At 43.6% G+C, this 72089-nt stretch overlaps 1 pseudogene; it reads left to right on the forward strand.

The window, feature by feature from the left end:
- Window positions 1-28038: 28038 nt before the first annotated feature.
- Window positions 28039-30260, forward strand: LOC102272731 (STARD3 N-terminal-like protein pseudogene; annotated as a pseudogene).
- Window positions 30261-72089: the final 41829 nt, after the last annotated feature.

The following is a 72089-nucleotide window of genomic DNA, read 5'->3' on the forward strand; positions in this document are numbered from 1 at the left end:
TATTTCAAAAAAGCAATATGTTGCCTAACCCATGTATTACACAACACCAGCAGTAGGGGCAGGGCAACTCTCCATAATTATATGGATTAATATTTCTGCAACAAAACAAATAAATATTTTAACCAAGTAGGATAAATAAGAATTTATAAATAGCCTCACATTACTCTGGATCAGGTTTTGCCACCAACTGTGGTTTTTCACAGATTTGGGGATTTGGGATTTGCAAATAAGGGATTGTGTATGCATTTCCTATACACCTCCTACACCTCCAGACACATTAGGGGCATTTTCACAGGGATTCTGTCACTCTGCAGGGCTGCCTGCTTGCAGTGAGATGTGGAAAAAATAAGGCAAGCTGAGATGTGGATGCTGGGACACAGTCTGATGACAAAAACACTTGGAAGGTTCTGAGTCTTAACTCAAAACATGTTAGCAAACTGTGTTATTTTGAAAAAGTTACTTAACCTGTCTGAGCTTCAATTTCCCTCATTTATAAGTTGTGGGTTATTCCAACTAATTTTGAAGTGCTGTTGTGTGGATTTAGTCAAATTCAGACAACAGTTATCTATTGTGTCTATAATTTCTGAGGCATTTGCTCTGGGTCCTAGGGGAATAACCATGAACAAAAGAGAAAAAGTTGGCTTAAAGCTCAACATTCAGAAAGCTAAGATCATGGCATCTGGTCCCATCACTTCATGGGAAATAGATGGGGAAACAGTGTCAGACTTTATTTTTTTGGGCTCCAAAATCACTGCAGATGGTGACTGCAGCCATGAAATTAAAAGATGCTTACTCCTTGGAAGGAAAGTTATGACCAACCTAGATAGCATATTCAAAAGCAGAGACATCACTTTGCCAACAAAGGTCCATCTAGTCAAGGCTATGGTTTTTCCAGTGGTCATGTATGGATGTGAAAGTTGGACTGTGAAGAAAGCTGAGCACCAAAAAATTGATGCTTTTGAACTGTGGTGTTGGAGAAGACTCTTGAGAGCCCCTTGGACTGCAAGGAGATCCAACCAGTCCATCCTAAAGGAGATCAGTCCTGGGTGTTCATTGGAGGGACTGATGCTGAAGCTGAAACTCCAATTCTTTGGCTACCTCGTGTGAAGAGTTGACTCATTGGAAAAGACTCTGATGCTGGGAGGGATTGGGGGAAGGAGGAGAAGGGGACAATAGAGGATGAGATGGCTGGATGGCATCACCGACTCAATGGACATGAGTTTGAGTGAACTCCGGGAGTTGGTGATAGACAGAGAGGCCTGGTGTGCTGTAATTCATGGGGTCACAAAGAGTCAGACACGACTGAGTGACTGAACTGAACTGAACTGAGTGAGAAGAGACACAGAATAAATAAGTCAGATGACCATCTGTACCATAGAAGAACCACAAAGCAAGATAAAAGGGAAAAAGAGAACCAGGTATGTCTCCTCCCCTCCAGATTACTATCTTATGTAAGGTGATCAGAATGACTTTTCTAGTGAGATGACATTTAAAGAGAACCTAAAGAAAGAGATGGAGAAAACAATGGGAATAAATGGGGGGGAAAAAGTGAAAGTGTTAGTCACTTAGTCGTGTCTGACTCTCTGCAACCCCATGACTGTAGCCCACCAGGCTCCTCTCTCCATGGGATTCTCCAGGCAAGAATACTGGAGTGGGTTGCCATTCCCTTCTTCAGAGGATCTTCCCAAACCAGGGATCGAACCTGGGTCTCCTGGATTGCAGATGGATTCTTTGCCTAAGCCACCAGTGAAGCCCTATATGAAGGAATGGTGTTGCAACTGGAGGGAATAGGCTCTGAGGTAAAAATGTGCTTTATGTTTAAAGAGCCAGGTCAGCGAACTGAAGCGGAATGAAGAGGTGGAAAAGAGCAGGAAATGAAGTCTGGGAGGACTTGAGCACTGGCTCGTGCAGAACCCTGGAGGCCCTTCTAGGAACTCTGGCTTGCAAAGTGCAATGGGAAGCCTTTGCTGGTTTTAAATGGAAAATGACACTGCCTCTTGCAGCCCAGTTATGAAACCATTCTAAAATTTAGAAGTAGAGATTGATCTATCTTGAACCAACATGAATTTGGTGGCTCAAATAAGCAGTTAGTTTCTTGATGTATTTTGCAAGTATGGTTATATGGTTTACTGACAGACTGGGTATAGCATGAGAGTATCAGAGTCAAGGGTAACTCCAAAGTTTTAAGCAGTAGCAACTGCAAAGATGGAGCTGTCATTTACTGAAGTGGGGAAGAGAATGGCAGCAGTTGGGCTATGGACTTGTCATCGCCGACATCAGAGGAAGGCCTTGTTGAGTAAACAGTTAAATGTGAGTGTGGAATTTCAGGCGAAAGTCTGGGATGAAGCTATACATCGAGAGTGGTCTGCATTTGGATGCTAAGAGATTCCCAGGGATTGAGGGGACAGAGAAGAGGCCAAGTTCAAGGGCTGCTCCCTGAAGTGCTCCAAAGTGAACAAGCAAAGATAAGCCAACACAAGGAACTGAGAAGGAGAAGCCAGTGAAAAAAAAGGAGAACCTGAGAGTGGTGTTCCAGAACTAAGATAAGAAACTCCAGGGGGCAGAGTGAACTATACAAAATGCTACTGACAAATCCAGATAAGGACTGAGACTTGACCATTGGATTCGATACTGAATTGACCGAACTGACGGCTCCAGAGGTTACTGGAGAACCTGACAGGTGTCGTTTTTATGGACTAATGGAGGCAAAACACTGGCTGGACTGGGTCTGAATGAAAATGAGAAAAGAGAAACTTCAGGGAGTGAGTACAGATGACTTTCAAGGAGCAGAGAAATGAGGCAATAGCTAGAGGAGTAGGTGTGGTCAGAAGACATGTATGTGCTTAGGTGGTGGGGTTGGTGGGGGAGGTGGTTTTCAATGGGAGAAACAGCCACAGACAGACAGATGGGGCAGGTGTGGGTGGTCTATCAATAGAGGAACAATGGAGAGAGAAGGGAGAACTGCTGAAGTCCTGTCCAGTACCTAAGGAAGGGAACAGGGTGCAATACACAAGTGTAGGGGCTGGTCTTAAAAAGGAAGAGAAACACTTCATCATCCATAGCAACAGGCAGAAAGTACAATATACAGGCATCAATCTGGTGATGGAAAAGTGTGAAAGTGCTCCTTTGCCATTATTTTCTCAGGTAAGTGAGAAGTAAGGTTATCGACTGAAAATAGGCAATGGAGAGGAGGTGTTAAAGGTTTAAAGAGAGGGAGAAAAGCATAAAAGAGTCATGGAGATTGGAGAGAACGGCAGTGGGTTGCATCCAAGGGTGCCCACTGGAATAAATGCAGAGCTTTAAAACGGGATATTCATGCCCAGATCCACCCCATAAAAAAATTAGATTTTATTAGTTTGGGGTAGAAGTCAGGCAGCAGTACTCTTTATAACCTTCCCCAGGTAGTGCTAATGGCAGCCAGAGTGGAGAACCACTGGACAGAGTGAGATGACCTGACAACACCGAAGTCTACTTAAGGGTCATAGTTGTGAATTAGAGTGGGACCAGTCGGGATGGTGGTATGAGTTCAGTAAATGAAAGCTGCTATGTTTATTATATCACCAGCCAAGTGATATAAACCATCCTCATAGCAAGTATAATTTAGCTTTTATCTCATCCAAATGATTCACCCAACTGGTGTACATCATAGGGTTTTGAAGTCATTTGTAAATAACTAAAACCACAAATGTACACCATTGAAGTTCAAGGAGGTGTCCTCTGGTTCTTTCTATGTGACATTGAGCATTGCACATGGGGTCACTAGGCTTTCCAACAACTACAAAAATTCCAGGCCACCCCTCCTCCCCACACTCCAATGTCCCACTCTTGATGACAACAATTTCATGAAACCCCTCCAGTCCACACCACCTGGAGCCTATATTTTAGAGGGTCCACATTTGCAATTTTCCGTCTGGTAAGCTGCTCTGCTCCCTCCAGGGATCCTAGCTTTGAGCCTGGAGAGATCTCTGTGATGACAACTGTCACTCAACACTGTCCCAGTCCAACCTGGCTGGGTCCCTGTCCATGTTCACCCCACCACCTGAAAAAAAGACTTCAGACTCTATCCTGAGTCAAACTGCATGGTCTTGAATGCCAACCGAGGGCAGAAGCCCTGTGAGGAGACCCTACTGTGGGCTAAGGGAGACCATACTGTGGGCTCCTGTCCCCCACATATTGGTGAAAAAGTGAAAGTGAAATTGTTAGTCACTCAGTCGTGTCTGATTCTTTGTGACCCCATGCACTGTAGCCCGCCAGGCTCCTCTGTCCTTGGGATTTTCCAGGCAAGAATACTGGAGTGAGTTGCCATTCCTTTCTCCAGGGAATATTCCCAACGCAACGATCAATTGAATATTCCCAATTCAACGATCCCTGGGTCTCCTGAATTTCAGGCAGATTCTTTACTGTCTGAGCCACCAGGGAAGCCCACTTATGGGTGGATCAACCACCAAATCCCAGTTGTAAACCTCCCTCTGTCTGCTGCTGCTGTTCTGAGGAGAACATTCTAATTGCCCAGCAAACTCCTCGTGCTGGGGTCTCACCTCTTCTTCCTTTTCCCCATCCTGCCTCCTGCTCATACATACATAGAATCATGCAATTCCCATTCATCTAATCCCTGATCCCATGTGCTCTTTCCTCCTACCTGGAGGCTCCTCCAGGGAGAGACTGGGTCTCATGTATCCCCATATCCACAGGGCCTAGCAGAGTGCCTGATCATTTAACTGTCTATTAAGTGATCAATAACTGAGACTAACTATTAACAAGTGCCACAATATTAAAAAGAGCTACTGTGTATTCATGGCTTTCCAGGTGGCACTGGTGGTAAAAAAAAAAAAAAAAAAAAAAAAACCTCCCAGTGCAGAAGACGCAAGAGATGTGGGTTCAATCCCTTGGTCAGGAAGATCCTCTGGAGTAGGAAATGGCATCCAACTCCAGTATTCTTGCCTGGAAAGTTCCATGGGGAGAGGAGCCTGGTGGTCTACAGTCCATGGGGCTGCACAGTCAGTCATGACTGAGCGGCTGAGCACACCATGTATTTATCACTAATCACATGCTGCCCTAGGTTAGGCACTACACAGTACTCACATCAATGCTATATAGCAGGAATGATGAACACAGATAACGATGAGAAACTGAGGGTCGGAGAAGTTAAATTCCCAAGTTTACACAGCTGAAAGTGGCACATCTGGAGTTAAACCCAAGTCTGTGTGGCTGCAGAGCCTAAGATTTTTTCCCAATATCAGGGTTTTCCAGGAAAGATGACCCTACAGATGGTGATGGAGTGGCCTCCCAGCCCTCCCACTATGAGTCCCCTGGACTGGCTGGGAGACAAGGGTGGGACTCTCCAAGCCCAGGAACATTTCCCTGGGAGGCAGCTTTCATCTGTCTCTCTCCTACCTGTTATTTCCCCTTTTCCAAATCTCCAGGCCAGAATAAGCTGTTCATTGTGTAGAGAAAAAAAAAAAAGGAACCGCCACAAGCCCTCCAGCAGGAAGCATCTTCTGAGGATTTATTCCTGACACCATCATTAACCACCCCCGGCTCCGGCCCTGGGCCAGCGTCCTCCCAACAGCACACAACTGACAAAGGCAATCCTGCTGGCTGCTCAAATACAGGAAGATTCACCTCGGTGCCTTTGTCGGAGCTCCCTTGCCGCCTTCCTCCCTCTCTCCCCGGGGATACACTCCTATGACCCTGGTTCCCAACAGCATAAGAAAAAGAAAAGCAAGGTCCCACACCTGATTCCCCATCAGGGCTCAGCTCCAAGGATCAGCCCAGAGAGCATTCCCCATTTTATCTTGTTGCTTGTCTCTCATTCCCATGACCAGGGGTGACAGGCAGAAAAAGGGTTGTTCAGTGGGGCAAGAGGGCCCTCCAGAGCCCCAGGATGCTCCCCAACACAGGCTCCTGCAGCTGCTATGTGCTCTCATACATTGGCCTTACCTAGAGAGCACCTGCGCATGCCCATTGGGGACAGACACATCCTGGCTTCAGCAAGGGGGTGGAGGCGGGGAGCTTTGGGAGGGCTGAGCTCAGTCCACCAGGCCTCCTGAGGGCAGGGTGCTATGCAGAGAATCCCCTCAGTGTCCCTGCCCTCTGGAAGACACTGACTAACATAACTAACTTCACATGTAGGAAATGAAAGGTCTTCTCTTTGTTTTGGGTGCCCTAAATTTGAAGGACTCACCCAGAGCTAAGGCTGAGCTAAAACACCTGTCTGGGCAGAGCAGAGACCAGTGGTGTGAGCAAGGAACCGATCTCTTCGTCAGTAAGGAACAGCTTGGCTATCTCTCTGAAACCACCATGATCACCGTCCCACACATAACACACAATAGGACTTTTGGACCCCTAGGGGCATGCCAGGCCCCAGTGTAGACCCAGGAACACTCCCAATCCTTCCTGGAGCAGGTGTAAGCTGCCTTGGGCCCCTCCGCTCCCATGTCAGGGGAAGCTGCCCGTCCACTCTGATGTGCTGCATCAGGGCCCAATTTCTCTGGGGCCAGGGCCCTGCTTCATCCTCATCAGTACTCCTGCAACTCCTACAGACTGCTCCAGAGTCCCTCGTCCAGACCACGAGCCTCTACCAGACAGACATGGCAGAGGCCTGCTCACCTGGCAGCTCCGATATGCCTTCCTGCAGCCTGGCATGTCTGAAACACCCTCCTCTGCCCTGTATAAATCACCAAGCTGTCAACAGCCATCCCGACTCCACTCTCTGGCCCAGACTTTCTCAGCAAACAGGAAGGGATGCCAAAGTCTTCCCCTGCCCTGCAGTGGGACAGCCAGACTAACTGTGTGCGTCCCTCCCTGACATCCCTCCCCCTCAACACCCCCAAATCTCCCACCACAGCCCCCAGTTGGTTATCTGAGCCAGGAGAGCACAGCCTCTGACCGGTCGTTGCAAGCCTGAGGGGCCGTGTCCGTGATTGTGGGAGTTTTTATAGACACCTGTAGGTGCTCTAACAGATGTCTGTAAGCTCTCAGAAGAGTAAGGGGTGTGTCAGCAATAACAAGCCCTTCTGTGTAGCTCTTTTATACTTTCTCATCTTTTCACATCTATGAGCTAATTGGAACACAAAAACAAATCTGCAGGCAGGCAGCATCAGAATCATCTCCTTTTATGGATAAGGAAATTAGAGTTCAAACTGAGTTGCACAGGGCCACACGGCCGCTGGACAGCACAGTCCAAAGCATAATTGAGGCTTTTATACTTACCTAAAAATTTACATGCAAAATATATGGATATGTCATGAGTCTGTGTGTATATAAATATATAAAGTCTGTGTGTATATAAATATATAAAATACATTTACCTGTAAAAATATTTTGATATTTATTTGTACCTGTATATGTTATGTTTCACAAAGGTGGCTAATTCAGGCCTTCTGAGCACTGCAGATCACAGCACAGGAGAGAGATATTGAGCGCTGAGGTACAGACAGCCCAGGGGATTCAACCAGTTTCACCACTAAACGACTTGGCAGATAAGTGTCTCTCAGCTTCAGTTTCTTCATCTGCACAGTTATTTAGTCGCTAAGGCATGTGTGACTCTTTTGTGACCCTAGGGACTGTAGCCCACCAGGTTCCTCTGTCCATGGGCTTTCCCAGGCAAGAATACTGGAGTGTCTGTACCTCAAAGCCCACTCTCTCTCTCCTGTGCTGTGATCTGCAGCACTCAGAAGGCCTGAAGTAGCCAGGTTTGTGAAACATAATACACAGGTATAAATAAATATCAAAAAATGTGTGCAGGTAAATATATTTTATATATTTATATATACATAGACCAATGACACATTCATATATTTTGCATGTAAGTTTTTAGGTAAGTATAAAAGCCTATTAGAAAAGGCAGAGGAACCAGAGATCAAATTGCCAACATCCACTGGATCATGGAAAAAGCAAGAGAGTTCGAGAAAAACATCTATTTCTGCTTTATTCACTATGCCAAAGCCTTTGACTGTGTGGATCACAATAAACTGTGGAAAATTCTGAAAGAGATGGGAATACCAGACCACCTGACCTGCCTCTTGAGAAATTTGCATGCAGGTCAGGAAGCAACAGTTAGAACTGGACATGGAACAACAGACTGGTTCCAAATAGGAAAAGGAGTACATCAAGGCTGTATATTGTCACCCTGCTTATTTAACTTATATGCAGAGTACATCATGAGAAATGCTGGACTGGAAGAAACACAAGCTGGAATCAAGACTGCTGGGAGAAATATCAATAATCTCAGATATGCAGATAATACCCCCCTTATGCAGAAAGTGAAGAGGAACTAAAAAGCCTCTTGATGAAAGTGAAAGTGGAGAATGAAAAAGTTGGCTTAAAGCTCTACATTCAGAAAACTAAGATCATGGCATCTGGTCCCATCACTTCATGGGAAACAGATGGGGAAACAGTGGAAACAGTGTCAGACTTTATTTTTTTGGGCTCCAAAATCACTGCAGATGGTGACTGCAGCCATGAAAGCGTCTTTTAGACGCTTACTCCTTGGAAGGAAAGTTATGACCAACCTAGATAGCATATTCAAAAGCAGAGACATTACTTTGCCAACAAAGGTTCGTCTAGTCAAGGCTATGGTTTTTCCTGTGGTCATGTATGGACGTGAGAGTTGGACTGTGAAGAAGGCTGAGCGCCGAAGAATTGATGCTTTTGAACTGTGTTATTGGAGAAGACTCTTGAGAGTCCCTTGGACTGCAAGGAGATCCAACCAGTCCATTCTGAAGGAGATCAGCCCTGGGATTTCCTTGGAAGGAATGATGCTAAAGTTGAAACTCCAGTACTTTGGCCACCTCATGCGAAGAGTAGACTCACTGGAAAAGACTCTGATGCTGGGAGGGATTGGGGGCAGGAGGAGAAGGGGACAACAGAGGATGAGATGGCTGGATGGCATCACTGACTCGATGGACGTGAGTTTAAGTGAACTCCGGGAGTTGGTGATGGACAGGGAGGCCTGGCGTGCTGCAATTCATGGGGTCGCAAAGAGTCGGACATGACTGAGTGACTGAACTGAACTGAACTGAACTGAAAAGCCTAAGTTTCCTTCTCCAGGGGATCTTCCCAACCCAGGGATCAGACTCATGTCTCCTGCATTGGCGGGCAGATTCTTTACCACTGAGCCACCAGGGAAGCCCCCATCTGCACAGTAGGGATAATTAAAGCCATTCTGTATGGGCTGTCGGGCAGCCTATAGAGATCTGTGTGTCACACCTGGAACGCCGTGGGCACTTAATGAACAGCATTGTTCATTCATCCTTTGTTCTCTAGCCACAACAGATTACTCAGGGTTATCCAGGCACACCTTGGACTCTCACTCCTCCTGGTTCTCCTGCTGCCTCCAGGCTGGGAATGCCCTGCCTCCCATTCTCCACCCATCAGGACTCTGCTCATCCCTCAACATCCAGTTCAAATGCTATCTCCTTTATGAAACCTTCCCCATTGTCCTCGGGCCTCAACACCCCAATAGTCTGCCTGATTTACAAAGGGTTTTGTTCTGCCTAGAGCCTGGTGTTCACATAACTGATTCACCAACTTCTCCATGAAAAGACAAGGTCTTGTTCATCTCTTTGTATCTCCCATCCCACTCCCCACACCTTAAGCATTAGTATTTAACGATGCCTCTTAAATTAGCTTTAGTGGTTTGATTCAAATAAGACCAGCTCAGAGGGAGGGATAAATTAGAACTTTGGGATTAACAGATACACATTACTATACAGAAAACAGATGAACAAGGTCCTCCTGTATAACATGCTGCTGCTGCTAAGTCACTTCAGTCGTGTCCGACTCTGTGCGACCCCATAGACGGCAGCCCACCAAGCTCCCCCGTCCCTGGGATTCTCCAGGCAAGAACACTGGAGTGGGTTGCCATTTCCTTCTCCAATGCATGAAAGTGCAAAGTGAAAGTGAAGTCGCTCAATCGTGTCAGACTCTTTGTGACCCCATGGACTGCAGCCTACCAGTCTCCTCCGCCCATGGGATTTTCCAGGCAAGAGTACTGGAGTGGGGTGCCATTGCCTTCTCCGCCTGTATAAAATAGGGAACTATATTCAGTACCTTATAATAACCTACAGTGGAAAAGAATCTGAAAAAGAATATATGTAAATATATATATGTATATATCTATATGACTGAATCACTTTGCTGTATACCTGAAACATTGTAAATCAACTATACTTGTATTAAGAAAAGAAAAAAATTAAAGAAGTAAAAAACTGAAAACAAAAACAAAATATACCAGCTCATTATTCTTTAAATCAATGTATGAATTTATAGAGCTAAAAGTCATCCAAGATCCCTCCACCTAAGAAAAAAAAGATAAGTTAATAAATTAACACCCTTCATCACATTTCTCTACATTTATATTTGGACAGAGTGTGGAGGATGGAAGAATACATGAAAGAATAATTGATAGGATTGCTTAATAAAATACTTATTTTCAACTTTTTAGATTTAATTTTAATTCTACATGAAAGTAAAACAGAAAAAAAGATGAAATTTTAACAAATGTTTCTACATCAAAATAGATATTATTTCCTTAAAAATCCCTCCAAGTTTAAGAGAAAAACATTAATTGACTTATAATGTTGTATTAATTTCGGGTATATAACAAAGTGATTCAGTTATACATGTACATATAGTCATTCTATTTTAGACTCTTTTCTCCAATAAAATAAAAAAAATTTTTTTAATAATGGGTTAAAAAAATTAATTGAAAGGTTGGAGCCATGACACTAATACCCTCCAAAGACAGTGCAAGAGAGGGAAGGTTAGCACTTAACGTCCTTCACCCTCTCCCCCAGCTCTCCATTTCCATTACATTCTTTCTTTTTACTTCCTCCCACTTCCTTCCTTATCCTTACAGCCCATCCTTGCCAAGGTTTTCTCTATTTGAGTGGATGAGGGGCTCACCAAATGGCCTTTCACCACTTCTTACAAAGGGTGCTTTTAACTAATCATTTTCATCATAAGCAGGTTTTCCCAAGAAGGGCTCATATTCCCTGAGTCCTTGCACACAGGAGATAATGCCTACCTGTCTTATCCTTCAGGAGTGATTTGAGGGTATAAGTCTTCAGTTTTATGACCTTTCCCTCAGAACTCTGTAAATATTTCCTTTCCATGTTCTCAAGTTTTCCTTCTGCTGCAAATCAAGTCTGAGACTAACATGACTTCTTCCCTGAGGCAGAGATGAATTGCTCCCAATATCCATTTTCCTCATCCCACTTTGGGTAATAAAAGGCCTTCCCCCAAATCTGAGTTTGCAGAGGGTACACGGCCACCCAGATGGAGATGTTTTCCCGGGCTCCTTTGCAGCCAGGCATGTCCACGTGACTATGTTTTGGTCAATGCAGCATGAAAAGTGAGCTGTGACTCCAGATAGTCCAATTACCCTTCTGAGAGATCATCTTTTTACAAACTTTAGATCTCTGAATTTCTCTGATTTGTTTCTCTTTTCTAAGCACATACTGTGGTTTTCCTAACCCTTCCCTCTCTGTTAGTAATTTAGTTTTCAGTGGATTCTACTTTGCTCCTTTATTAACCTTCCCTCTAATGATGTTGTTTGTAGCATCAATTTTTTCCTTAGCTCTGTAATTGTGCTTTTTTATTTCATTCTGTAGTTTCATCATCTTGTCTTTGAACTCTCAATTGATTAGTTTTCAATAAACTTTATTTTGAATGAATAACTGCCTTTTCAGCCCAAGAGCCAACTCCAACCCAGAAATTGTCTTGGTGGATGGGAGGAATAATCCATTTATCACTGAGTAAGACAGAATAATATTACTCACACACCATATCTTCCACCTTCCTGATCCTACCCATCCTCAAGGGACAGCTCAAAGCCCATCTGCTCCAGACTTTTCCAGCCCACACAGATTGCTCCCTCTCCAGACCCAGAGGGCTTCTCTGAATTAAAGGTAATACCTGGGCTACTTAATGAACTTGGACCTTTTGAGAAAAGGGATAAAGCTTCTCCTTCTCTCTTGTAACACCTGGTTGGGCAAATAGAGATTTTCTTTGAAGATTTCTGGGCTACTGATTCTCTGAATGAAAGGGAAGACAAAATTATAACCAAGACTCAGAAGAGGCCTCAACATCAGATTCACTAGTCCCCACTTAATTACAAGTTGGGAACGTCATGAGGCACGTGGAGGAAGAGGATTCACCAAGGGTGTGACCTTTGAAAGCTTAACAGAGAGGAAATAAGCACCTTAGTTTTCGAGGCAGATCTTCTCAGCCTGCCTGTGCAGGCAATGCTATGAGGGCCGAGCAGGCCTTCATTCAAGTTCAAGCACTTCAACTCACTCACTTCTGACTTTGAAGAAGTCACCAAATCTCCTTCAGCCTTTGTTTTCTCATCTATTAAGTAGAGATGATAATAGTATATGTCACAATAAGGAAGTTATGAAAATTATGTTTGATAATGGGTGTGAAGGTTCAAGCTTCATCTACCCACACTTCCTGCCTCAGAGGTTCCCTTGTGGGAACATCAACCTACTAGCGGCTCCCCCACACCCAGCAACAAACCATCCTTCACCCCACACCTTTGCTCCTGCACTCCCTTTTCTTCTTCAAATGCTCTTTTCCCAGAGGCTCAGAGCTACTCCCCTCTACAGTCCGGCATTGGTAAGTCACAGGTCCTCCAGAAAGCTTTCCCAAACTCACTATACCATTTTCCCAACCTCTATAAGATATACCCATTTGAATGCAGAGTTCCAGAGAACAGCAAGGAGAGATAAGAAAGGCTTCCTCAGTGATCAGTGCAAAGAAACAGAGGAAAACAATATAATGGGAAAGACTAGAGATCTCTTCAAGATACCAAGATACCAAGGGAACATTTCATGCAAAGATGGGCTCAATAAAGGACAGAAATGGTATGGACCTAACAGAAACAGAAGATATTAAAAAGAGGTGGCAAGAATACACAGAAGAACTGTACAAAAAAGATCTTCACAACCCAGATAATCACAATGCTGTGATCACTCACCTAGAGCCAGACATCCTGAAATGTGAAGTCAAGTGGGCCTTAGGAAGCATCACTACAAACAAAGCTAGTGGAGGTGATGCTCCACTAGCATCACCAACTCAACTCCAGTTGAGCTATTTCAAATCCTAAAAGATGATGCTGTAAAAGTGCTGCATTCAATATGCCAGAAAATTTGGAAAACTCAGCAGTGGCCAAAGGACTGAAAAAGGTCAGTTTTCATTCCAGTCCCAAAGAAAGGCAATGCCAAAGAATGCTCAAACTACCACACAATTGCCCTCATCTCACACGCTAGTAAAGTAATGCTCAAAATTCTCCAAGCCAGGCTTCAACAATACATGAACCATGAACTTCCAGATGTTCAAGCTGGTTTTAGAAAAGGCAGAGGAACCAGAGACCAAATTGCCAACATCCACTGGATCATGGAAAAAGCAAGAGAGTTCCAGAAAAACATCTATTTCTGCTTTATTGACTATACCAAAGCCTTTGACTGTGTGGATCACAATAAACTGTGGAAAATTCTGAAAGAGATGGGAATACCAGACCACCTGACCTGCCTCTTGAGAAATCTGTATGCAGGTCAGGAACCAACAGTTAAAACTGGACACGGAACAACAGACTGGTTCCAAATCAGGAAAGGAATACGTCAAGGCTGTATATTGTCACCCTGCTTATTTAACTTATATCCAGAGTACATTATGAGAAATGGTGGGCTGGATGAAGCACAAGCTGGAATCAAGATTGCCAGGAGAAATATCAATAACCTCAGCTATGCAGACGACACCACCGTTATGGTAGAAAGCAAAGAAGAACTAAAAAGCCTCTTGAGGAAAGTGAAAGAGGAGAGTGAAAAAGTTGGCTTAAAGTTCAACATTCAGAAAACCAAGATCATGGCATCCGGTCCCATCACTTCATGGCAAATAGATGGGGAAACAGTGGCTGACTTTATTTTGGGGGGCTCCAAAATCACCTCAGATGGTGACTGCAGCCATGAAATTAAAAGACGTTTACTCCTTGGAAGGAAAGTTATGGCCAACCTAGACAGCATATTAAAAAGCAGAGACATTACTTTGCCAACAAAGGTCTGTCTAGTTAAAGCTATGGTTTTTCCAGTAGTCATGTATGGATGTGAGAGTTGGACCATAAAGAAAGCTGAGAACTGAAGAATTGATGCTTTTGAACTGTGGTGTTGGAGAAGACTCTTGAGAGTGCCTTGGATTGCAAGGAGATCTAACCAGTCCATCCTAAAGGAAATCAGTCCTGAGTATTCATTGGAAGGACTGATGTTGAAGCTGAAACTCCAATACTTCGGCCACCTGATGCGAAGAACTGACTCACTGGAAAAGACCCTGATGCTGTAAAAGATTGAGGGCAGGGGGAGAAGGGGACGACACAGGATGAGATGATTGGATGGCATCACCGACTCAATGGACATAAGTTTGGGTAAACTCCAGGAGTTGATGATGGACAGGGAGGCCTGGCATGCTGCAGTTCATGGGGTTACAAAGAGTCAGACACAACTGAGTGACTGAACTGAACTGAACTGAACTGATATACTTGAAAATCATAATATTTATCACATGACGTGTGCCCAGTCACTTCAGTCATGTCTGATTCTTTTGCAACCCTATGGACTGTAGCCTGCAGGCTTCTCTGTCCATGGAATTCTCCAGGCAAGAATATTGGAATGGGTTGCTGTGCTCTCCTCCAGGGGATCTTCTCAACCCAAAGATCTTCCCAACCCATCTGTTCCATTGCCTGCAATGCAGGCAGCTTTTTTACCACTGAGCCACCAGGGAAGCCATATATCACATTATGTTGTTATTAATATCTGCATGTTCACCTCCAACTAAGCTTTTAAAGGAAGAGAACTATGGGACCATTTGGGTCTCTGTTCTCAAAATGAGCATTGTGCATGGGCTACAGCAGGCACCTAATGAATGAATGGACAAAGCAAAGACTCTGAGAAAAGAGGAAGAGGGTGATACAGAAAGTTTGTCTGCCACCAACTTCTAAGGCCCCACTGCTGCTGCTGCTGCTGCTAAGTCGCTTCAGTTGTGTCTGACTCTCTGCGACCCCGTAGATGGCAGCCCACCAGGCTCCCCAGTCCCTGGGATTCTCCAGGCAAGAACACTGGATTGGGTTGCCATTTCCTTCCTCAGTGCATGAAAGTGAAAAGTGAAAGTGAAGTCGCTCAGTCGTGTTCGACTCTTAGTGACCCCATGGACTGCAGCCCACCAGGCTCCTCTGTCCATGGGATTTTCCAGGCAAGAGTACTGGAGTGGGGTGCCATTGCCTTCTCTGCTAAGGCCCCACTAGTTATACCAAATTTATGTGTGCCTATCTACAATGCATGTTCTTTAGGTAGAAACTCCCAATGCCTCCCACAATGGCTACCACACAATAGGCACTCAAATATTTGGTGAACAAAAATAATATTGAATGAACTTTACAAGAGAAGAAATTATTCAAGAGCCTACAAGCACAGCTGCAAAACCAGCCCTTAACAATGCCAATAATGAGTTCTTTTTACCACCTAAAGATATCAAAGTTGCCCAAGTAATAGTACCCATTAATCTATAGCCATGCTCCACCATAAGTGTGTTTATTCCAGTTATAACCAGAAAATGAGGACAGGTACTTTAAAAGGCAGGCAAGAAGCAGGGGAAGGCAAACCAGGCTTGATGAAAACAACTCTTACCAAAAAGGAGAAAAAGCAAACATATGTTGAGTCCAAATGTCAAGCTATTCGCACATAACTGTCCCGTGAGTTCTTTCATTCATCTGTTCTTAGGGGAATGGCAGAAAGCTTTCAATAGCCCCATAGGGATAAACTCAGCCAGGCTCCCAGTGAAACACAAGGACGAAGCACTTCTCAGCCCCAAAGGACTGGGAGTGATTAGCAGTGGAAAAACCTGTAACGTGATGTAGGGAAACAACTACAACCAACGCCAGCATCACTACTTAATAGCAGTGAATCTTGGGGTGGTTCTCTAGCCCTCTCTGAGGTCAGCTTTCTCCCCTGCAAAATGGAGCTTGTGACACCAAGACACCAAGGCTATGGGGACTAGATAAGAGAATAAATAGTGCCGCATCAAGGTCAGGAGCAGAGCAAGAGCCCAGATGATGGTAAACTTGCCATGTTTCCCTCACTAAGAACTCGGCTAAGACTTAAGTTCAAGAGGTTCTTCCTCAACTGCAGGAAAGGAACAAGCATGAAACCTGGAGGGTGCTGTTAACTCCAGCTCAGAGGACCTTTGAGAGGTTGCCAAGGGTAGAATGTTCTAAAATTAAAGCTGAATGGTGTTTCAGTCCTGTGCTAGGGAAACCAGGAGATGGATGCAAGTTTAGAAAGACTGTAATAAAAAAAAAAAATTACAATCATCCTCCTGGGACATGTAGTTCTTTTCTGGTTGCCAGATTTCCTGGTCATCTAAAGTGTATGTGATATATTTATTCCTGTAGAAATAATTTATGAATATAAAGTCAAGCAGAGCTGGAGCCAAGGACAGAACAGGAGGAGGGTTGCCAAGATCCAGGGGGAAACAACCGTCTAAGTCACATCTTGAAGGCTTCCATTTTACTCCATCTTTTGAGAGCAGGTGAAAACAGCTCCAGGCATGTTGTCTGTAACTTGCCCCATCCCCTGAGTCCTACTTTGCATCTTTCTGCTTCTTGCCCCACAATCACAGACTTTTAGAGTTGGAAAGGGCCTTACCAGGCACTTAAATCAACCTCTCTGGCAAGCAGAAATCCTTTGATGGCAAGCACGTTCGCTTGGGTCTTTTGCTTAGAGACTCCCATGGCAGGCAGTTCTTTACCATGTGACCCAGCAGCCTCTCTCGTGGTTGGGAAGATCTGCTAAGTAAGTTCTTCCTTATCTCCCATTATGCAACTCTGTATTGGTTTGCCTCTCCCCAGCATCCACACAGTATAATTCTAATCATTCTTCCACATGAAGAAAGTGCTTTTTACTTTAGCTTCTGCAGGTTAGAACACCTCAGTTTCCACATTTATTCTCCCTCCAAGACAGCGTCCTAAACCTCCATCTTCCAAGTAAGTGCAACTCTGGGCTTGCTTCATTTTATCCTGATTTGTACAGAACCCAGGGGAATACAGCATTCCGATGGGTCTGAACAACAAAGAAGAGTAGACAGAACTGGCACGTTCCCTCCTCCAGAGACTGATATCAATTCCTCCTCTTCTTCACTTCTTTCTCCTCCCTCCCATCACTCAAGTTGCAGTCCTCCCATCAGATGCCACTGACCCTGAAAACAGAAGTAAATTTGGAAGAGCCAGTGATGGTGGAATGAGGAAGAGAAGATGATGACGCAGCTCAGTTTCTTGCACTTGCAGCCTACAGCACCCAACCAGGCAGGCCATCTCCCAAAATAACCTTCCCTCCAAACAGTCAGCTCCTTGTAACTTCCAGGGAGCCCTTCATTCCAGCTTTCTAGGGCGTGGTTCTCAGTGTCCCTGTGCCCATTCTCTAGCCACCCTTTCCAGAGCTCGATAGACTGACCTCATTTAACCAAGACATTTACAACCAACATTCCATATTTTGTTGTGTTGTTACTGACCCCAAGAATTGTAAAGCCTGCAAGGCTCCTCTGTCCATTGGATTTCCCAGGCAAAGATACTGGAGTGGGTTGCCATTTCCTCCTCAAGGGGATCATCCCCGACATTGAACCCGAAACTCTTGCACTGGCAGGTGGATTCTCTATCACTGTGACACTGGGGATTCTCCAAATACACTTAGAAATATATTTTAATGGAAATAAATATCCATCAACAGAAGACTGGTTAAATAAACACATCCATAATATAGGATGTGATGCAGCCATGAAAAAATAATCTGTATATGCTGATACGGAAAGACCGCCAAAAGGGCAAGCCTGTAAAGTTGTAGTTATAATGTAATCTATTTACAGAGCTTTTAAAATATACCTGCATATACCCATAAATACATACATATATAGATCCAAAGGGAGCTGAAGGACCCAAAACAAACTGCAAACAGTAGTCACTTTGCAGAAAAGTGGAATTGGGGTAAGTGAGCAAAGGTAAGGGGGTTAATTGCTTACCCCATTTGAAAAGAAAACAGATTACATTTATTATTTGTGTGAAGAAGCCCCTAACTCTATGTGTAGTTTCCCCATTTTTATACCTGTTCCCCAATTGATGATTTCAGAGCTGGAAGGGGCCTAGAGACCTGGGAGTTGAATCCCGTGGTGGCATGCCAAAGGTGGCATTTATCTCACCCAAGGCCACACAGCAAGCTCAAGACAGCCAGAGACTACAAGTCACAGGGCAGGCCCGAACATAATGGGAGTCCCAGTGGATTAAAGACAGGACTTGAATGATGACGTCAAATCAATTTTCTCCTTTTAGCTGAGTCAAAAATTCCTACTTGGGAGCAACAGTGACTTAGGAGAGACCAAGACTCTCAACAAAATTGGAGGGAATAGGGGAGCCGAGTGTCTTCCCATGGAGAAAAGGAGGCATCAGAGAAGACCTGTTTCTCAGGCACAGTGGCAGGGCCCTACCTCCCCTAGGCTTGCTGACCTCATTCACAAATCAGAGGGAAGGGGTTGAGTGCTAGACAGGAGATTCACAAGCATAGTGTGCCACGTGCTCATCTGAGTGACAACCATATCTTCAGAATTAGACAGGAAGCAACTCTACTTGAAGAAACCCCAGTACTCTCAGGCCATCAGGCTCTGACCTTCATTCCATATGAAAACTCTGCCTCTCGGGAACTGTAAGGCTGGGTTCAGGTGTGATGCAGAGTCAACTAATATTGAGTTGCTAGAGCTGTACGTGGATTACCTCATTTGCTACTCATCAAATTTTTAGAAATATATTCAAAGAAACTCAGAAGTCACTTGACAAAATATACAACTGGTAAATGTTGGTGCCCTATTGCAAATCAGGTCTCCTGACTAAATTCAGCGTTCCTTTTACCCTGTGTCTTTGTTCCCCTGGAGAAGAGAAAGTCTGCCAGTATTCTGATCTGGGGAATTCCACGGACTGTATAGTCCATGGGGTCACAAAGAGTCAGACACTGAGCGGCTGAGCGACTTTCACTTTGAGACAGACACAGGTCATGGCAGGAAAATTCACTTGAGCACTAAAACTTTCTCTCTCTCTGTCACTCTCTCTCTCACACACACACACACACAGGGTTCCATCTGTAACACTGACAGCAGACACAGGCTCCAAGAGCCTCAAATATGGCATTTCACCCAATGCCTCAAATATGCTTCATGCAACTAACTCAGTGAAATATTTATGGCTGAGCTGAAAAAAATGTCTGGGACTTATTTCAAAGTCATGTAGGGTCAAATGTGAGGTTGAAGACCCTATGAGTTTTGATAATTATTGAAGATAAGTGATTATAAATGGGGAAAGGGGGGTAATTACACCATTCTTTCTACGTTTGTGTGTTTGAAACTTTCCGTAAGAAGACTTGTAATGCATCACACCAGTGATCATTTCTCTCAATTTGTCAGCTGGTAGGAGACGCCACCTTAATTAATTTCCTACCTGCTATCATGGTAAGAAAAAATATTAGGACCACAGTCTCTGCAGCTTGTGAAAATTTCAATTATAACAACAATAGACATCACTTATGGAGTGCTTCCTGTAAACCTGGCACTATACTGGACCCTTTATCTAGGATTTATAATGGAGGCTTCCGTAGTGGCTCAGAGGTAACGAATCCACCTGCCAATGCAAGGGACATAGGTTTGATCCCTGATCTAGGAAGAGCCCACATGCTTTGGGATAACTAAGGCTGTGAACCTCAACTACTGTGCCCTTGAGCCTGGAAGCCACAACTACTGCAGCCCACACACCTAAGCCCGCTCAGCAAGAGGGAGCCACCGCAGTGAGAAGCCTAAGCCTGCTCAGCAAGAGGAAGCCACCGCAGTGAGAAGCCCGTGCGCTGCAACTAGAGAGCAGCCCACACCCGCCGCAACTGGAAAAAAGTCCACGCAGCAACAAAGACTCAGCACGGCCACAAATAAATAAATAAACATTTAAAAAATAAGCGAAGAAAAATTAAAATATTTTTTAAAAATAAAATTCTTTCTAAAAATCCTTACAATGATCCAGTGAGGTGAGGCAGTTATGTCCATTTTACAGAGAAGGAAATTGAAGCTTCATGAGCTTAAGTAGCTTGTAGACGTCTATATTGGTGATAACTGGTACACAAGTAATCCAAATCCTGAATTACTTGCTCTCAATTTCTACCTTTTCCACAATACAAAATACTTAGGTACTTTAAAACTTCATAGGCAACCGGGACTGAATCTACAAACTTTTTAAAAATGATGATAGTCTTTGAAGTATGACCCAGTAATTCCAAGTTTAGGATTGTATCCTATGGGAATTATCTGGAATGTGGAAAGAGATTTATCACAAACATGCTAATCTCAGGGGTAATTCAATAAAGGATCTGAAGTAGTTGAACAAGCCCATGACAGCCCTTATCCAGGAAGCCTTCCCCACTGTCCCAGTCTGGGGTGGCTGCCCCTCCTCTGCATTCCCAGGGTACCTTGCACTGGTCTCTTGCTACTCCAACTCCTCTGCTGGATCATGAGCTCTTCTTATACAGCTTTGGTTTAGAATGGGCACTGGAAAATGCAAGAAATGAGCTAACAAATGACCCTGGGGTTCCTTATTTTAATACATACAGAAACAGAAAACCAAGCTGTTAAAGTAAGTTGTCACAAGGGCAGGACTAGAACTCAAGGCCATACCAGGGTCCTTCTCTCTCCACTAGACTTTAGCTGTCTTCTTACATGAAATATATATATATATATATATTTTAAACGGCTGGTATCTGGATGCTTGAGGCACAGCTAGGAAAAGGAGAAGAAGCTGGAGACTCTTTCCTCTGCAGGCCTTCACTGAAATGATCACTGGAGTGATTGGATCCCATGGGACCATGTGACCTTGGAGATGCTGATATGTTGATGAATGAAAAGGTACAGGTTTAATGTGAATATAAACTGTGACATCGGTACATGAAAAGACTAAGCAAAAAAGCCAAGAGTAACTGCACAAGCAGTAAGTTCTCTACCATTTAGAGAAAACAAATCCACTAAAAAAAAAAAAAAAAAAACAGACAAGAAGGAAAGTTGCAAACATTAACCGTGGTTGCCTTTGAATAATAGATTTTTTTTCTATTTCTCTATCCTTATTTGTACTTTCCAAATTGTCCTCAATGGGCATGCTGTATTTTTATAATCAGAATGATAAACAAAATTTAATCACTAAACTGATTCTAAAGGCTAACCTGATTCTTCTAGTCATGACTCAGAAAATCACCCCAGTATTTCAATGTGCTGACACTTTGTTGCTTACTATGTTACTGTTTCATGTACAACTATAGAAAGCACATCTATTCAAGTCAGTATACAATGCAGACAAGCAAGAAAAATATATGTTTTTCCCCAGTTTGGTTCTTACTGAGTAAGTCACTGACACCAAATCTAAGCAAATTCTCAAGAGTCTATGTTCCAGAAGATTACTGCAAATTTCACTAATGAATTATTTCCGACACTCTGTAATGCAACCACGTCCCCATACTTGTGGAGATCCACCTTCTCTTGGAAGCCTTCCCTTTTCCACTCTCTCATTTACCACCTGCTCTTGGTTTGACTTGACGAAGAGACAATCCTACTCCTGCAGAGGTCAATTTTGAGATAAATTAGATCTATTTTCTGTGGGTTCCTGAGGGCAGTTTTCCAAATGCATTCCAAGCAAGGATGGTGGGGGGCCAACAAGTGGATCTGGTTCTTTGTAACTCCAGGCCCAGCATAGGAACCACCCCTGCCCCTACCTGCGTGCTTGTCAGTAAGTATGGAGTAAATGGATGGAAAGACTAGATTGCACTCACCTGGGCATGAAATTTCTGGATTTTTTTTTTTCAAACTAGGTTTATTTACCTTAAAGTCACACACACTGCACAACCACCCAAAGGCCCTTTTAACAGTCTGGCAGACATTCCGCCTTGTTTGTGACCAGGCTGGGCCTCTTCCTTTGAGCACAGGGCTCACCCAATGGGGTTATCTTCCCATCATCATTCTCTCCCACTAAAAAGCTGATGAGCACTCAACCCTGCTGGGAGGTCTGAATAAGCATGCATCACATGATTTACTACCCACCACACCCCTGGGAGATGCATACATGTTCTTCCCTTGACACTGTGTGGATGCAGTCCACAAGGAACACAGGAGAGGAGGGTTGACCCAACCGGACTCTCTACCTCTAAAGGCTGAGCAACTTCCACTCCATCCAAACAGCCTGTGCAGAGACTGGGCAGGAAGGACTCTCACTGCACAAGGAACACTGGAACCCAAGAAGTTAAATAGCATGAAGAGCTAAGGAGGGTCTCTCTTCTGACTTCCCGCTGCCTTTCATTCTGTGATCATACTTTAAAGCACTTCCCTACTGGAGGAGCAGGAGGCAGAGGAATGTGGGGAAACCCAGGGCAAGAGTAAAGAGAACCACTTAGTAAACACTAAAGAAAACCAATCCCCAATGAAAACTATTAATATAATACTCCTCACTGAATCTACCACTGGGATCCATGGTTTTGTTTAATAACCAAAACCTGTGTAAGTCCTTAAGGAATTCACTCTCTGACTTAAAAATGTGTTGTTGTAACAACCATCATAACTTTGACTGTACACTGGGGTACCAACAAAAAACTCATTTGACATAAGTTTCGCTAAAGCGCAGAAAGGGCACTAACAGCAGACACCTTGTTGTGTGTCCCTGGGCAAGTGATTTCTCACTGAGCTTCAGTTTTTTCATTTAGAAAAACAGGCCAGCTGATTTCTAAGTTCCTTACAGGGTGAGCGCTCTGATGAGAACCATATTCAAGTGTTAAGTGGAATTACCACAAAAATGAAACACCCTAGAAACCTTAAGAGAAACCAGTGTAGTTAGGAGGTAAGAGGAACAGGGTGAAACAGCACTTTGGGGAAACCCAGACTCAAAGTGATGTCTTTGGTTTTCCAATGTTTCCCCTGACAAATACAAAATTAAAAAGCTACTTCCGTGAGACTCTCATCTCTAAAAACTTAATTAAATAAAATCAGTGAAAACAATGCTTTGTTCTCCCACAAGTGACTCAGGAGTACTGCCCTAGGAGACACTTTCTACCCTGTGTGCTTATGCCCAAACAAAGGCCTCCTGGCACAAGGATGAGAGGCAAAACATCTAAGTCTCCACAGCTGGCTGGACTCCAGCTTGAGGAGAAGGGGCAGCCAGAAGAGAAAACTAACTAGGCTTATGAAAGGCTAGAAGGAGAGTGAGGAATTACTAAATCTATCTTCTCTCAAATGGATAGAACTCTTGAAAGGCATAATGGAAGGGTGCAGCTTTCAATCTGAATTATATTATTTGTTTAACTGTTCTGCCTAAGGCCACTGCCTTTCCAGCCAACCACAGATTCCGGGTTCTGTCTTCAGTCGCTGCTCGGCAATGCGCCATGGGGAAGTCGGAGACTCAGGCTCTTGCCCTCTCTAGGTGGCCAGCTTCACATGGGTTGAAACTTGGTACAAGGAACTGAACTCTCCCGGCCTCCGTTTCCCCTCCTGTAAAATAGGAGGGTTCGCTGGATGCTCTCTAGACTCCCCGAGACCGTGGCGCAGGGCTGGAGGCCCGCCGGTCCCCGAGGGACAGGTTAATCTCCAGCTCTGCTGGCCCAGGTGAAGCCGCTGCCCGACCCCTCAGCAAGCACAAGGCTGGCGCACACCCCACCCACTCCACAACCTGTCTGGCTGCCTTCTGCACCCACACCATTACCTAAGGGGCCAGGGCATCCCCTAAACCATCCCCCTGCTGCCAGAACAGGACTATTGAACTAAAATCTTCAAAGCATTCGTAGGCAAAGAAAAAGCAAAACAAGAGGCCTCTCCTTCCGGACCTCGGCATTTCTCGCAAATAAACTCGATAGAACTGAAAATAAGGGCGTCCCCCGCTAAGACAAGAGACCTCGGCTAGCCTTCCTTATAAAGAGACACGACAAGCCAAAAGGGGCCAATGACAATGGGGCTGGCTAGACGCAGGGACCTACACGGCAAAGCGCAAGCGAAAGCCAAGACAGTGCTGGGCGTAGTTTAAACCGGACTGAGGAGGCGCTCGCCGTCCCCTACAGGGACAGTGCAAGGACGATGGTGCGCTAGGCACAGTCTTTTCTGGGGGATGGGGGACTCGCAGACCCTTAATTCAACCCCTGTCTCTAAGAAACCACCGTGAGGTGACAGTGAGGGGTGGCCCGGGTCATCTCAAGTCTGCACCACCGCCGGAACAGACTCTCGGCCTGGAGTAATCTTTTTTTTGCTACTTTCTACCTTCGTGTTTCCGAATATTTTTGAATTTGGTGGTTTGGTCTGATACCCAAGCGGTACCTTTTAAATGTGTCAGTCTTTCTCCTCCAGCAAGTGGCGCCCCCAGCGCCGTTCCCTCCCGATAGCTGAGACAAAGGCCGGGTTCCGCAGGGCGGCTCCGGAGGACTGGCTGTGCACCCCGCACCCTGGGCAGGACGCACGTGCGTTTGTTATGGTACCTGCGCCCCCACCCCTGCAGAGAGCCCGGGTTTCTCCTCCTGTACATCCGGCAGGCGAGATCCAAAGGAACCTGGACTTTACGTCTCCCTTCCATGTTGCCCGTGCAGTGGAGAAAGCGGGGCTCCTTGGGGCCGCGTGCACGTGGGTTTGTTGTGGGTCCGCAGTCTCGCGGAGCCGGCGGGAAGCCAGGGATGCCCCCTCGGCCCTGATTAATCCACAGACACCCCAGCAAAAGGCGGCGGGTCCGCGCAGTGAAGAGTGCTGAGGAGTGCTGAACATCGATTCCCTGCGCCCTCGGCTCGCCACGGGCCCCGCCGCTCCGCTGCCCTCCTGCGCCCCTTCGCTCCACTCCTCCCTGGGGGCTTGGGTCCCGCCACCGCCCCGCAGCAGTCTTACTCACTCGCTGCGCTCTCAGCCGCGGAAGCTGCGGTTGCTCCGCCCGCTCTGCGCCCCAGCCGGTAGGCTGCCGGTTCCCTTTGTTAGCACCGGGTAGTGCCTCAGGCGTCTTCCCCAGCCCGGCCTTGCCTAGGACTCCCCTCCCTGGGATGCCTCCGGACGCCGCCCCCGGCGGCGGCCTGACAGCCCGGGAGCTGGGAGTCCCTGAAGGAGGGTCTGTTGGGGAGGAGTAGAGGGGCCGGGAGATGAGGGGTGGCGGGTACGCGGGAAGAGTGCGGCGAAGGGGCGGGGGAAACGAGCAGTCTCCGTTATGCAAATAGTCGGGAAGACGGGGTGGGTCCCTTCGCCACACCGCGCCCCAAATCCGCCAAGCCCTTCAGAGGTCGCTAGCGAGGGGGCTGCGGGATTAGGGGTGCTTGGTTACGTGGTGTACCTAACCCCGGAGTGATGCTGGGATCCTGCTCCCCTCCCCCTCCCACGGCGAGGGCGGGCCGAGGGGGAGGGGCAACGCGGAGGGGCAAGGTCCCTAAACGTCTGATCCTGCAGAGTTGAAGCCAGCACTGTCCTAGCAGGCAGAGACGATAAATCTCGCCTCTGCTACTGACCGGTTGTGTTACCCTGAGCAAGTCCCTCAACTGCTCTGAAGCCTTATGCAAAATATGAAACAACAAAATCTATTTCACAGGGTATGGCAAGAACCTCCCACTCACTGCAGGTACAGAACAGGAGGGTCGGTGAGTCCCTGCCCATGGCCATATCCACCTCAAGCCGTCTGCAGGCTGGTGGGCAGGAGGACTCCAGTAGAGTGGAAAAGGGAGTGAGGATCCTTCCTCCACTGAAGCTGAGCTAGGGCTGCTGGGAGAAGGCGAGAGGAGACCACTTGTTGAGCAAACGTCGTCGCCCCACCCTGACCATCCCAGGGGCCCACTTGCCTAAAACAGAACTCTGCCCTGTAGGAGGGCATAAGCGGCCTGCGGCCACCACTGCAGTCCCCGTAGAAAAGATGTGACTACCAGAGGCCATAATCTTCTCCCCATCGAATGGATACATGGGTGTGTATGGATGCTGTCCCTTGCTGTCTGCCTGAAACTATCACAACATTGTTAATCGGCTATAGTGAAAGTATTAGTTGCTTAGTTATGTGCAGACACTTACTCCAATATAAAATAATATTTTTTAAATATCTCCCCAGGGTCTATGGAGGTCCCACTTGGCGCCAGACTTTGTATGGGGAGGGAAGGAGTGTGGAAGGTAGTCCTTGTCCTCTGGGGAAAAGAAGTCAGGTACACACTAGAGTGCTTGAAGCCCAGGCCCAGAACTTTCTCTCCAAATCGGTGGTCCTCTCCCCACCACCATCCTGGGAAAGAGGGGGTGGTCATCTCATCCCCAACATCCTTCCAAACACTGCTTTCCCCAGCCCACTGGACCCCTTCTGTTGTCACTGCCGTCCCTTCCCATCTGCCAAGGATGCATTATTGCTCAGTACAAAGAGCTCCAGTTGGAGGGGGTGACAAGCAGAGTGAATTCAAATCTCCAGACCAACTAGCCAGCACTCTTGTGTAAGCACCTCAGTCTGTTTTCATCTGGCATTGAGAAGATACTCATCATAATATGAGTTAATGAGTAGAAACAGAGAAACTCTTAAACCTGTATCTGGGAGGCTGCTACAATTGTCTTTATTCTGAAAAAAATGGAAACCTAAAATTTTTGTGCAGGAGGATGACATACCTCTTTGTATTTTACACTTATTTCTCTCCCAGTGAACATCCTGGAAAATGGATGGCAGGATCAGAGACTAAAGTGTGGAGCATGGAGACCAGCTTGGACGCTGGAGATATAATAGGAGCTGTGGCAATGACAGTTGTTCAGTTGCTCAGTTGTGTCCGACTCTTTGAGAGTGCATGGACTGCAGTGTGCCAGGCTTCCCTGTCCTTCCACAATTCCCAAAGCTTGCTCAAACTCATCTCCATTGAGTCAGTGATTCCATTCAATCATCTCGTCCTTAATTGTCCCCTTCTCCTCCTGCCTTCTATCTTTCCCAGCATCGGGGTCTTTTCCAAGGAGTCGGCTCTTCGAATCAGGTGGCCAAAGTATTAGAGCTTCAGTATTACTCCTTCCCATGAATATTCAGGACTAATTTCCTTTAGGATTGACTGGTTGATCTCCCTGCAGTCCAAGGGTCTTCTCCAATACGTTCGAAAGCATTTGAGCATTCTTCAGCACTCAGCCTTCTTTATGGTCCAACTCACATCCATCAATCTCTACTGGAAAAACCATAGCTTTGACTATATGGACCTTTGTCAGCAAGGTAATGTCTCTGCTCTTTAATACACTGTGTAGGTATTTAATATGGTGTCTAGGTTTAATACGCTATCTAAGATTGAGGGCAGAAGGAGAAGAGGGAGTCAGGATGAGATGGCTGGATGGCATCACTGATACAATGGATGTGAACTTGGGCAAACTTCAAGAGATGGTGAGGGACAGAGAGACCTGGTGTGCTACAATTCATGGGATTGCAAAGAGTTGGACACAACTGGGCAACTGAACAACAACAACTAGGTTTGTCATAGCTTTTCTTCCAAGGAGCAAGTGTCTGTTAATTTCATGGCTGCAATCACCATCTGCAGTGATTTTGGAGCCCACGGAAATAATGTCTCTCACTGTTTCCATTGTTTCCCCATCTATTTGCCGTGAAGTGACAGGACAAGATGCCATGATCGTTTTTTGAATGCTGAGTTTTAAGCCAGCTTTTTCACTCTCCTCTTTCACTTTCATCAAAAAGCTTTTTAGTTCTCTTTGCTTTCTGCCATAAGGGCAATGACAGAGAGAATGAGAAAAAGACATGCAAACAATAGCTACCATTTGGGGAGCAAAAGCACTTTGCTTACTATATTATCTCTCCTCATCATAAGATATGTGGTGGCCTTAGCCCTATTTTATGGATGAGGAAATTGAAGTCACTTGAAAATGGCAGAGCCAGAGTGCCCCAGACCCTGCCGCAGGCCACTGCCAACCCCGGCCTCTGCTGGAGACTCCAGGACACTCACAGATCTCTCCCCTCGAGGGATGGTGAAGTTGAAGAGAGGCTCCTTTAACCCTCCTGCAGGATGAACCCCCTGCCAGAAGACATGGTGAATACGCTCATAGGGAGTCAGAGCGCACACACTTCTGTGCGCGATGTCCACTCCATCAACCCCACGCAGCTCATGGCCAGGATCGAGTCCTATGAAGGAAGGGAGAAGAAGGGCATATCTGATGTCAGGAGGACTTTCTGTTTGTTTGTCACCTTTGACCTCTTATTTGTAACATTACTGTGGATAATAGAGTTAAATGTGAATGGAGGTATTGAGAACACCTCCATTAGAGAGGTTAGAGAAAGAGGTGGTGCAGTATGATTACTACTCTTCTTATTTTGATATATTTCTTTTGGCAGTTTTTCGATTTAAAGTGTTAATACTTGCATATGCAGTGTGCAGACTGCGCCATTGGTGGGACATAGCGTTGACAACAGCAGTGACCAGTGCCTTTTTATTAGCAAAAGTGATCCTCTCAAAGCTTTTCTCACAAGGGGCTTTTGGCTATGTGCTGCCCATCATTTCCTTCATCCTTGCCTGGATCGAGACATGGTTCCTGAACTTCAAAGTGTTACCTCAAGAGGCAGAAGAAGAAAACAGACTCTTGATAGTTCAGGATGCCTCGGAGAGGACGGTGCTGATACCTGGGGGTCTTTCTGATGGTCAGTTTTATTCTCCTCCTGAATCTGAAGCAGGATCTGAAAATGAAGCTGAAGAAAAGCAGGACAGTGAAAAACCACTTTTAGGACTATGAGTAAGACTTTTGTTAAAGTAAGTCTTTGAAAATGAAACTGTTAATAGTGAAGTAGTTAAATATGGAGACTTCCTTCAAGTAGATACAAAGTTAAATTCAGAAAATATGAGAGTGATTATAGTTTTATTTCTCCTAATTACGTGAATTTGTCAGGCACATTTTATTATGTAAAATCTGTTAACATTTTCTAGGTATAAATTGGCAGAGGATGAAAACTACGTAAGAGTTCCACATTTCTGAATAAGGGTGACTTAGTTCATTTTTGTTTATTGTAGCCAGAGTGTCTCCATGTCAGGCATGATTTAATGACAAACCCTAACTTCTGAGGGCGGCAAGGGCAGCAGTCCAGGGAGGTGGTACTGCCCTTGTCCCCACTGGCAGGGAAGACTGAGGGTGAGTGACTGGTCCAGAGTCCCACAGCTGGCAGGGGCAGAGCCAGGACTCAGGCGCCCCGTCTGTACCAGCATCCACCCTGGTCCGCACAGGATGGTCGTCTCTGGAGTGTGTTGGAGCTTCTGAGATGACAGGTGTGGTCCAGTCACAGCAGTCGGGCTCCACGTGCCTCCAGGTCAGGGCACATTGTTCAGTCCCTTCAAATCATCAAAGGAAACATTTCAACCTCACAAATATGAGCGAATAAACAGTCAATTGTAAAAGCTGTATTTCTGCTTAATTATTTAACCACAGAAGGAGAAGAATAGACCTTAAAACTTCATCTGATAAAAAAATAATCTGTTAACTATGTATAGTGAAGGATGTTAACTTATGTAGACTTATTGTGGTGACCATTTCAAAATACATACAAATATAGAGTCATTATGTGATATAACTTAAACTAATAAAATGTTATTTATCAATTATATCTCAATAAAAAATAATGAAATAAAATTTTAAAGCAGGGAAAAGTAGTGCACTGATTCATAGAAGGTGGGCAGTTGGCATAGAGTCAGATATGCTGGCAGAGGCAGCCGGAGTCCTGGTATTGAAGGCCCTGCATCAGTGGTATCCACTGTGCTTCGGGCCCTTTTCCTACAACAGTGTTCAGACATAAGACAAAATCGTGGGCATGTGAATAGTAGATCCTTTTCGAAAAGGCTTTAAGATCTTGTGTCGCCCCACCCATGGTTTTTCAAGTGTAGCATTTTGCCTTTTTACACTGCATCTCAAATATTGTTGTGTTCTCTCTTCTTCTAAGTGTGAAAAACCTTCATTGAAAGTCACCAGAAAGAAAAAGGAACTGGAGATGGGGTCTCCCTATTGAAGGTTGAAATGGTGACGTCCACTGCTGACATTATTGAACGGCTAGTAAAGCATTTATTTATTGTAATACCTCACAGACACGGTACCATACCCGCATCCATTTATGTCACCTGCCTGTGGCTGGTAAGAAATGTCGTGGTCCACCCTATATTCAGTGAGACGGGATCTGACCTGTCAATGAATAGTTGCAGAAAGTCTTGTGCTGTGTTCCTAATCAAAAAGACTTCTGAATATATTGGAATAACACTTTTTTAGTATGTAAAATATCTTTTTATTTTGATTTGCAGAATGGAATTTTTTTGTCTCATGTTTTGAATTTCTTTTGTATTTCTTTTTTAACTCCCTACATTTCCCTTATGTTTTTTAACTCATGCACATGCACTATTTGTACAATTTTAAAAGGTAATAAACTCCAACATATCAAAAAAAAAAAGAAAAGAAAGAAAATGGCAGAGCCGGAATTTGAACCCACTTCTGAACACATTGAAAGCCTTCACCATTTCTGTCCTCGGCATCACTTTTTTGTCAGTACTATTTAGAAACCAAGAACAAGAAACAGGTGAGAGGCTTTTCCAGAAGGTTCTCTTCACCAGAACTCTAGCCAAGTTATCAAAAAATCAAGGGACAGACTCACTCTGGTTTCTTGGTTTGCAGGACTGGGATGACCACAGATGACATAAGCCCAAGAAGATCCTGGGACTCTGAGCAGATGAGCAGGCAAGAAGGAGTACTCTGACGAATTTCTAGACTGGGAGCAGTCAGTTATTTCCTTTGGGAACTGCTCTCTCAAGGTTGCTGTGTCTTCACTTGGGGCCTTCTCATCAAGAAGTGAGAGGCAAGAGGCTGGACCATTGGATGGGAGGTGATCCTATCCTCCCCAGTCTATTTATGAGGCTTTCCTACTCATTGTCTCTGGGGCTCCTGCTTTGACAGCGTGTTTTCCTTTGTTGTTGTCGTTCAGTCACCCAGTCGTGTCCAACTCTTTGCAACTCCAGGGACTGCAGCATGCCAGGCCTCCCTGTCCCTCACCATCTCCCAGAGTTTGCCCAAGTTCATGCTTATTGCATTGGTGATGCCATCCAGCCATCTCATCCTCTGACACCGTCTTCTCCTTCTGCCCTCAATCTTTCCCAGCATCAGGGACTTTTCCAGTGAGTCATCTGTGTGCATCAGATGACCAAAATACTGGAACTTCAGCTTCAGCATCAGTCCTTCCAATGAATATTCAGGATTGATCTCTCTTAAGATTGATCTCCTTGCTGTCCAAGGGACTTTCAGGAGTCTTCTCCAGTACCACAGTTCAATGGCATCAATTCTTTGGCATTCTGCCTTCTTTTTTCTTGAAAGTGTATTCCTTAGAAGTATAGATACCTACTTTCCATTTGGACACCATCTCAGCTTCCTGCCCCCTACTGATGTCAGCCTTTGCCCATGAATAATATTTTAAGTCATGCCTTTCTCAGTCATTAGTTTAGGCAACTTACTGGCTAATGCAAATAATGCGTCCCCTGCTTTTAACATTCATCTGCAATGATCCACTCACACAAAGTATTCTCATAGCATTCTTCAACTGGAGGTTGATGTTATTACAAAGACTTGTGAGGGGAGGAGACACGGGCACCTCAAAATGCCCTTCTAAACCCTTCTTCCTCACCCCGCTGTAGATGCTCATCAAGACTCTTAAATAGCCCTCCCTCCTCAATGCTTTCAGCACCTATTGTCCATTATAAAGGTAGGCTCAAGGTCAAAGAACTGCTCTGTGGTCTGTCTGCACCCCCTACCTTGAGTCTCGGTGCTACCAGCTTCAAAGATGAAGATACCCAGACACAGCTAAGTCTCTGAAACCCAATCAGAAATAGAGTAACAGCACTCTAATATCCCAGGGACTTCCTACTGTCCCTACAGGAAAGGATTAGTGGAGCATGGAGTGGGCCAGGGGAGAAGAACACTAGAGAGCAAAGGCTGAACACCAGAGACAAGCCTCATGGGAAGACTGCAGCCACAAGACAGGGAAATGGCTGGTAGAGCCAGCAGTGGCTTAGTGGCTGCATGATCTTAGGAGGCAGGGAAGGAAGGAAGGAAAAAAGAAAAATTCACATGACTATGGACCACTATATTTGCAAATGGCTTTCATATACATTCTCCCACTTGAGCCCTCTTCAGATTCACAGTAACCTGTGAGAGAGACTTGCCTCTTTATCACCCCATTTAGAGATGAGAACACTGAGGCTCTGGGGTAAAGTGAGTTGCTTAAAGCCCACTAGTGAGTACTGAGCTGTGCCTTGAAACTAAAGCCTCTGTCCCTCATATTGCATCTGTCCCCAGAGCTGCAAAAGACCAAAGACCAGACAAACCCAGCAAACCACTACTGACATGTCACTGGCTGCAGCAGCCCACACTGTTGCACTGCTGCCCTGGGGGCAAGATACAAAAGCTATGCCCAGGAGACTAGATGCACCAGCAACGGCAGGAAATACAGGGTCAAAGGAGCAGTAAAAGAATCACAGATGCTTGTAATAAATTCCCTCAAAGAGATCCAGGAAATTGGCTTTTCCTGAGAGACTTCTTCCAGACCCAAAGTGGAAGCTGCCTCCTGTGTATTTATGACTCGAGGATGACTGTCAGAATAGCCTGCAGGAATGGGCAGGTTTTGAAGAAGAGAGCTTGTTTGTGGGCTAATGAAACTTTTTGAAATTAACAAATGGTTTTGGAGAAAAAAACAAGTGTTTGATACCTATTGGTGATCCATCCCAAAGCTGCCTCTATATGGCCTCACGTTTTTAAACACTGATTTTTAGTAGTATTTTCCCCCTCATTTTACAGATAAAGCTTGCTTTAGGAAATTTAGAAAAGTGAGACAAGTGTAAAGAAGCAAGCAGGAAGGGGGCTTCCCTGGCAGCTCAGTGGTAAAGAATCTGCCTGCCAATGCAGGAGACATGGGTCGATCCCTGGATCAGGAAGATCCCTCATGCCGGGAGCAACTAAGTCCATGCACCACAACTATTGAGCCTGTGCTCGAGAGCCCAGGAGATGCAACTACTGAACCCTAGAACTGATGTTCAGCAACAAGAGAAGCCCCCAAAATGAGAATCCCATGTACTGCAACTGGAGAGTAGTCACCGCTCACTGCAGCTAGAGAAGGCCCATGCACAGCAATGACAACCCAACACAGCCATAAAAAAATAAATAAAAGTATATGTATGTATATATATATACACATATGTATATATATGTGTGCGTGTATATATATATATATGAAGCAAGTGGGGAAAATCGTAATCCCATCAACCACAAGCAGAATGAATGAAACTTTAGGACTATTTTCTCCCAGGTAATTCCTGTACAGTGTTCTTTCCATAGTTGAGATCATAATGCATATAAGGAATATGCTGCTTTTCTACCCCACTTAGAATATATTTCCCATTTATATTGAACAATAAATGTATTCATTCATTTCAGCCCTTAGTAGATGAAAGGCAAATATTCTTAGGCAAGTTATTAGTGGTTTATTGCTCTGTTTGTTGTCTGTATGAGGGACAGTTTAGTTTAGTGGCTGAGAATACTGACTCTGAAGTCAGGCTGCCTGAGTTTGAATCCTGACTACTACTTCCTAACTGTGTGACTTTGGACAAATTAATTAACCTCTCTAGCTCTATTTCCTTATCTCTAAAATGAGAATAATAATATCTACCTCACAAAGTGGTTCTAAAGATTAAAAGAGTTAATTATATGAAAAGCACTTAGAACAATACATGGCATCATAAGCACGGGTAAGTGATGGCTATTATCAATCTATGAGTGCATCATAAATTATTCAGCCATTTTACTGCAGTTGGACATTAGGTCATTTTCAATTTTCCCACTATTATAAATAGTTCTGCAACAAACCATTTACAGCATGCATGACAGGAAGAAAAGTGGATTGAAAGTCCATTGTGAACGCATGCCAAGATAAGGCATGGGAATTAAAGTCAGAATAAATGACCCAGGAGAAGAATACTTCTTGGGAGGTGGCATCTGATTAACTTGAAGAGATGATATTTAGTTCTACTTGACAAATATTTATTGAGCACTATGGCCAACAAAGGGTATAGACTAGGTCAGGGAACATTAAGATGAATAGAAGAGGGATTTCCCTGGTGGCTCAGTGGTGAAGAATCTACCTGTCAATGCAGGAGGTGTGGGTTTGATCCCTGGTCCCAGAGGATCCCAAATGCCCTAGAACAACCAAGCCCATGCACCGCAACTACTGAGCCTGCGCTCTAGAGCCCAAGAGCCACAACTACGGAAGCCCAGGTGCTCAAGAGCCCACGCTCCCTAACAAGAGAAACCACCACAATAAGAAGCCTGCACACTCCAACTGGAGAGTAGCCCCCACTCACTGCAACTAGACAAAACTTGTGCACCAACCAAGACTCAGCAGAGCCAAAAATAAATAAAGTATTTTTTAAAGAAAAGAGGAATAGAAGATACCAAAGTGAACAAAGGACAGGCTCCATCCTCAAGGAGCTTTAGTCCGAGTTACAAAAATTTCACAGCTGTTACCCCCAAGAGGATATTTTCACCATGACGTATTTCTATGTATCACTTACGTGGGCAGAGATTAAGAATGCCAGATTTCAAATGACCAATGCAGCTGAAGGTACAAGCTCAATCAGTCCCCCACTGCACCATCTGCTCACCAGGAAGACTTGCTGGGGAGCTTCCCAGGTGACTCGGATGATAAAGAAAGGCTTGATGGAGAATGCCAGTTTCACAAAAGGGTTGGACCTTGGGAATGGCAGCAGCCATCAAGCTCTTAGTCCAGTGTGGTGCATCAGATCAGATCAGATCAGATCAGACGCTCAGTCGTGTCCGACTCTTTGTGACCCCATGAATCGCAGCACACCAGGCCTCCCTGTCCATCACCAACTCCGGGAGTTCACTCAGACTCACGTCCATTGAGTCAGTGATGCCATCCAGCCATCTCATCCTCTGTCGTCCCCTTCTCCTCCTGCCCCCGATCCCTCCCAGTATCAGAGTCTTTTCCAATGATCAACTCTTCGCATGAGGTGGCCAAAGTACTGGAGTTTCAGCTTTCGCATCATTCCTTCCAAAGAAATCCCAGGGTTGATCTCCTTCAGAATGGACTGGTTGGATCTTCTTGCAGTCCAAAGGACTCTCAAGAGTCTTCTCCAACACCACAGGTCAAAAGCATCAATTCTTCGGTGCTCAGCCTTCTTCACAGTCCAACTCTCATGTCCATACATGACCACAGGAAAAACCATAGCCTTGACTAGATGAACCTTTGTTGGCAAAGTAATGTCTCTGCTTTTGAATATGCTATCTAGGTTGGTCATAACTTTCCTTCCAAGGAGTAAGCGTCTTTTAATTTCATGGCTGCAGTCATCACCTGAGGTGATTTTGGAGCCCCAAAAAATAAAGTCTGACACTGTTTCCACTGTTTCCCCACCTATTTCCCATGAAGTGATGGGACCGGATGCCATGATCTTCGTTTTCTGAATGTTGAGCTTTAAGCCAACTTTTTCACTCTCCACTTTCACTTTCATCAAGAGGCTTTTGAGTTCCTCTTCACTTTCTGCCATAAGGGTGGTGTCATCTACATATCTGAGGTCATTGATATTTCTCCCAGCAATCTTGATTCCAGCTTGTGTTTCTTTCAGTCCAGCGTTTCTCATCATGTAAGTTAAATAAGTTATATAAGTTAAATAAACATATAAGTTAAATAAACTCTGCATATAAGTTAAATAAACAGGGTGACAATATACAGCCTTGACGAACTCCTTTTCCTATTTGGAACCAGTCTGTTGTTTCATGTCCAGTTCTAACTGTTGCTTCCTGACCTGCATACAAATTTCTCAAGAGGTAGATCAGGTGGTCTGGTATTCCCATCTCTTTCAGACTTGTCCACAGTTTATTGTGATCCACACAGTCAAAGGCTTTGGCATAGTCAATAAAGCAGAAATAGATGTTTTTCTGGAACTCTCTTGCTTTTTCCATGATCCAGCGGATGTTGGCAATTTGATCTCTGGTTTCTCTGCCTTTTCTAAAACCAGCTTGAACATCAGGAAGTTCACGGTTCACATATTGCTGAAGCCTGGCTTGGAGAATTTTGAGCATTACTTTACTAGCATGTGAGACGAGTGCAATTGTGCGGTACTTTGAGCATTCTTTGGCATTGCCTTTCTTTGGGATTGGAATGACCTTTTCCAGAACTGTGGCCACTGCTGAGTTTTCCAAATTTGCTGGCATATTGAGTGCAGCACTTTCACAGCATCATCTTTCAGGATTTGGAATAGCTCAACTGGAACTCCATCACCTCCACTAGCTTTGTTTGTAGTGATGCTTTCTAAGGCCCACTTGACTTCACATTCCAGGATGTCTGGCTCTAGGTCAGTGATCACACCATCGTGATTATCTGGGTCGTGAAGATCTTTTTTGTACAGTTCTTCTGTGTATTCTTGCCATCTCTTCTTAATATCTTCTGCTTCTGTTAGGTCCATACCATTTCTGTCCTTTATTGAGCCCGTCTTTGCATGAAATGTTCCTTTGGTATCTCTGATTTTCTTGAAGATATCCCTAGTCTTTCCCATTCTGTTGTTTTCCTCTATTTCTTTGCATTGATTGCTGAAGAAGGCTTTCTTATCTCTTCTTGCTATTCTTTGGAACTCTGTATTCAGATGTTTAGATCTTTCCTTTTCTTCTTTGCTTTTCGCTTCTCTTCTTTTCACAGCTATTTGTAAGGCCTCCCCAGACAGCCATTTTGCTTTTTTGCATTTCTTTTCCATGGGGATGGTCTTGATCCCTGTCTCCTGTACAATGTCACGAACCTCATTCCATAGTTCATCAGGCACTCTGTCTATCAGATCTAGGCCCTTAAATCTATTTCTCACTTCCACCGTATAATCATAGGGATTTGATTTCGGTCATACCTGAATGGTCTAGTGGTTTTCCCTACTTTCTTCAATTTAAGTCTGAATTTGGCAATAAGGAGTTCATGGTCTGAGCCACAGTCAGCTCCTGGTCTTGCTTTTGCTGACTGTATAGAGCTTCTCCATCTTTGGCTGCAAAGAATATAATCAATCTGATTTTGGTGTTGACCATCTGGTGATGTCCATGTATAGAGTCTTCTCTTGTGTTGTTGGAAGAGGGTGTTTGTTATGACCAGTGCATTTTCTTGGCAAAACTCTATTAGTCTTTGCCCTGCTTCATTCTGTATTCCAAGGCCAAATTTGCCTGTTACTCCAGGTGTTTCTTGACTTCCTACTTTTGCATCCCAGTCCCCTATAATGAAAAGGACATCTTTTTGGGTGTTAGTTCTAAAAGGTCTTGTAGGTCTTCATAGAACCGTTCAACTTCAGCTTCTTCAGCGTTACTGGTTGGGGCATAGACTTGGACTACTGTGATACTGAGTGGTTTGCCTTGGAAACAAACAGAGATCATTCTGTTGTTTTTGAGATTGCATCCAAGTACTGCATTTCGGACTCTTTTGTTGACCATGATGGCCACTCCATTTCTTCTGAGGGATTCCTGCCCGCAGTAGTAGATATAATGGTCATCTGAGTTAAATTCACCCATTCCAGTCCATTTCAGTTCGCTGATTCCTAGAATGTCAACATTCACTCTCGCCATCTCTTGTTTGACCACTTCCAATTTGCCTTGATTCATGGACCTGACATTCCAGGTTCCTATGCAATATTGCTCTTTACAGCATTGGACCTTGCTTCTATCACCGGTTACATCCACAGCTGGGTATTCTTTTTGCTTTGGCTCCATCCCTTCATTCTTTCTGGAGTTATTTCTCCATTGATCTCCAGTGGCATATTGGGCACCTACTGACCTGGGGAGTTTCTCTTTTAGTATCCTATCATTTTGCCTTTTCATACTGTTCATGAGGTTCTCAAGGCAAGAATACTGAAGTGGCTTGCCATTCCCTTCTCCAGTGGACCACATTCTGTCAGATGTCTCCACCATGACCCGCCCATCTTGGGTTGCCCCACGGGCATGGCTTAGTTTCATTGAGTTAGTCAAGGCTGTGGTCCTAGTGTGATTAGATTGACTAGTTTTCTGTGAGTATGGTTTCAGTGTGTTTGCCCTCTGATGCCCTCTTGCAACACCTACCGTCTTACTTGGGTTTCTCTTACCTTGGGCGTGGGCTATCTCTTCACGGCTGCTCCAGCAAAGCACAGCCATTGCTCCTTAACTTGGATGAGGGGTATTGGCACATAGTAAACACTAAAAAATAAAGTGAAGTCTCTCAGTCGTGTCTGACTCTTTGCGACCCCATGGACTGTAGACTACCAGGCTTCTCTGTCCATGGGATTTTCCAGGCAAGAGTATTGGAGTGGGTTGCTATTTCCTTCTCCAGGGGATCTTCCCGACCCAGGGATTGAACCCAAGTCTCCCGCATTGCAAGCAGACGCTTTACCCTCTGTGCCATCAGGGAAGCTCTAAAAAATAAAGCTAACAGCTACTGAGCACTTCCCACGTGCCTGACATCAAGCACTTTTCAGACATTCTGTCATTGAACCCTCGTGGCAACCCAATTAAGTAGATACTATTGACTTAATTATTCGTATTTGTAGATGAGAAAACTAAGAGGTTAAGTGACTTAACCAAGTCACTTAAGCAATAAGTGGTGAAGCCGTATTCTTAATCGAGGTATTTGATTCCTTACAGTAAGTTAATAGCCAATGTTAGGTTCTGGTGACTTCGACATTCAAAGGATGATGCCATGGTTTATTGCACTTCACCCGTATGTATTTTACATGTCTCTCCCCCCAAAACAGTTGATGTGCAATAACATTCCCGTACACCTTTCAGTTGATCTCTGTTTTATAGATAAATTAACTGAGGTCACAAGACTCAGATCACTTGTCAAAGAACACCTAGCTAATAAAAAAGGCAGAGGCTGGACTAGGGTCATATCTGACTCTTTGTAGATGCTAATAAGGGGTCACTGGGCAGCCCAGGAAATAGAGACAAAATCAAAGACTTGAGAAAAAGCAGAAATCACTGTGGGCCACCCTCCTTCAATGAGGCCCCTGAGAGGAACTGAAAACCTGCTCATTTTCTTCTGACTTTTCTTAGTGGTCAGAGATCATCAGGCTAGCTTTTCAACCTGTCTCTTCAAAGGGCTAAGAAAAACATAGAAAGTGATAAGCAGAGATTGTAGGAAATGACCAGAAGCCTGGTGGAATGCTGTTGTCGTTGCTGGGAAGAAGTAAGTCCCTCGGCTAAGCTAGCTTTGTATGAAGCTGAACCTCTGACAATACATTTTCTTCATGCAGGATTTTGGCACAGAGAGGGAGACGGCTTTACTGCTTCTTAGACCTCAGGGGACAGACAAAATTGTAATTCGTAGTTATTGATTACTGAGGTGAAATAGAGCATGTTAAGATAAGGATCTGGATATTCCAGCATGATCTGAGAGATAATAGCTTCCTCCAATTACTGAACCAGGAACTAAACTCTGGGTAGTGAAGCCTCACAAAGCCCCTGAGCACGGTGTGTCATTAACTACATTTGGAAACAAGATCACTGAGGCTTCAGGAGTTTAAGTAATTGGCTAGAGGCCCCATCTTGTAATTGGCAGAGCTGGGGACTGAGCCAACATGTGTATGACTTCAAGCCGCTCTTGAAGCACTCTGCTCGTCAGTTTTTCCTTGGAGGCAAAGTGTTGTGAGGATGACCCGACACGTCTCCCCATTATCTTTCCACTAGGACTTGCTTCTACTTTTCATTCCTCTGACATGCCCCCCTTCATCTCACCCTGCCTGCATGAATACAACCTGTCCTCTGAGGTCTAGTTCAACCTTACAGCTTCTCCCAGAAGCCTTGAATCCAAAAGGGAATATTCATTCTCCAAAGTCTTATTAACATCTGCAGAATTTCCTGAGGCCATTTTTTTTTATTCATTAAATGTATAACTTAGTACTTTCAAATAAAATGCATCAGATATTTCACAGACACACTCTTTGTCTTATATGAATAAATCCACAAATTGCAACAGATTTTTCTGTAACAGATTCAGAGAGGTGATTCAAATCAGTTCAGGATTTTGTCTCCTCATTCAGCCATTCCACAACCTTGGATCCCCGGGGCAAAAAAGTGGGAGTCCCTCATGACTCTATCCATGGCCAGGGAACAGACTTGTTCCTCTTAGCTGACAGTTTCCTCTCTGATGCCTTCCAAGGTCTTCAATAAAATTCCAAAAAGATCATACCTCTGCGGTGTGCCTCTCCATCATGTTGATAACACAGCTAAATAACTAACGAGATGGGAGCTAACTCTGTTGTAGCGGCTGACTGATAGGCTTTAAGATCCAGCAAAACAGAATTTGATTGCTGCCTCAGTTTTTTCTAGGGAGGTGCCTTTGAGAAAGGCCATTAAACCCTCTGAGCCTATGAAACAGGGGTACCATAGTCCTTGAAGGTCCACAGTAGGTATCCACAATAATGCTATTATGTGCTGTACCAGGCATCTAACAGGTACTCAGAAGTGGAAGTTATTATAACTATCAGATGTGAATCCAATTTAAAAAAAAAAAAAAAAAGTGAAAAACTAACTGGCCAATTACACACACACACACACACAAATGTAAATGCTCTTGTGTAAGAAGCCTTCTACTCCTTTTCATTTTTTTTTCTTTCTTCTTTTAATCCCATTAAAAAGTAAACATTGTAATTATGGTCATCCACTATTGTAGACTTAATGCTTATGCCCCCCTAAAATTCTTATGTTGAGAAAAAACCTAGGAAATCCCCTGGTGGCCCAGTGGTTAAGAGTCTACTCTTTCAGGGCAGGGGGCACAGTTTCGATCCCTAGGCTGAGGAACTAAGATCCTGCATGTTGCACAGTGTGGCCAAAAAAAAAAAAAAAGGAGAAATAAAACTAACACCCAAGGCAATGGTATTAGGAAGTGGGGTCTTTGGGAGGTGATTAGGTCATGAAGGTAGAGACCTCATGAAAGGGATTAGTGCCCTTATAAAAACTGCCTGAGAAAATCCCCTTACCCCTTTCCACTACATGAGGACACAGAGAAAAAATGAGCAGGAAGCAGGCCCTCCACCAGACACTAAATCTGCCAGTGTTTTCATTGTGGACTTAGCCCACAGAACTAGAAAAATAAGCTTTTGCTCTTAATAAGTCGCCGAATCTATGGCATTTTGTTAAGGAACCCAAACAGACTAAGATGTCTACTTCATGAAATAAACAAATGTCCATGAAAAAATTAGCACTGCTTTTTGGCTTCCAAAGATGCCTATTCATATTGAGGCATATTGAAAAAGAAGCAACATGGAGACAACTTCCTCATGTTTAACTCTGAAATTATAAGCCTAGGACTAAATCAGAGAGCTGGAGACCACACGCAGGTCTTTTGCTAGTAGTTGCTCATCACCATGTGAGAAAAAACACAAGGCATTCCTGGGAGACTTTTCTACACTCATATGATGTCAAAGATTATCTCATGTCCCTCATGAGGAAATATCTTGATGAAAGTGAAAGTGGAGAGTGAAAAAGTTGGCTTAAAGCTCAACATTCAGAAAACGAAGATCATGGCATCTAGTCCCATCACTTCATGGGAAATAGATGGGGAAACAGTGGAAACAGTGTCAGACTTTATTTTGGGGGGCTCCAAAATCACTGCAGATGATGACTGCAGCCATGAAAGCGTCTTTTAGATGCTTACTCCTTGGAAGGAAAGTTATGACCAACCTAGATAGCATATTCAAAAGCAGAGACATTACTTTACCAACAAAGGTTCGTCTAGTCAAGGCTATGGTTTTTCCTGTGGTCATGTATGGATGTGAGAGTTGGACTGTGAAGAAGGCTGAGCGCTGAAGAATTGATGCTTTTGAACTGTGGTGTTGGAGAAGACTCTTGAGAGTCCCTTGGACTGCAAGGAGATCCAACCAGTCCATTCTGAAGGAGATCAGCCCTGGGATTTCTTTGGAAGGAATGATGCGAAAGCTGAAACTCCAGTACTTTGGCCACCTCATGCAAAGAGTTGACTCACTGGAAAAGACTCTGATGCTGGGAGGGATTGGGGGCAGGAGGAGAAGGGAACGACAGAGGATGAGATGGCTGGATGGCATCACTGACTCGATGGACGTGAGTCTGGGTGAACTCTGGGAGTTGGTGATGGACAGGGAGGCCTGGCGTGCTGCGATTCATGGGGTTGCAAAGAGTCGGACATGACTAAGCTACTGAACTGAACTGAACTGAGGTAGAGAAATGCTGCCTGCACAATGATGGAGCCCAAAGCAAAACCTGGACTACAGGTGCTTAGATCTCTGTCTGCCGCCTCCCATCCATTGGTCTAAAGACATTACTGAGGCCACACTTGGGCACTAGCTGTGGGCTTCTTGCAGGTGGAAGGCAGGAGGAAACAGGGCACCAGTCCCGCAAGACTTCACAGGTTGCAGAAGCAAGAGTTACCCACAGACAGCCATGAAGGAACAGCTCCAAGAGCTCAGTGGGTCACCCAAGCTCTAAGCATGTCCACACTGCAGGGGGTATACTTGCTTTGTTCACTGATGGTCCCTAAAGCAGTCCAGCTGCAGCAGCACATGTAAATATTAATGCAGTTATGGACTCTGGTGCCAGAGTGACTGAAGTTGAATTCCACATCACCAAGGAAGAGCTGAACAACCTTGGGCAAGTTAGTCTCTCTGTGCCTCAACTTTCCCATAGGTAAAGCATAGATAGTATTGTAAAGATGACATGAGATAATCCAATGGAAAGTGATTTTTTTAAATATCTGCACCAAGTAAGTACTCAATGAACATTAGTGTTCATGCGTGTTCAGTCGTATCCAACTCTTTGCTACCCCATGGACTGTAGCCCCCCAGGCTCCTCTGTCCATGGGATTCTCCAGGCAAGAATACTGGAGTGGGCAGTCATTCCCTCCTCTAGGGGATCTTCCTGACCCAGGGATCAAACCTGGGTTTCCTGCATTGCAGGTGGATTCTTCACTGTCTGAGCCACAAGGAAAACCCAATGGACATTAGCCATAATTATTACATAACTTATCACATTATTAGAGGAAAAATTAAGTATTTGATGAACATTTGTATGCCATCAAATGATATTTGAGGAATTAATTAATGCAATTGGAGTCAGAGAAGGAAGGAAGTTTTGTAGGCTGAAGTGCTCAGGGAAAGTTTGCTTATAGAGGCCAGACCTGAGCTAGGCATTTAAGGAATTGTAGAATGTGAGTAGGTGAAAGAGGGAGAAAAGAAAATTTTTTACACTTTCAAAGGATCTACTACAGACTTATGTTGAAAGATGACAACTGTAGTGTTTATTATTTTTTCTGCAAATACTGTTAATAGCCTAAATAGAACTGAGACAATCAAATAGTTTGATGAATTTATACAATGAATTACTTTAAATCAATTAAAGTGATATTTTCAAGCAATACTTAATGACAAATATGCTCAGATTATAATAAATTACCCAAAAAATGCACTCATTATAGACAATTTGCATGTAAAAAGAAGAAAAGGAAATTACCAAAATGTTAGAATGAAGGACTAGGGATCATTTTGTTTCTTTCAATCTTTCTTAATTTTTCAAATTATCTATAATGGGCATATATTATTTTAATAATTTTGTTTGTTTTTAATTGTGGTAATATATAACATAAAATCTGCCATTTTGACCATTTTTAGCTGTGCTCAGTTGCTCAGTCATGTCCAACTGTTTGGGATCCCATAGACTGTAGCCTGCCAGGCTTCTCTGTCCACAGAATTTTTCAGTCTAGAATACTGGAGTGGGTTGCCATTTCTTCCTTCAGGGGATCTTCCCAACCCAGGGATCGAACCTTCATCTCCTTTGTCTCCTGCATTGGCAGATGGACTGTTTACCACTGAGCCACTTCGGAAGCCCTATTTTTTTGTTTTTTTCAGGTATACAGTTCAATTAATAATATTCTTTAAAGTTTTTTTGTGTTTTTCTCAGATAAAGGTTCCTAGAGTCAGAACAGGGTTGACAATGCCATACTTTCAGGGTGGCCCAAGCTACTCTCTGAAAGGAAGCATGGCCACTGCTAGTACCCAAATGCCCCTACCCCTCTGCCCGGCTGAACACCATATGATTTTGGAGCATGTAACTGCCTGCTTAGAGTTGGCACTTCAGCCTTCCAGTGTGGGGGATAATTCCTCCCTAAAGTCAGGGTGTTAACAGGCTTGTCGTGTCTGGGCAATGCCGGGCCTCCCCCATCATTAAAGCTTTTTCATTTTGTCTCTGATAATGCTCTACACAAATGTGATTTTCAGGTATTGCCTCCAATGCTCACCAATCTGGGGTTGGGGGGCCTCCCCCTCTGGCTCCAGAATTCCCTTGTACCTGTTGAAAGTGTAAAAAGCAGGACTGTGGAAACTCTTTACCTAGTCTGGCAGCTTGGCCTCGTGCTGCAGCTTGCATAATGAATCAGCACATAAGATCGAGAGAACACTTTGTGTAACAGAAGGCTGGCCAGAGGGAAGAGCCACCTAGCACAGGCCTGTGTGTCTGCTACATGCCCAGATCCAAGGGGAAAATGCCAGCCTTGCAGTGCCTCCTCAGTTTTCCTGTGATTCCACCATTTCTTATATCCATTCTCTTCCTTCTCCATTTTTACATTATGATTCACTTATTTAACAATCATTATTTACCTCTTACTATACCCAGGCAGGCTTCCCTCATAGCTCAGTTGGTAAAGAATCCGCCTCCAATGCAGGAGATCCTGGTTCTATTCCTGGGTCAGGAAGATCCCCTGGAGAAGGGATAGGCTACCCACTCCAGTATTCTTGGGCTTCCCTTGTGGCTGGGCTGGTAAAGAATCCACCTGCAATGCAGAAGACCTGGGTTCGATCCCTGGGTTGGGAAGATCCCCTGGAGAAGAGAAAGGCTACCCACTCCAGTATTCTGGCCTGGAGAATTCCATGGACTATACAGTCCATGGGGTTGCAAAGAATCAGACACAACTGAGTGACTTTCATTTATACCCCAAGCAGTATGTTAGGAATGTGATATAGATACCAAAAATAATAGAAATAATCTGTTAACTGCCAGCACTGTGCTAAAAAGCTCTCTCTACACTGTCTCACTTAACCCAAAACTCTACAAAGAAGGAACTGTCTCCTTCGTTTTATAGATTACAAAGCTCAGGTTCAAGAGGGATAAGACATTCTCAGAAGACAGCTTCTGGGTAAAAATGGCAAAGTGTCTCTAGATCAGACAGTCTGTCTCACTCAACACCCAAGACTTTACACAATAAATGGCAAAAGAAAAAACAACCAAACAGTAAAAAAAAAAAAAAAAACTTACCATTACCATCAATTTCCACTCTTGGCATGAACAAATGAACGTCTACCAGATCCTGCTCTGCCAGCAGAATATAGCTATAAACTCTAGACAAAAACCAAAAACCAGCAACCTGCAGGCTTGCTGAGAGTAAGTAGAAGCAGACAGAATCTGGAGGGCAGTTACATCTTGAAAGAAGGTAATGACAAGTAGGGATTTACCTACTTTTGTAGTTTTTAGCCTAGAAACTGGCTGAGGTCAGCACCATGTGTGGCAGCTAAAACTCTGATAAAAGATTCGTAGTCCTTCGAACAGAGTATGCTGAAAAGTAGGGGAAGAGGGAAGATATTGGAAAGGAATGATCTAAAGAGAAAGCCCAAAATAAAAACAGAGGGGGAAAAGAAAGAATGACTGAAAGAAAAAAAAAAGCAAAAGAAACAAAAATTTAAAAAGAAAAAAGTAAATTTAAATAATTAAAGAGAAAGCCCACAAGTTTTGCATATAAACTGACTGAGGTTCTTTTGGATTCTGAACCATTAGGCAGACTCAAAACAGCAGAGCTGAAGATAGAGGAAATGACCAGGGACCCGAGCTGCTCCCCAAAGGGCAGTGTTGTGTCTGAATCCAGCCCAAGTGCATTTACTTGCTAAAGCCAAACACTGCAAAGGACTGTAATAGGATGGAAAATCTCCATAACATCAAATGCTTAAGGTCTAAAATGTAATTCGTAACTACTCAACCTACAAACAATCAGAGGATATGAGCCAGGCTTAAGAGAAAAGACTATCAGGAGACCAAGCCCAAGATAATCCAGATGTTGGAATTAATCCAAGGACTGCCAAGTGGCTGTTACAATTATGTTCAAGGAAGACAAAGGAAAAAATACTTTAAATGAATGAAAGGCAGGAAATCTCAAACAAGAACTATAAATTATTTTTTTAAAAGAATAACCGGAAATTCTAGAATAGGAAAATAAACTGATATTTAAAATTATCTGGATGGACCTGACCAAAAAAAAATTTTTAAAATGTCAAACAACCTGAAGAGAGATTTTTCTACCTGAAAAACAGAATGAAAAAGACACATTGAAACTATGAATGGAATCTCAGGAAACTGTGGGACAATATAAAAATGCCTCAGTTCAGTTCAGTTCAGTCGCTCAGTCGTGTCTGACCCTTTGCAACCCCATGAATCGCAGCATGCCAGGCCTCCCTGTCCATCATCAACTCCCGGAGTTCACTCAGACTCACGTCCATTGAGTCAGTGATGCCATCCAGCCATCTCATCCTCTGTCGTCCCCTTCTCCTCCTGCCCCCAATCCCTCCCAGCATCAGAGTCTTTTCCAATGAGTCAACTCTTTGCATGAGGTGGCCAAAGTACTGGAGTTTCAGCTTTCGCATCATTCCTTCCAAAGAAATCCCAGGGCTGATCTCCTTCAGAATGGACTGGTTGGATCTCCTTGCAGTCCAAGGGGCTCTCAAGAGTCTTCTCCAACACCACAGTTCAAAAGCATCAATTCTTTAGCACTCAGCCTTCTTCACAGTCCAACTCTCACATCCATACATGACCACAGGAGAAACCATAGCCTTGACTAGATGAACCTTTGTTGGCAAAGTAGCTTTTGAATATGCTATCTAGGTTGGTCATAACTTTCCTTCCAAGGAGTAAGCGTCTTTTAATTTCATGGCTGCAGTCACCATCTGAGGTGATTTTGGAGCCCAGAAAAATAAAGTCTGACACTGTTTCCACTGTTTCCCCACCTATTTCCCATGAAGTGATGGGACCGGATGCCATGATCTTCGTTTTCTGAATGTTGAGCTTTAAGCCAACTTTTTCACTCTCCTCTTTCACTTTCATCAAGAGGCTTTTGAGTTCCTCTTCACTTTCTGCCATAAGGGTGGTGTCATCTGCATATCTGAGGTTATTGATATTTCTCCCAGCAATCTTGATTCCAGCTTGTGTTTCTTCCAGTCCAGTGTTTCTCATGATGTACTCTGCATATAAGTTAAAAAACCAGGGTGACAATATACAGCCTTGACAAACTCCTTTTCCTATTTGGAACCAGTCTGTTGTTCCATGTCCAGTTCTAACTGTTGCTTCCTGACCTGCAAACAAATTTCTCAAGAGGCAGATCAGGTGGTCTGGTATTCCCATCTCTTTCAGAATTTTCCACAGTTTATTGTGATCCACACAGTCCCTACATGCATGTAATTTGAATGCTAACAGTGGAAAAAAAGAAAATGAAGCCCAAAATTATTTTTGAAGAAATAATGGCTTAATTTTTCCCAATTTATTGCAAGATATAAATGTATAGGGGCTTATCAGATGGTGCTAGTGGTGAAGAACCCACCTGCCAACACAGGAGACCTAAGAGACCTGGATTCAATCTCTAGATCAGGAAGATCCCCTAGAGGAGGACACAATAACCCACTCCAGTATTCTTGCCTAGAGAATCCTATGGACAGAGGAGCCTGGAGGGCTACAGTCCATAAGGTCACAAAGAGCTGGACACAACTGAAGCAACTTAGCACAGCACGGCATAAATTTATAGATTCAAGAAGTTTAGTGAACCAAAGCAGCATAAGTATAAAGACACACATTGATGTATCACAGTAAAACTGTTAGAAACTATAATAAGGAAAAGTTTTGAAAGCAGCCAGAGATGGGGAAAATGACATATCACACAGTGGAAAAGCCATACTTCATAATCTCGTACTTACCTTTCTGAAAAGCAGTGTGGAAGAAAATAGGTGAAATGGAAAAGGCTTGATAATTTTCAGGAATTGCAACACTCCCTGTTCCAATTCCTGGTAGCTCAGAGGTTAAAGCATCTGCCTGCAATGCGGGAGACCTGGATTCGAGAAGGAAATGGCACCCCACTCCAGTATTCTTGCCTGCAGAATCCGATGGACGGAGGAGCTTGGTGGGCTACAGTCCACAGGGTCACAAAGAGTCGGACACGACTGAACAACTTCACTTTCACTTTCACTGTTCCAAATGGGAAAGAATATGACTGAGAAGGTGAAAAGGCAAGTTGTAGGAAGTTAAGAGAAATCTCCTGGAAGCAGCAGCATTGAACACCAAGGACCATGGTGAAGGAGGGTTTGACAGTTTCTACACTGTGGTGGGTGGGGAAGCCCACAGGAGTGGTATACACACCCAGCTGGGTGGCATGCGGCCCAGAACTACGCATTTTAATAGGATCTCAGAAAAGTACAGGTTCCAGGTCATATAATGAAGATTGCATGCAGCCCTAGCCTTTCTCATGCCCTAAAACTACAGAAAAGTGGACAGTAAGCTACTCACATTCTCAAGGTATAGTTCTGATGGGAAGACAATTGAGTTTTAGATAAGACAGGATGAGTTTCAAGAAGTCACCTAGATTCTATATCAAACCAAGTAATCCATGTTAATTATGAGTAAAAACTAAGTGCTCTGTATAGAGGGAAAAAAAAATCAATGCAGAAAATATACCCAAACCAGGAGAAGAGAAGAATATTCATCATGAATACATCATTCTTCGGACATACATATTCAAATAAGAAATATGACTTCAATAAGATGAGATCTCAAAGACAAAATAATCAAATAGCACACAATAAAGAGGGAGATTAAAATGTCAAAGGGACAAAGTGTAGCAAAATCTTACTTTGGATTTGACAAATAACTTAGAAAAGTAAACAGGTAACAATAAATGCAGCTGAACATCAGATGACTTTCATGGAGTTAAGACTTGAGTTAATCATGATGCATATTGGAGGAAAAGACATGAAATTTAAAACAATAAAGAAGAGATGACAAAGACTATCTAACATAAGAATTTTTGATATTCTGGAAGTGAAGCACTACAGTAATTAAGTTGAGAAACTGTGTAGAAATGTAATAGAGGAAAATTTCTCTAAAGTGTAGGAATTCAAATTTTTAATGCAAAAAAAATACTGTTTTCCAATAACATTAGTAGGAAAAAAGGGACATTATATTAGGGGATTTTTTAAAAAAGATTTATTTAGGTATTCAGGAAGAAAAGTCCAGTCACCTGTAAAGATGAAGAAAATCAGGTTTTCTATTACAATGTTCAGTGCAGAGGACAGTGGAGCAATGTCCACAAAGTTCCAAGAGTAAGAAAAAGTGACCCCAAAATATTACATCCTATCACAATGTCATTCAAGTATAAATCAAAAGGCACAGCTTTTCAAATATGTAAGAAAGAGCATGCATGCATGAACCCTTCTTGAAAACATAAGCTGTACCTGATCAAGAGTTGAATCAGAATAAAACACCCAGAAATAGAAACGCTGGGGCAAAAATCATAACAGCAAGCATCAAATCCATGTACATATCAAAGTAAATTTGAGTAACAGGGAAGTCATGGGACAGAAGGAATTAAAATTGTCATGATTTTTACAAAGAAATAATACTGACCAGTGAAACACAGCAGGAGGGGAGGAAGAAGTGGTAAGATGTATAATAGTGCTGGTCTCATATTTTCTAGTAGGCCATCAGTTGGTGATATCCAAAATTAAAATACAATGGTTTACGAGATCACTGGTGGTCCAGTGATTGACTCATATCTCCTAGACTTTAAGAACCATGCACTTAACCATTTTATCCTACCTCCTGCACCCTGGAGTTAAGGAACTTGAAGTGTTTCTTTTTTGAATCCTTTACATAATTTTTTTTAAACTGGGAGTATAATTGCCTTGGGCTTCCCAGGTGACGCTAGTGGTAAAGAATCAGCCTGCCAATGCAGGATACATAAGAGTTGTAGGTTTGGTCCCTCAGTTGGGAAGATCCCCTAGAGGAAGGCTTGCCAACATATTCCAGTATTCTTGCCTGGAGAATCCCAAGGACAGAGGAGCCTGGTGGGCTACAATGCACAGGGTCACACATAATTGGACACAGCTGAAGCGACAGAGCACACATACACACGCTCGCCTAATTGCTTTATAATGTTGTGTTATTTTCTGCTGTGGAACTTGAAGTCTTAATGCAAGTAACAGATAAATATGCTAGAAATGATGGTACGTTTTTGAAGTGCTTGATTACATGTCCAGCAAATAATAAGTAGTAATTAAGTGTTCATGGTTATGATAATGTAAACTATCATATTATTATTCACTGATGCACATGCTAAGTCACTCAGTCAAGTACTTTATTACAAATGCTGTAATCGAATGAGTATGTGATAGCATGTAAACAGAGGAGAAAAACCTGCTAATCCAAAAAGGTAGTCAAGGAATGCTTCCTAGAAAAGGTTACAGAAGGTGACTTTTTTAAAATTTGCTACATTGGGTCTTAGCTGTGGCACGTGGGATCTTTAGTTGTGGTACACTGACTCTCCAGCTATGGTGTACAGCCTGAAGTAGTTGCAGCTCACAGGCTTAGTTGTTCTGAGGCATGTGGGATCTTAGTTCCCCAATCCAGGGATCAAACCCACGTCCTCTGCATTACAAGGCAGATTCTTAATCACTGGGCTACCAGGGAAGTCCCCAGAAGATGACTTTTAAAGAGTAAGACTTAGCCAGGTAAGAAGTGAGGAGACTAGGGCATTCCAGGCAGGGAAACAGCATGATAGCTTAAAATAACCATTGGGACTAGGTTGAACAGCGTGTGGAAATGCAGCTGGAGAAGACGTGAGAAAGGTAAGTCATTGTTAGACCAGAGATGACCTTCTAGGCCATGCTATGCTAAGGAATTTGAACTTAAAATGCACGGAAACCCACTGAAAAGCTCGAAAGAGAAGAATGTCCCAATGACACACACCTTTCTAAGAGTTTACTGGCTTCCATGTGGAGACAAGAGACAACACTGGAGATGGAAAATAGTTGTGGTTATGGCAATAGTCCCCATAAGAACTAATGGGCCCTAAGGAAGAGGCAGAGTCAAAGAGAGCTATCCAGGACAGTGCTTCTTGAATGTGATCCGCAGACCTGTAGGAGTCCCTGAAATCCTTTCAGATGGGGAGCTGTAAGGTCAAAACTATTTTCACAATATTAAGGCAATATTTGCCTTGCTCTCTGTTTACGTTTGCACTGATATAACGATTATGGGTAAAATTGCTGGTGTCTTCGCACCATCAAGAGGGCACTAAAGTCCAGTAAGAGTCCTGCATTCTTCACCACCATGCAGTCACAGAGAAAAACGAGTCAATTTCTCTTTTCAGTATCCTTGATGAAGCAATAAAAATGATCAGTTTCATTAACTCTTGCTCTTTCAGTGTACCCCTTTTTAACTAATACTCCATATGATGCGAGAGGAAAGACACATAAAGCACTTCAGTTGCAGAGAGAAATACAATAATTTTCTCAAAGAAAAATACTCTGGCAAATGAGTTGGGAGGCAAATTGATCACTTTTTTCCTGGGACGCCAGTTTCACCTGAAAAAAAAAAAAAAAAGACCGACAAACTTCAGGTTATTCAGACTTGAGAATTTGGGAGACATTTTCTTAAAAATGAACAAAATGAACCTACCACTTCAGGGAAAACAACTTTTCCTTGTTTTGTTGTGGTTTTCATTACTATGGGCACTTGTCACTGATGGTGAAATTTGAGTTTTTGAACAAAAATTAGAATTTTGGAAAACTTGCTTCCACATCTGCAAAAGTCACAGCTCCCAATTCTTAAAGATTTTTTTCTTTTTTTAAAAAACATGTATTTATTTATCTATTTTTGGCTGTGCTGAGTCTTCATTGTTGCATTTTTTTTTTTTTCCTTTAGTAGTGGCAAGCAGGGGCTACTCTCTAGTTGCGGAGTAGCTTCTCATTGTGTGGCTTCTCTTGTTGCCAAGCATGGGCTCTAGGGCATGGGGGTTTCAGCAGCTGCAGCTCCCGAGCTCTAGAGCACAGGCTCAGTACGTGGCACACAGACTTAGTTGCTCCGCAGCAGGTAGAATCTTCCCAGATCAGGGATCAAACCCATGTCTTCTACCCTGGCAGACTGACTCTTTACCACTGAGACACCAAAGAAGCCCTTAAAGATTTTTCTGATGAGGTGGTTGCTCTGGGTTGAATTGTGTTTCTGCCCAAATAATACACGTTAAAGTTCTAACTCCTGGTAACTGTGAACATGAGCTTATTTGGAAAGAGGGGCTTTGCACATGTCATCAAGTTAAGAAGTCATACTGGATTAAGATGAGCCCTAAATCCAATGACTCGCATCCTTAAGTTAATAGAGATTTGGGTAAATAGACAGATACACACATGAAAACAGGATATGTTAAGATGGAAGTAGAGATTAAAATGATGCAACAACCAACTGAGAAATCTGCTACGCTGCCAGTTTGCCATACTTTGTTACAGCAGCCCTAGGAAACTAACACAATGGTGATAACATCACATGTGATTATTTGATATTGTGGAAGAAAAGTATCAACATTTGAAAGATGTGCATAACTCAGTGAAGGAATATTTCCTGAAGTCTGATGTATAGTGTCACAAAATCATGGATGGGCAGAAGATCCACACAAAGTATAAAATAACCAATAGATTTTCATATAAAACAAAGCAAAAAGTTCATTATAAGGTTTCAGAATCCACATTGCAGCTAACCTTTAAGGAACTAATACTGGGACTTGCCTGGTGGTCCAGTAGTTGATTTCCAAGCTTCCAATGCAGGTACTGTGAGTTCAATCCCTGGTTGAGAAACTAAGATCCCACATGCCATGTGGTACAGTCAAATTAACAAATTTTTTAAATCTTTTTAATTTTTAAAAAAGAAATAATACTTATGCTTTGGCATAGTATCAAAGAAAATTATTTACAATTATCTGAAAAAAGCTGTTAAAACACCCCTTGTTTTTCCAACTACCTATCAGTGTGAAGCTAGATTTTCCCCACATACTTCAGCCAAAATAACATATTGCAACAGATCAAAAATAGAAACAGATATGAGATTCCAGCTGTCTTCTGTTAAGCCAGACGTTAAAGAGTTTTGCAAGAATTTAAAACAATATAACTCTTCTCATTGTTTTATTGTTTCAGAAAATGGAGTTATTTTCATAAAAATATTTTACTCATGTTAAAATGTTATGGGTCTACTATTATTTTGAATAAATATTTTGAAATTTCTTAATTTTCATTTTTAACACAGTAAATATCTCTAAATACAGCTCATATATATATAGAAGCTTTGGGGCTCCTCGATGATTTTTAAGAGGGTAAAAGGATTTGGAGACCCCACAGTTTCACTAGTTTGAGAGGTGAAGACAATAGGATTTGGGAAGTGATTAATGGGGTTGAGAGAGAGGACGGTTTTCTCTGATGGGGAGTATGTCAAGAACAGGCTTTTAAGGACAGATGATGGGTTCAGACTTGGAAACACTAAATTTAGATTGCCTGAGGGATGCTGTGATGTAATAGACGTTAGACAAAGATATGGGTTTGAGTGCAGCTGTCTGAATACAGAGTCCATGTAGCTGCAGTAATTGAAGGCCCAGGAAAGAACAATACTATGAGGGAAGAAAATTGCCCTAGAAGAGTGCTCAGGATGTGTAGGATAAGGGATTTAGAGAAGGTGAGGTTCTGAAAAAGAAGGAGACCGGCACTTTACAGGAACAGATCACCTTTAATGAAACGAGAAGGGGCAGCAGTCAGATTAGTGAGCTGCTGCACTAACCCAAGGAAAGAGTAAGTATATCTAGGCATATCTGCGGAAGTCTACTGTCTTAAGGGGGCCTGTTCTTCTCCAAGGTTGTTTGGGTTACTTATCTCATAAAAGGCTGGGGCAAGGAATTCTGGAGATCAGCCAGAGGCTGGGACTGGCTGGGAGCCGGGCATAATCAACCTTAGTGTCCATTTTTTTCTTCGGGTGAGAGAGTTCTTTGTTTTGCATAGAATGGTGGGGAGGACCTGGAAGGGAGTTTTAACTCCAGGCTATTTTGAGACTTGTAAGTTTCCTTCATTCTAGACCCTAAGGAATATATATAAAAAGAAAAAGAGAGATGGGCGTCCTTAATGTTCAGGGCTTGTTCATGCTGATAAATGAGGGTCAGGGGTTTGTGGTCTGGGAGGAAGAAAGTCTAAGACCTGTAGTGTTGATTTTCTATTCTAGCCATCAGGGTCTCAAGCAAAAGAACAGTCTTGATTTGGTCTTGGGAAATGGCTTGGATTTGGTCTTGGAGGAATCCCTGGAAAAGATTAAACAAACAAGACCCAAAGGTGAGTAGGAGGATGATAAAAATGAATGGTCTGAGTAAAACAAGGCATCCAGTTCCAATCTGTTAACCATGACTGCCAGGAGTTGCTTAATCACTGGCAGATTCGTGAGGCTCGATCTGTAAGGTTGTTTGCAGCTCCTTGGGCAATACTGGACCAGGTGGCATAGAGACAGCAGGATTCGTCTAGAAAAAGGCACAGACCTCCCTTCTCTGCAGTGAGTAATCTAATCCCCTTCTATTTCGTAATACTACGGCCACCAAGGAATCGAGTTGATTTTAGATAGTTAATAGGCCTTGAACTATTTCCTGGAGACTGTCTGATAGGTCTTTAGATAGTGTCCAGTAGTTTTGGATGGAGATGGTTAAGCCGGTGGTTCCTATTCCAATTCCAGCTGCTACTCCTAGTCCTACTAAGAGGGGAATGAAATGAATGGCTTGTTTTATTCATTTGTGGATGAGAGGAATAGGCAAGGGTTGATCATTGGGGGTTATTAAAATGTTTGGACTGGAGTATAGCAGGGTGCAGGTTCTGGTCCAATTAGTAGGTAGACAGAGGTATGTAGACGTCCCACACAGGAAAAATAGGCCAGGTGTCGTAATACAAAAGCTGAAGTCAATGGTGAAGAGGAGTCAAGGGGGGGGTTTGATTGTTCGCTCAAGGGCACTCAGAGACCCCACTAAGATGGCCCCAAGGATGGGAGAAGTGGAGGAGTATGCTGAGGGAAACTGCCCTGTAAAGGTTAAAGAGTGTCCTGTAGGACCAGAAACATTCTATATAGCCTTTCCAGTGGCAAAGAGTAAGGTGGAGGTATGGTTGCACATGGAGTTAGGGACTGTGTCCATGGGTTGGTCATATGAACTGTTTTGGGAATTTCTGTATATGCAAAAAGAAGCTGGTTGTAACAGTGTTACTCTCTAGACAATAGGGCCTCTATTGGAGGTTTTTCGTTGAAGGAGGGAAGTTTGGTGAGTAAAGATTCTTAAGAGTATGTCTGAATTTCCGATTTGGTCACTAGTGTGAAGATATTTAAGATATGAGATGAATAAAGGCTCTCCACGGTATGAATGGTGTAGGGACATGTTACCTGTGGTCCAGTCGAGGATGGATGTGGGGAGGGCTGAATCTCCCAGAGGAGTTATGGATAAACATATCCAGCACTCTTTAGCCAATTGTGGGTTAGAAGCATTGAGAAGGGTATGGGTTAAATTAAGGGTCCGGAATAGATAGTTGAGGTTAGGATTTTGAAGGAGTTAGTGCCTCAGAGGAAGAAAGGAGGATAAGAAGATGTTAAACAACATTTGGGGAAGTGAGTATAAGATAGATTACTATGGAAAAGAATTGGATTTCAAAGGGGTAAAAGTTATAAAAGGTTCCCTGTAGCCACAGGGTGGAGATGTAATCTTCAACGTGTTCGAATGTGGATTCTTGAGGACTGGAAATATCTACCAGATATCTACCAGAAGTTGTTCCAGGAATAATTGCAGCCGTGAAACTCTCACGGCTCATCCTTCGCCATTTGGGGCCAGTGGAAGCCGTGAGAACTTTAGAGTTGTAGGGCGTTTGTGAGAAACTTGATAAGTATTAGTCTGGCAAGCATTTTCATCATTGAGCTGCATAATCTTTTTCAACCAAGTGATGTGTACCCAAGGGGTGATTTCTTTTAATTTTGCAGCAGTAGAGGTCAGCAGAATTACCTTGCAGGGACCTTGCCATTTTGGGGTTAGATCTGAGTGGGACTGAGTTGTCATATAACCTTTGCCTCCTATTTGAAGGGATGGGTATGGAAGATTGTGATGTGGTCGAGGGAGTAAGTCATCCATATGTTGCCAAAGGGCATCTTGTATCTGGCCAAGTAAAGGAAAAGGAAGGTGGGATGGCAGTTTGGGACCGTCCTGGGAGGGGGAAGACCCAAAGGTCCCATACATGGCCTTGAATGGACTGATATTTAAGGGGTTTTTTGGTAATGCCTGGACCTTTAAGTGGAGAAGGCAATGGCAACCCACTCCAGTACTCTTGCCTGGAAAATCCCATGGACGGAGGAGCCTGGTAGGCTGCAGTCCATGGGGTCGCTGGGAGTCGGACACGACTGAGCGACTTCACTTTCACTTTTCACTTTCATGCATTGGAGAAGGAAATGGCGACCCACTCCAGTGTTCTTGCCTGGAGAATCCCAGGGATGGGGGAGCCTGGTGGGCTGCCGTCTATGGGGTCGCACAGATTCGGACACGACTGAAGTGACTTAGCAGGAGGACCTTTAAGAGGGCTAAAGGGAGGAGTTTAGTCCAGTCTTGATGAAGTTCGATTGTTAATTTGGTCAGAGTTTCTTTTAGGAGTCGGCTCTCTCAACCTTACAGGACGACTTGGGATGATAAGGAACGTGAAACCTCCAAGGAACTTGAAGGGCTTGTGTAATATTTTTGGTGATTTGGGATGTGAACTCAGGCCCATTATCAGAGAGGGAGGAAGGCATTCCAAACCTGGGCAGGATTTCAGTAAGAATAAGCTGAGCCACAGTAGGGGCTCGTTTGTTAGTAGTCGGGAAAGCTTCAATCCATCCAGAAAATATATCTATGAAGACTAGGAGAAATTTAACCCTTTTTACCGGTGGCATGTGGGTGAAATCTACCTGCCAGTCTTGTGCGGGAAGATGTCCGTGAATTTGGTGGGTGGGGAAAGGAGAGGGGGGGGCGAATATTAGAATTAGAATGTGTCCACTGACAGTACAAATTTGGGTCAGATTATTTAAACAAGTCACATTATCCTTAGTCAGTTCAATACAGTTCTGAAGGAAAGCCTTAAGTACTTTTGCAGAGGGGTGGAAAAGGGAATGTAAATATGAAAGTAATGTGTGGATGTTAGGCTCATAAATTTGGGCCATAGTAAAGACAGGACTAACAGAGGCGGCCTGCCACTTTGCTTCATGATCTGCTATATTGTTATAAAAGGAGATAGAACTATGTCGCTGATGTCCCCGGCAATGTATTACAGTAGCTTGTCTGGGGAGCTGAGCCTCATGGAGGAGTTCAGAAATAAAAGAAGCATTGAGAATAGGTGTGCCCTTCTGAGTCAGGAATCCCCTGTCCCTCCAGATTATGTTAGAATGTAATATGGTATAGACATATTCGGAGTCAGTGTAAATGTTTATCTTTTGGTCTTTGGCTAGGGTCAAAGCTTGTGTAAGAGTTATCAGTTCAGCCTGTTGTGAGTATGTGTGAGCTAGGAGTGTGGCTGACTCGATGAGGCGAGGCGGGATAACTTTGTCGGGCTCTCCATAGGTTACAGCTTATCCAGCCCCAAATGGGGCTTGTTTCTGGGCACTGCCATCTGTGAACCAGGTTAAGACTTTGGGGTCAGTAAGGGGCTGATCGGTTATATGTTCAACGGGATTAAGTGTCATATCTAAGGTCTGAACATAGTCATGAGATAGGTATTCTGCTTCTGGATCTGGTGTAGGGAGTAAGCTAGCAGGATTAAGAGGTTTACAAGGCATAAAAGAAAGGGATGGGTTGAGGAGCTGTGCGTGGAGAATCTGTAGTCGAGCAGGGGGCAGAGAAAGGAAAGCCCAAAGAGAGAGTAAATCTTTGAAGGAATGAAATGAGCATACATTTAGAGGAGCATTTGGGGTTAGTTTTTGGGCTTCAGGTATTAAGAGGGTAGTTGCAGCTAAGGCCTGAAGACAAGGTGGCTATCCAAGCTTGACGAGATCAAGTTGTTTAGATAGGTAGGCTAGAGGTGCCCATATGTCCCCCTTTTTTTGGCACAGAATCCCTAAGGCATGTCCTTGTCAAGAACGTACAAAAAGGAAAAAAAGCTTGGCATAATCATTTAAGTATAGAGAAGGGGCCTGTAGTAAATGTTTGATAAGAGTCTGTACTGGGGTGTGGAGAGAGGTGGGGGCCAATAAGGATTCATCTAAGTTTCCTCGGATAGCTTGGTAGAGAGATTTTGCTAGGAGGGCAAAATTTGGGACCCGTATTCAGAAGAGGTTTAATAGACCTAATAGTGAAAGAAGTTCCCTCTTGGTTTGGGGCCTGGGGGTCTGTGTCAAGGCTCGAAGTCTCTGAGCTGGGATTATTTTGGATGTGGAAGTGAGAAGCTATCCCATGTAATTGACAGTGGCTGAAGCAATTTGTGCTTTGGAGAGCAAGACTCTGTTGCCCCAGGTGCCTAGAACATTTAATACTCTCGCAGTGTGGACTAGGCAGTTGTGACGAGAGGAACTACATAGCAATAAATCGTCTACGTATTGGAGTGAGGTAGTAGAGCCTAAGTATAAAGTTTGTAGGTCTCTTTGGAGGGCTTGATAGAAAAAATGAGGGCTATCTCTAAACCCTTGTGGTAAAACAGTCCAAGTTAATTGTTGAGATTGATATGTGTCTGGGTCCATCCAGGTGAAGGCAAATAGGGACTGTGAAGGGTGGTGTACAAGTCTAGTAAAGAAAGCATCTTTGAGGTCCAATACCTTGAAATAGAGCGTGTCAGGGGGAATATGTGAGAGAAGGGTGTAGGGATCAGTGACCATGGGGTGTACGGGTATTATGGACTCACTGATCTTGCGAAGATCTTGAACTAGACGCCAGGAGTGAGGTCCCTTTTCGACTGCCAGTATAGGAGTACTATGAGGAAAACAGGCCTCAAAAGGCCAGCTTTGAGCAGTCGGGAGATTATCGGTTTAAGTCCTTGTCAGGATTCTGTGGTCAGGGAATACTGGGTTTGGGTTATTACCTGAGAGAGATTTTTAAGAAAAACCTCTATAAGGGAATGGTGTCAGGCTACCGACAGGGCTTCAGTGTCCCAGACCTGAATATCAGGGGAAGGTCAGGGGGCGGGTTTTGGGAGTGAGGGCTGGCCAAGGGTTCGGGTGCCATTTGGATGCAAAGAATTGATATGGGATCTAAGAATGGGAGGTTTATAGAAGTTTGTAGCTTAGCCAGAAGATCACATCCCAACAATGTCATTGGGCATTGAGAAACTACTATAAAAGAATGTGTTAGTGTTGCCTTACCAAAGGAACAAAGGAGATGAGGGGTTATTTTGGGATGAAAAGGGATATCTGAGACCCCTTTGATGGCCACTTCTGAAGGTTGGAGAGGGCCCTTAAAGGAAGTTAAAAGTGAAAAGGCCGCTCCTGTGTCAACAGGAATGAGACTTTGTGTCCAGCCACTGTGCCAATTACCTGAAGCTCCGAGTCTGTCCGTATGGGGTGGACTTGGGGTGTAGAGCTTGGGCTCTGTCACTGGAATAATTCAGGCACAATTGGATCATCTCTCACCTCATCCAAGGAACCATGGTCTGGGGTGCCAGGGTCCCCCTGAGTCTGGTTCCTGGCCCATTGCTGTTGGGCCTGGGGTGGACTCCGAGATTTGGTGGGTAGTGTCTGAGGACAATCCATTTTCCAGTGGCCCCATTGTTTGCAGGTGGGGCAGGGTTTGGAGTGTGGCCGGGGCAGGACTTAGCCCAGTGTCTCACTTGGTTACATCTGAAGCAGGGGCCTGGAGGGTTAGGTCCCGTACGGGTGGGCCAAGGTTGATGGGCCAAAGGGGTTTAATTTTTTTCTTGGATAGCTGCAGCGAATAAAGTATATTTGGCCTTTCTTTCCTTTTCTTTTTCCTTTTTTGCTTCTTCCTCCCTATTGCTGAAAACTTTAAAGACTATTTCTAGGAGATCTCGCTGAGGGGTTTCGGGGCCCTTCTCTAACTGGTGTAGTTTTCGGCAAATATCACGGGCTTACTGGCTTATGAACTGGATGTGTGGGTACAGAAGTCTGGCGGGGGTGGAGATATCTAGATTAGTGTATTTTTGGACTGCCTCAGTAAGCCATGCAAGAAAAAGGGCAGGATTTTCATCTTTTTCTTGAGTCACTTCCCTAATCTTATCGTAGTTAACATGAATGTGAGAGCTTTTTATCATTCCTTCTAATAAACAGGTAATCATATGATGTAGGTACCAGATGCCGGCATCACCTGCTTGATATGTCCACCGCGGCTCAGTTAAAGGGACTGCATCATCAGCCACCGGATTAATCCTATCTTGGTTATGGAACTGATCAGCTCCATAACCCGGGGGGAAAGATGAGCTTGTCAGGCTTCCACACTCTGAAGAGCTGGCTGTAAAGAACAATAAGGAACCTCAACCTCCTGGGTTTGGGCACCAAAAAATGTAGGGTAAGGGAGTTAGAGAAGGCGAGGTTCTGAAAAAGAATGAGACCGGCACTTTACAGGAACAGATCACCTTTAATGAAGCGAGAAGGGGCAGCAGTCAGATTAGTGAGCTGCTGCACTAACCCAAGAAAAGAGTAAGTATATCTAGGCATATCTGTGGAAGTCTACTGTCTTAAGGGGGCCTGTTCTTCTCCAAGGTTGTTTGGGTTAGTTATTTCTTAAAAGGCTAGGGCAAGGAATTCTGGAGATTGGCCAGAGGCTGGGACTGGCTGGGAGCTGGGTGTAATCAACCTTAATGTCCTTTTTTTTTTCTTCTGGTGAGAGTTCTTTGTTTTGCATAGAATGGTGGGGAGGACCTGGAGGGGAGTTTTAACTCCAGGTTATTTTGAGCCATGTAACTTTCCTTCAGGATGGAGTCTAGGTTTACACTGGAGAGTTAAGGCACATGGAGAAAGCTGGACTATAAACCAAGCCGAGTCAGAAAAAGTATCAGGGGGAAGAGAAACCTCACATGGAGGGATGTCAGAGAAATGAAACAAGGTAGAATTTTCAAGAAGAGAGGTATCAGTTCAGTTCAGTTCAGTCGCTCAGTCATGTCCGGCTCTTTGCAACCCCATGGACTGCAGCACGCTAGGCTTCCCTGTCTGTCCGTCACCAACTCCTGGAGCTTGCTCAAACACATGTCCATTGAGTTGGTGATGCCATATAACCATCTTATCTTCTATCATCCCCTTCTCCTCCTGCCTTCATTCTTGCCCAGCATGAGGGTCTTTTCCAATGAGTCAGCTCTTCACATCAAGTGGCCAAAGTATTGGAGCTTCAGCTTCAGCCTCAGTCTTTCCAATAAACATTCAGGACTGATTTCCTTCAGGATGGACCAGTTGGATCTCCTTGCAGTCCAAGGGACTCTCAAGAGTCTTCTCCAACACCACAGTTCAAAAGCATCAATTCTTCGGTGCTCAGCTTTCTTTACAGTCCAACTCTCACATCCATACATGACTGCTGGAAAAACCATAGCTTTGACTATATGGACCCTTGTCAGTAAAGTAATGTCTCTGCTTTTGAATATGCTGTCTAGGTTCGTCATAGCTTTTGTTCCAAGGAGCAAGCGTCTTTTAATTTCATGGCTGCAATCACCATCTGCAGTGATTTTGGAGCCCAAAAAAATAAAGTCTGCCACTGTTTCCACTGTTTCCCCATCTATTTGCCATGAAGTAATGGGACCACATGCCATGATCTTCGTTTTCTGAATGTTGAGCTTTAAGCCAACTTTTTCACTCTCCTCTTTCACTTTCATCAAGACGCTTTTTAGTTCCTCTTCACTTTTTTCCAAAAGGGTGGTGTCATCTGCATATCTGAGGTTATTGATATTTCTGCCGGCAATCTTTATTCCAGCTTGTGCTTCTTCCAGCCCAGCGTTTCTCATGATGTACTCTGCATATAAGTTAAATAAGCAGGGTGACAATATACAGCCTTGACGTACTCCTTTCCCAATTTGGAGCCAGTCGGTTGTTCCATGTCCAGTTCTAATTGTTGTTTCTTGACCTGCATACAGATTTCTCAGGAGGCAGGTCAGGTGGTCTGGTATTCCCATCTCCCACCCTCTCTCCTCCTCAGGTTTGGTTGGGGGAGGAGGTATTTGTGACAGTGATGGTTCCTAGGGCCGCAGGGCTGGTATTCCACCTCTTAAAAAGCTGTGCCTGGATTATCAGCTCTCTTTAGATGTGGGGGAGTACTGCTGCCTGTCGTTTTCAGTTGTGGGTTCTGTGCCTGAAGCAATGGGAGATGTTCCCCTCAGCTGGTGAGGTAGCTGGTAAGAAGTCAGGGAGGTATTAGCCTAGCTCAGAGTGGCAAGAGATGAGCTTTAGACAGGCAAAGGAGCCAGATCTGAAGGTGCTCCCCATCGCTTGACCTGTTATCACAGGCTGGGTTTTCTAGAAGTAGACACTAAAATGGGATTTGGGAGTGTACTATGTTTGGTAGTGGAGGTAGTTTGGTTGCTAAGTTGTGTCCGACTCTTGAGACCCCATGGACTGTAGCCCTCCAGGCTCCTCTGTCCATGGATTCTACAGGCAAGAACACTGGAGTGGGTTGCCACTTCCTTCTCCAGGGGATCTTCCCCACCCAGGGATTGAACCTTCTCCAGGGTCTCCTGCCATTGCAGGCAGATCCTTTACCAACTGAACTACAAGGGAAGCCTCTAGAAGTAGACACTGAAATGGAATTTGGCGATGCACTATGTTTATTAGGGACCAACACCTATATAAGGAAGAGGGGAGAAGCAGGATCAGGTGCAGGGAGCAGATGAACTGTGACTCAGGCCTAATGGGGAGCTCTGGACTCAGGACATCTGTTGGTGTCTCAGGTCGCACACAGAGGTCCGGAGCTTTGTACCACCGCTTTACTCCATCCCTGGACATAGGCTTCCCTGGGAAGGGTAAGGCCATCCATGAGGCTGCTTTACAGCTGCCACTGAGGCTGACAGCACTGAACACTGCAGCCTGTCTGCTGAGCAGTCCTGCAGCCAGGCAGCAAACCTTCTCTTGGAGGGGGATCTAGCCGATGCATCTCCATGACTTCTGTTCCGCACTCCCCTCCAGCACCCTCCTCATTTCCGCTCTGGGACTTTGTGATCAGGCTTGCTCCTGCCAGCCTGCCTCTTGCACTTCTGCAGAACTTTGACAGCCCAGGAAGTTTGCCAGCAGGGCTTTGGAGAAGGAAGCAGGAAGAACTTTAGACTTTGGAAATGCTATTTATCTGTAATTGTAGCTCCAGGCAACCATAATTAGGAAGATGAATTTAGTTCTCAAGAAATTGCATAACACCTTCCCCAGTAAGAGATATTTTGGAGATTTTCTGTCTGACTCCCATCCCTACCTGAAATAATCTAAAATTGAGAGCACTGACCATCAAGAGGATAGGCGGCTTCCTGAGCCCTGGACATCCCCTTGCTCATCCAGACTTTGGACTGACCCTGACCAGCTTTGCCCTTGCCCAGGAAAACTTGAATTAAATTAGAGTTGGAGTTTGAGAAATAGTTTATAGGCTTATTTTCAAGTTTCTTTAAGGGTCGTCTTAAGAATCCAGAGACCACCATTTGCCAGGTATGTAGCAGGTTTGCTTGTTAAATGAAACTCCCTAAATGTTTGTTGAATGAAACTTCTTCATGAATCTAGTAAGATTTCTCTGAGATGAGCACAGCATTCAGTTAAAACCTCACTCATTAAGTTTCTGTTAAAGGGGAAAGGCAGTTAATGAAAGAGAGAAGATGAGGGAAGGGTAGATGGACTTCCAGAAAAGGAGTTTCTGATCTCAATTTATGACAGAAAGTGTTGTGTAAAAGGCCAGGGCTCTTGCTTAATTGTTGATAATCCTTAGTCAGAAATTTATCATTTATAAGCCTTTGTAAAATGACCATATTCCTAATACCTAAATTACAAGGTGTTGTATGCATTAATGAGATAACAGCTTAAGTGTCGCCTAGCAGGAAGCCTGACACTTAAGGTGAGGTGACGGCACTTGTGGGGCTTCCCAGGTGGCGCAAGTGGTAAAGAGCCCGCCTGCCAATGCAGGAGCCAAGAGAGATGTGGGTTCGATCCCTGGGTCAAGATCTCCTGAAGTAGGAAATGGTAACCTATTCCAGTATTCTTACCTGGAGAAGCCCATGGACAGAGGAGCCTGGAGGGCTACAGTCCATGGGGTCACAAAGAGTTGGACACGACTGAAGCAAACCATTCTGTTCTTTGTCCTCTCCTGCAGTTGTTCATCATAATAAACAGAGGCTTGTGTTTTGCAACAGAGGGAAATGGCAGGAGAGAAGGGACAATGACACAACACAAGAGAAAGGACACAACGGTCCTTTCCTCAGGCACAGAGAGAGACACATGGTGCTCGTCACTCACGTGTTCAGTCATTCCCTGAAAATATTTACTGAGTGCCAGCTATAGGCCAGGTAGGATTCTAGGTGCTGAGGGTTCATCTGTGAACAAGACAGGCAAAGATCCTTGCTCTTACGGGGCTTGCACTCTATTGAAGAAGACAGATGAGAAGAAATATTCGGTATGTGAGGAGATGAGTGTTACAGAAAAATACCAACAACAACAAAAATTAAGGGGGATCATAACTGAGTGAGTCAAGTGAGGTAAAGGGAGGGAGGCAGTTCACGAGTGTAAGCCAAGGTAGGTAGATGTCCTTGAGAAAGAGAGATGAAGACCTCTGGAAAGCTAGGCGGGGAGCAACCCCATAGCTACAGCAGACCCTTTAGATGGAAGCCTTCCGGTGCAATCTCCGCAGTGTTGGCAGGAGGCCAGGGTGACTGGACAAGTGAGCTAAGGGCAGAGAAACAGAGGAGTCATTTTGAATGACAAGGAGAAATCACACTGGATTTATTCAAGACTTTGCTTTTGTTCCGAGTGAAACAGGGGCCTTTGCAGGATTTTGAACAGAGTGACGGGATCTGACTCTAAAAAGGTTATACTGGCTACAGTGGGAGATCCATAAGAGGAATTGGTGTCATCATTCAATATCATTGATGGAATCTGTTCCAAGATAGATCACTTAGTTTTATGTGGGACAATCTCAGCAGGTTGTTGCTGGAGATTGCACACAACAAATGTTTCCCAACGTTAGGTAACTTACAGGGATGCAGATTCAGACCTTTCTGGCTTATTTTAATGCATAAACTAGTCTTCTTCAGCAAAGAAAAGAAGGAATGTTTAAAAGCTGACAAAAAAAAAATTGGAAGACAAGTTTATCCCCTTTTTTTTACCTAATTAAGTTTTTAAATAGGTATTACCTGCATTGGACACCTCAAAAGGTACAAAAAGATGAAAAGAGTATCTTTCTCCTTACCTGTTTCCTGGTCCAACAGTTTCCCCCATAGAAGCAGACGCAGTCACCTTGGCTTGTGTAGCCTCCTGGAAGCGTATACAAGAGTACATATGCACCTTAGGGATGTGAACTGGCCTGTGTCATCCCCTACCTCCAAATCCATAGGTTGAAGTTCTAGTCGCAGAAGGGGTTGCATTTGAAGATAGCATCTTTAAGAGGTAATTAAGGTAAATGAAATAATTAGGATGGGCTCTAATACAATATGGCTGGGATCATTTTAAGAAAAGGAAATGAGGACACAAACACAGAGGAAAGACTAGGTGAAGACATGGGGAGAAGATGGCCATCTACAACCCACCAAGACAGGCTTCAGAAAAAAACCAACCAACATTCTGTATATATGGAGATATATATATATATCTCCATATGTACTCCTATGAACTTTGCTTTTCTCTTTTAAAATTGCATCTTAGAGGTCATTCCAGGCCATTACACATGGAGCTGCTGCATTCTTTTTAAAGACTACACAGCAGTCTACACTGCATGGATGTTTAATAATTGATTTACCCATTCTTTAAGCAATGTATCTTCAAATTGTTTCAAAACTTTTTTATTATAAAGAAGATTACAGTGAGTAACTTTGTATACATGTCATTTCATACATGTGCATGAATGTAAGAAGAATAGATTCTTAGAAGCAGAACCGAAAATAAATGTTCAGCTGAAAATAAATGAATTTAAAATTTTGACAGATACTGCTGAACTGTCTTTTCAAAGTACCAGCATACACACCAATCAGCAAAAGTTCCTCTTTCTCCATTCTATCACCAATATGTTATGTAATAGAGCTATTTGTTGCCAATGTGATGGGTAATCAATAGTATCTTGCATTTATTATAAACAAGATTGGGTGACTTTCCCATATCTAAATATTTTATTTAACTTCAGGATTAATATTTCTTCTCCTACCCTGCACAGTGGTCTGAGCAGCATTACCATTAATCTGAACCCATATGTTTGTTACCCTGCAGCATTTCATATCCTGTCTTCCCACCATCCAAAGCAGTTTCTATTCTTTATACCACAGGGGACTTTTTCTGACTCCTCCATGGTTAGGATCACAGAGGATGCTCATCATGGTTGTCATTGGCATCCACAACCTAGCTTGGTTAGCTGACATATAAACACATTTGCAATTTCATATCTACCTGGAGGAGCCCAGGAATTTTTCAAAGAAGTGATATTTGAAGTACTTACGGAATTTAGCCAGATAAGTAAACCATTCTAGACAGGTAAAAAGGCACAAAATTTAAAACACTGCAAACTTGAACATCAAGTAGTCTGTAGGACATCTTAAGGCTTCCCTGGTGGCTCAACTGGTAAAAAATCTGCCTGCCAATGCAGGAAACATGGGTTCAATCCCTGGCTCAGGAAGATATCCTGGAGAAGAAAATGGCAACTTGCTCCAGTATTCTTGCCTGGGAAATTCCATGGACAGAGGAGCCTGGTGGGCTACAGTCCATGGGGTCCCAAAGAATTGGACACAGCTAACCATGCATGCATGCAGGACATCTTAAGGAAAGTAGGAAAAAAATGTGGTTGGAAAGTCTCAGCTTCCTTGTTCAGGCCTGTAAATGGGGATAATAATATCTACTTCTGGTTTATAAGCTAAGACTTCTCTCTGGCACCCACAGGTATGACCCGCCCCCAATTCCTCTCCTGACTTTCCTCTCTCTGAGCAAGTTGCTCTCATAAAGACTGATAAAATTAAACAAAAATGGCTTCTAAATACCTTTACTAATTTATCTGACTATAGTAGGAAATTATGGAGAAAATTCAAGGCGTGCAGAATACCAGGAAAAAATTAAAAAGAACAAAATATTAATACTAATCCCCAGAAGCAACCACTGCTAATATTTTGCTGGAGATCTTTACAGAAGTCTCCATAAACACACATATATAATGCTGATTTTACATATATATGTGTATATACAGAGAGAGAAACTATGCATATACTCTATGTAATATATGTAATATCTACATAGTTCATGTAGCTTAAATAATTTTTTAACTAAAAATACAGAAATTTTTCATGCCAATGTAAATAGAACCATATTATCCTGGTTATTGGGGTTTCCCAGGTGGTGCTAGTGGTAACGAACCTGCCTGCCAAAGCAGGAGACATAAGAGACATGGGTTCAGTCCCTGGGTTGGGAAGATCCCCTGGAGGAGGACATGGCAAACCACTCCAGTATTCTTGCTTGGAGAATCCCATGGACAGAGGAGCCTCGTGGGCTACAGTCCGTAGGGTTGCAGAGTCACACATGACTGAAGTGACAGCATGCACGCACCCATACTGGTTATTGCCTACGTGGTATTCAGTTCTGTCGGAGCTGCTAGAAACCATGGACTAATTCTCTATTAGGGGTACTTAGGCTATTATGCAAACATTGCTACAATGAATAACTTTGTATACGTATGTCTGTCAAGGTATAGTCTCTTTTATCTACTCCACTGCAAATATATATTGAGGTTGCTATGTTGTACTGCAGATTCTTGTCATTGAAGAAGGCAACACTGAATGTGTTATCTAGTCACTACAAGTGTCAAGTTCATTCAATGTCATCAGAAATTGATCGGCATTTTTCTGGATACCAAGATCTAGCCCTGTAGATCCTATTGTAAGTCACTATCAATCACTTTTCTAATCTGAGCCTCAGTTTCCTCATTTGTATGATAAAAAGTTTGGACCAGAAGATTTCTGAAGTCCCTACTACACTTAAGGCTGTAATGATGAATGGACTTAGCTAAAAGAATGAATGAGCATGTTACTTGAGGACAAACTTTGTGTGGTTTGATTGGAATCCAAGCTGTAAATTGGTGAAGTGAAGTGAAGTGGAAGTTGCTCAATTGTGTCCAGCTCTTTGCGACCCCATACAGTCCATGGAATTCTCTAGGCCAGAATACTGGAGTGGGTAGCCTTTCCCTCCTCCAGGGGATCTATCGAACCCAAGGATCAAACCCAGGTCTCCCACATTGCAGGTGGATTCTTTACCAGCTGAACCACAAGGGAAGCCCAAGAATATTGGAGTGGGTAGCCTATCTCTTCTCCAGCGGATCTTCCTGACCCAGGAACTGAATGGGATCTCCTGCATTGCAAGCAGATACTTCACCAACTGAACTACCAGGGAAGCCCAAGAGTTCAACAATCTGTTACCTCAGTAACAGCTCAGGATGACAGTGAGAGGAGTGTCCCAAGGATATCTTGAGTGATTATTGCAGTAAGTTCAGTTGAAGGTCTGAGGAGGTGGGTATTGAAGAGGTCAGAGGTGGCAAGCGAAGGTAGGTCTAAACCTGCTTACAAAGATGAAATGTTACCCTGAATCCTGTCTCTGGTTACATCTGCAAGGTTTCAGTTTCCCTAGACACTGCTTCAGCCCTCTGTCCCCAGATCACCCTGGTGGTATTTGAATTGTCAATTTCCAGCCTCTCCCCCTATTCCCTGTGTGATGGGGCTAGAATTCACATTCACTTACAGTGCAGGTGTGAATAGAAATGTGAACAGTTTCACAGAGGAACCTAGCAATGGCAGGGCCCAACTGGTAGAGATAAGGATCTGATGGGGTTCTGTAGGCACTGGCACAGTCCTGTGGGAGAGATAGCATGATGGTGGATGTTTATATTGATGCTACCACACTTTATATTTTTTTTCCATTTATAAATTTGTTTTTATTGCCACCAGGGAACTCCCAACTATCAGTTCAATTCAGCCACTCAGTCATGTCTGACTCTTTGCGACCCCATGAACCACAGCACGCCAGGCCTCCCTGTCCATCACCAACTCCCAGAGTCCACCCAAACCCATGTCCATCGAGTTGGTGATGCCATCCAACCATCTCATCCTCTGTCGTCCCCTTCTCCTCCTGCCCTCAATCTTTCCCAGTATCAGGGTGTTTTCAAATGAGTCAACTCTTTGCATCAGGTGGCCAAAGTATTGGAGTTTCAGCTTCAACATCAATCCTTCCAATGAATACCCAGGACTGATCTCCTTTAATAAAAACCATAGAGTATTCTCAGAAATAAAAGCTTCAGGAAGGAATGCTTAGGTTACAGAATTCTGATTGTCAAGCATTCTTATTCTCAAGATTTTATATACAACCCTTCTCAAAGTGTCAATCACCTCAATGAGACTAAAAGTCAGTTCTGACTTGCAAGGAACAAAAGATGAACTCTGCTAGGGCTTGATTTACCTGTTTCTTCAGACTCTTCTATTTGCTTTCGCTACCCACCTCTCTCATTGGACCTAGTCCCCACTAACATTGCATGTAGTCTCACCCTGAAACAGAGGCTGTCATTTGTTGGCAGGTTGTATCATGTCCCTGATAAGCCTGATGGTTGTTTCAGTTAGCTAATGCTGCATAATATATCACCCCCAAACTTAGGGGCATAAAACATTTTTTTATTCTCAGATTCTGTGAGCTATGAGTTCAAAAGGGGGCACAGCCAGAAAGCTCTGCTCTGCTCTGTGACGTCTGGGGCCTTAGCTGGGATGACTCGAATGTCTAAGAATGACTCAAATGGCTGAGGGCTGTGACAAGCTGGGCTGGAGAATTCACTTGCAGGATGATTTCTCATGTGTCTGGCCTCTTGGCTGAGATGGCTGGAAAGCTGGACGCAGCTGGCACTGTCTACCAGAGTGCCTACACCTGGCCTCTCCAGCATGGCATTTCTGTGCTGAATAACAGTTATTCAGGGACTGAGTAACTGGAAAATGATGCTATGAGGAAATAGACAAATTCAGAATATGAGACTCTCCACATTGGCTTCTTGCCTTAGCAAGTCAGTGTCATGGGGGTGGGGGGAGGAAGATAACTGTTTTTGATTAAATGAAACTTAAAGGATATAATAAGATACACATCTTGATTAAATCCTAGTTGGAATAAAAGAATGTAAAAGAGAAATTTGGGAATGATTGAGAAATTTTAAACATTGGATAAACACCAATATTAATGAATTATTGTTAAGTATAATAAATATTAATAAATTTAATCATCATAGTGTGATTTCTAATTTAATAGTTTATTCTAGTGTGCTTATATAAACACAAACATGGCTAAAATTTTGCCATTTGCTTGAAGAGTGGTTATATCTATATAATGCATAGAGGACATAGAGGGAGTAACTGTACTATTCTTTCCATTCTTGTGCTCCAATTCTTTGCAGCCTCATAGGCTGTAGCCTGCCAGGCTCTCAGGCTCTTTTGCTCATGGAATTTTCCAGGCAAAAATACTGGAGTGATTTGTCATTCCCTACTCCTAGCAATCTTCCCAACCTATGGATTGAACCCACTTCTCTTGCATGTCCTGCATTGGCAGGCAGATTCTTTACCACTAGCACCACCTGGGAAGCCCTTCCATTTTTACTGTGTGTTTAAAATTTCTAATTTTTTAAAAGGTACCTCCTTTCATGTTTTTATTGTGGTAAAATATGCATAGCATAAAACTGATTACTTTAACCATATTTAGTTGTACAGTTAAGTGGCATTAAGGACACACACAGTGTTATGTGCCTTATTGTGTTCTTAACCTAGTTTATATCAAGGTAAAATTTACATACGAAAAATTCATGCATTTTAAGTGTATGATGGAATGAGTTTTGAAAAACGTATACTCCTATGTAACTACCTTGCATCAAAATATAAATTTTGTTCATGTCTCTTTGCAGTAAGTCACCCCTCACCATCACCTTGTGTAGCAATCACTAATCTTTTTTCTATCATTATAAAATAGATCTATACCTTAATGTAAATGGAATCATATAGCATGAATCTAGCCTATTTTTCACTCAACATAATTTTAGATTGAACTATGCTATTGCAAGTATCAGCAATTTGTTCCTTTTAATTACTGAGTGGTAGTCATTGCATGAATGAATATACAACAGTTTGTTTATGCATTTACCTATAGACGAAGCTTGGGTAATTTTCAGTTTGTGGCAATTATGAATTGTGAATAAAATAGCTATGAATACTCAGATACAGCTCTTTTGTAGATATGTCTTCTCTGGGTTTTGTGGCAAATGTATGTTTAATTTTTTAAGAAATTACTAAACTACTTTTCATAGTGGTTGTGCCATTGTACATCTCTAACCACAAAGTCAGGGGTTCCAGTTACTCCACATTCTCAACAGCACTTGATATTATAAAACTTTTTTATTTTAGCCATTCTGATGCTTACAAAGTGGTGTTCTTCATGATTTCATTTATATTTCCCTAATTATTAGTGATGTTGAGTATATTTTCATGAGTTTATTGAACATTCATATACCTTTGTTTCTAAAGAATCTGTTGATGTTTGTCCCTTTAAAAAAAATAGGGCTATTTGTTTTCTGATTCTTGAGTTGTTAGGGTACTAACATGGGGGCCTAATTCTGAATTTTCTACTCTGATCTATTGATCTATGTGACTATCCTCCTACCAATACCACACTGTTTTGATTTCTATAGCCAAATATTGTGCTGAAATCAGGTAGTGTAAGTCTGAAACTTTGTTCTTTTTTGCCAAAATTGCTTTGCCTATTCAAGATCTTTTACATTTCCAAACAAA

The sequence above is a fragment of the Bos mutus genome, chromosome 1 (assembly GCF_027580195.1).
Source record: "Bos mutus isolate GX-2022 chromosome 1, NWIPB_WYAK_1.1, whole genome shotgun sequence".
Taxonomy (NCBI): domain Eukaryota; kingdom Metazoa; phylum Chordata; class Mammalia; order Artiodactyla; family Bovidae; genus Bos; species Bos mutus.